This window comes from Saimiri boliviensis, chromosome 14, assembly GCF_048565385.1.
Source record: "Saimiri boliviensis isolate mSaiBol1 chromosome 14, mSaiBol1.pri, whole genome shotgun sequence".
NCBI lineage: Eukaryota > Metazoa > Chordata > Mammalia > Primates > Cebidae > Saimiri > Saimiri boliviensis.
Window position 1 is genome coordinate 43,399,671 of NC_133462.1, and position 60,948 is coordinate 43,460,618.

Here is a 60,948-nt window from a genome sequence, read left to right on the forward strand (position 1 = left end):
GAGGCCAGGAGTTCAAGACCAGCCTGGCCAACATGGCGAAACATCTCTGGTAAAAATAAAACAGTCATGCACCAGGCGCGGTGGCTCAAACCTGTAATCCCAGCACTTTGGGAGGCCGAGGCGGGTGGATCACGAGGTCGAGAGATCGAGACCATCCTGGTCAACATGGTGAAACCCCGTCTCTACTAAAAGTGCAAAAAATTAGCTGGGCATGGTGGCACGTGCCTGTAATCCCAGCTACTCAGGAGGCTGAGGCAGGAGAATTGCCTGAACCCAGGAGGCGGAGGTTGCGGTGAGCTGAGAGTGCGCCATTGCACTCCAGCCTGGGTAACAAGGGCGAAACTCCGTCTCAAAAATAAAAATAAAAATAAAAATAAAGCAGTCAGGTGTGGTGGCAGTGCCTGTAATTCCAGCTACTCAGGAGGCTGAGGCACAAACATTGCTTTAACTCAGGTGGAGGTTGCAGTGAGCCAAGATCGCACCTCTGTGCTCCAGTCTGGGTGATGCAGCAAGACTCTCTCAAAAAAATTTAAAAAGGCAAAGAGTTGCAGGCCGGGCCCGGTGACTCTGGCCTGTAATCCCAGCACTTTGGGAGGCTGAAGCAGGAGGATCATGAGGTCAGGAGTTGGAGACGAGCCTGGCCAACATGGTCAAACCCCATCTCTACTAAAAATACCAAAACTAGCCGGGCGTGGTGGCGCGCTCCTGTACTCCCAGCTACTCGAGAGGCTGAGGCAGGAAGATCGTTTCAATGCAGGAAACCTGAGGTTGCAGTGAGCCGAGATTGTGCCACTACACTCCAGCCTGGGTGACAGATTGAGACGCTGTCTCAAAAAAGAGTTCCTTGGTGGGTCACACTTCTGCATCTGGCCTACCTTGCTTTGATGCTAAGCCCAGAGAGGGTAAGCTGGAGACTTCAGGTCACACAGCATGACCCAGGTGCTTGATGTTTAGATAGGTGGTCAAGGGGCCCCGAGAAGGCTAAGGGGTTCCCTAAGCTAGAAGGTGGGGAGGCTGAGGTGGGAGGACTGCTTGAAGCCAGGAGTACAAGGCCAACCTGGGCAACATAGCAAGACCCTGTATCTTTAAAACAATAAATTGTTCAGCCAGGCGCGGTGGCTCACGCCTGTACTCCCAGCACTTTGGGAGGCTGAGGCGGGTGAATCACGAGGTCAAGAGATCGAGACCATCCTGGTCCACATGGTGAAACCCCGTCTCCACTAAAAATACAAAAATTGGCCGGGCGCGGTGGCTCAAGCCTGTAATCCCAGCACTTTGGGAGGCCGAGGCAGGTGGATCACGAGGTCATGAGACCGAGACCATCCTGGTCAACGTGGTGAAACCCCGTCTCTACTAAAAATACAAAAATAATCAGCTGGGCATGGTGGCTCGTGCCTGTAATCCCAGCTACTCAGGAGGCTGAGGCAGGAGAATTGCCTGAACTCAGGAGGCGGAGGTTGCGGTGAGCCGAGATCGGGCCATTGCACTCCAGCCTGGGTGACAAGAGCGAAACTCCGTCTCAAAAAAAAAAAGATGGCCATTTCTACTTTGCATTTGGCAGGGACTGCACAGCGGGAGTCCCAGCCTCAGGGAGCTGACTTGGGTGCAGCTGGACAGCCGACCTCGGGGAAAATGTCTCATGTTCCCAAGGTGAGGGTAGGGAGTGGAGGGGACAGGGCTGGCTGATCATACCAGCCCCCTGGTGGCTCCCACCCCTCCCCCATTGCAGGCAAAGCAAAGTCCTCTAAAAATGACAGTGCAAGGGATCATCCCACTAACATTTATCCTTGCTGAAACCTGAACACGTCTAGACACGCCGTGCGAGGTGGTTAAATTCTCACCTCTACTTCAGAAGGCCGCTTGGCACCACAGAATCCAAGGATTCCCCTCTGTTGGGATCTGTGTCCCAACAGAAATGTCACATGAATGAGTCCACCGAAAACACCTGAACAATTGGTCAGGCACAGTGGCTCATGCCCGTAATCCCAGCACTTTGGGAGGCCGAGACAGGCGAATCCCCTGAGGTCAGGAGTTCAAGATCAGCCTGGCCAACATGGTGAAACCCTGTCTCTACTAAAAACACAAAAATTAGTCGGGTATGGTGGCGTGCCCGTAGTCCCAGATACTCAGGAGGCTGAGACACAAGAATTGCTTGAACCCGGGAGGCGGAGGTTGCAGTGAACCAAGATCACACCACTGCACTCCAGCCTGAGTGACAGAGCCAGATTCTGTCTCAAAAAAAAAAAAAAAAAAAAAAAAAAAAAAAAAAATCTGAACAAAAGTGTTTAGAGCTGCTGCAATTTGTCATAACTGCTCCCAATCAAATAGATTGTGACATGGTCACACAGTAGAATACTACATAGCCATGAAAAAGGCAGGCTGTTCCTGGTGGCTCATGCCTGGAATCCCAACACTTTGGAAGGCCAAGGTGAGAGGATCGCTTGAGGCTGGGAGTTCAAGACCAGCCTGGACAACACAGTAAGACCCTATCTCTACAAAAAATAAGAATTAGCCGGGCATAGTGGTGTGTGCCTGTGGTCCCAGCTGCTTGGGAGGCTGAGTGGGGAGGATTGCTTGAGTCTAGGAGGTTAAGGCTGCAGTGAACTGTCGGGCCCCACAGGGTCGTGTGGTGTTCCTTATGTTCTGCTGAGGTGCAGGATCTGAGAAGTAAAGAGACAGGACACTGAAGAACTCGTGAAGAGCGGGTGGACCCCAGGGGCCACACAACCTGTGAGCGGACATCAGCCAGAGCCCCAGATGCCCAGAAGCGTCTGTATTTATTAGGTACAAGCAGGGGGCAGGATCGCAATCGAGGTCACCATCTATAGGTTTAGTAATGGGGCATACATAATCACGTGAGTCACAAGCGAGGGGCCATCCCATTATGTCACCTGGGCAGAGAGGTGGGCTGTGCGCAGTAGGGGGCCGTGTCGTGCACAGTAGTAGAGGGTCGTGTACAGATAAGGGGTCCACCCCCATTAAGTCACCGAGGCAAGGAGGTGGGCTGTGTGCAACAGGTGTCCTGCGCAACACATCTTATCTGGGGGCTGTAGACTTCAAAGGGTTTCTACCAGAAGGATACTGTAAACCAGTGCAGTGGGAGCTGACAGACGTGTGCTCTTCTCTTAAGATATTTATGGGAGGATGATTTGAGCTAGCACAGAAGCGAGAAAAGACTGACAGGGTGTACAGCCTCCGTGACTGGCCACACCAGAGGGGTTCTTCTCCCTCGGTTACTTCCAGGATCTCAGGCCTGAGGCCGACTTTCCACAGGAACCAGATGCAAGGTGCTACAACTCCTGTCTCAGGAGGAGAGGCTCCTGCTCCAAGCCTGCCATCCAGCGTACGGCCTTTCAGGCAGGGCCGCCGCCGCCGGGGTCTTGGGTTCTCGTCCTGGTCCGGCTGTTTTCCCATGTGCTGCTTCTGTTCTGTGACTGCTCTGGGCATTCCCCCTACTACAGACTACTATATGGTTATATAGAAGGATTCTAGAAATCAGCACTAAATGTGTCAGTACAGCTCCGACTACAATATCCGTATGATTGTATAGAAAGATTATATATAGAACCAGGTGAGCTAGATGTAAGTATTAAGTATGATTATATAAGCTAGATCTATATAAGCAGTAAGTTATACTTTAGGCACTAATTCTATAAACTAATATATGATTAGATATAAAGATTATATAAAGGAAATAGCTGAGTAATAACCCTGTAAACTAAGACACTCTTCTTTTCATTTTTTTTTTTTTTCCTTTTTTGCAGAGAATGGGGTCTCACTATATTGCCCAGGCAGGTCTCGAACTCCTGGGCTCAAGCTATCCTCCCGCCTCTGCCTCCCAAAGAGCTGGGATTACAGGTGTGAGCCACAGCGCCCGGCCCTAACACATTCTTCATACACTAATTGCGCCTGAGGTCTGGACAGTTCTCCTTCCTCGGTGCCCATGGTGGTGTTACCCGCAGTGAACTATGATCATGTCACTGCACTCCAGTGTGGCTGAGAGTCAGATTCCAACTCAAAAGAAAGACTATCAGGGCCGGGCGCGGTGGCTCACGCCTGTAATCCCAGCACTTTGGGAGGCCGAGGCGGGTGGATCACGAGGTCAAGAGATCGAGACCATCCTGGTCAACATGGTGAAACCCCGTCTCTACTAAAAATACAAAAAATTAGCTGGGCATGGTGGTGCGTGCCTGTAATCCCAGCTACTCAGGAGGCTGAGGCAGGAGAATTGCCTGAACCCAGGAGGCGGAGGTTGCGGTGAGCCGAGATCGCGCCATTGCACTCCAGCCTGGGTAACAAGAGCGAAACTCCGTCTCAAAAAAAAAAAAAAAGACTGTCTTTGCCTCTCATGGCCCTGGGAATAAGTTCTCAATTCTTCACCCAGGCCCAGGAGACCCTATGTATCCCTCCTTTCCTTTCTACTCAACAGGCTGTAGCGAAGGTTAAACGTCTTCTATTCGTTGCCTCGGGGCCTTTGCACATGCTGTAACCTCTGCCTGGAACAGAATTCTCTTTATTTCGCCCTCCCCAGCATTCTAATTCCCCCAGACTCCCTAAAAGTCACTTTCCTTTTTCTTTTTATTTTTTGAGATGGAGTCTCGCTCTGTCAACAGGCTGGAGTGCAGTGGTGGGACCTCAGCTCCCTGTAACCTCCACCTCCTGGGTTCAAGCCATTTTCATGCCTCAGCCTCCTGGGTAGCTGGGACTACAGGCACGTGCCACCACACCCAGCTAATTTTTATTTTTATTTTTTGAGACAGAGTTTCACTATTGTTACCCAGGCTGGAGTGCAATGGTGTGATCTTGGCTCACCGCAACCTCCGCCTCCTGGGATCAGGCAATTCTCCTGCCTCCAGGCAATTCTCCGGCCTCAGCCTCCCAAGTAGCTGGGATTACAGGTGCATGCCACCACACCCGGCTAATTTTTGTATTTTTTTTTTTTTTTTTTTTTTTTTTTGAGACGGTGTTTCGCCCTTGTTACCCAGGCTGGAGTGCAATGGCGCGATCTTGGCTCACCGCAACCTCCGCCTCCTGGGGTCAGGCAATTCTCCTGCCTCAGCCTCCTGAGTAGCTGGGATTACAGGCACGCACCACCATGCCCAGCTAATTTTTTGTATTTTTGGTAGAGACGGGGTTTCACCATGTTGACCAGGATGGTCTCGATCTCTCGACCTCGTGATCCACCCGCCTCGGCCTCCCAAAGTGCTGGGATTACAGGCTTGAGCCACCGCGCCCGGCTCAATTTTTGTATTTTTAGTAGAAACGGAGTTTCACCATGTTGGCCAGGATGGTCTCAAATTCCTAACCTCATTATCCGCCCACCTTGGCCTCCCAAGGGGCTGGGATTACAGGCATGAGCCACCGCGTCTGGCCATAGGAGTTACTTTTCTGAAGCCCTCCTCTGACTCACTCACTAAAAGCAGGGTGGATTTCGTGACATCCCTGTCCCAGTTCCCACACAAAGACCCTGAGTCCACCCAGACACAGTGGCACACACCTGTAATCCCAGCACTTTGGGAGGCTGAGATTGGAAAACTGCTTGAACTCAGGAGTTCAAGACCAGCCTTGGCAACATAGGAAGACCTCAACTCTACAAAAAATAAACATAAGGCCAGGTGCGGTGGATCACACCTGTAATCCCAGCACTTTGGGAGGCCAAGGTGGGCGGATCACTTGAGGCCAAGAGTTCGAGACCAGCCTGGCCAACATGGCAAAACCCCGTCTCTACTAAAAACACACAAAAAATAGCCAAGGAGGCCAGGCGCGGTGGCTCACGCCTGTAATCCCAGCACTTTGGGAGGCCGAGGCGGGTGGATCACGAGGTCAAGAGATCGAGACCATCTTGATCAACATGGTTAAAACCCGTCTCTACTAAAAATACAAAAATTAGCTGGGCATGGTGGCACGTGCCTGTAATCCCAGCTACTCAGGAGGCTGAGGCAGGAGAATTGCCTGAACCCGGGAGGCGGAGGTTGCGGTGAGCCGAGATCGCGCCATTGCACTCCAGCCTGGGTAACAAGAGTGAAACTCCGTCTCATTTTTAAAAAAAAAGCCAAGGAGGGTGCACCCGTAGTCCCAGCTACTCAGGAGGCTGGTGCGGGAGGATTGCTTGAACCCAGGAGTTTGAGGCTGCAAGGAGCTTTGATCTCACCACTGAACTCCAGCCTGGCTAGAGAGCAAGACACTGTCTTTATTAAAAAAAAAAAAAAAAGGCCGGGCGTGGTGGCTCAAGCCTGTAATCCCAGCACTTTGGGAGGCCGAGGAGGGTGGATCACGAGGTCAAGAGATGGAGACCATCCTGGTCAACAAGGTGAAACCCCGTCTCTACTAAAAATACAAAAAGTTAGCTGGGCATGGTGGCGCGTGCCTGTAATCCCAGCTACTTAGGAGGCTGAGGCAGGAGAATTGCCTGAGCCCAGGAGGCGGAGGTTGCGATGAGCCGAGATCGCGCCATTGCACTCCAGCCTGGGTAACAAAAGCGAAACTCCGTCTCAAAAAAATAAAAATAAAAATAAAAAAAATAAAAATAAAAAAATAAAATAATGGCCGGGCGTGGTGGCTCAAGCCTGTAATCCCAGCACTTTGGGAGGCCGAGGCGGGTGGATCACGAGGTCAAGAGATCGAGACCATCCTGGTCAACATGGTGAAACCCCGTCTCTACTAAAAATACAAAACATTAGCTGGGCATGGTGGTACATGCCTGTAATCCCAACTACTCAGGAGGCTGAGGCAGGAGAATTGCCTGAGCCCGGGAGGCGGAGGTTGCGGTGAGCCGAGATCGCGCCATTGCACTCCAGCCTGGGTAACAAGAGCGAAACTCTGTCTCAAAAAAAAAAATAAATAAATAAATAAAATAAAATAAAAAAAAGACCCGGCAGGTGGCTCACGCCTGTAATCTCTGCTCTTTGGGAGGCCGAGGCGGGTGGATTACCTGAGGTCAGGAGTTTGAGACCAGCCTGGCCAATGTGATGAAACCCATCTCTAGTAAAAATACAAAAAATTAGCCAGGCAAGGTAGCAGGTGCCTGTAAAGCAGATGCTTGGGAGGCTGAGGCAGAATTGCTTAAACCTGGGAGGCGGGGGTTGCAGTGAGCCAAGACCATGCCACTGCACTCCAGCCTGGTGGACAAGAGTGAAACTCGGTCTCAAAAAAACCACAAAAAACTGTGAGTCCAAAAGCCATCAGCAGCTGTCACAGAAGTGGCTAGGTGTCCTAGGATGGTCCTCGGCATGGAGCGTCCAGGCTGGGTTTAAATCCTGGCTCTTCCTCTCACAGCTGGTTGATTCAGGCAAGTGGCTTCACTACACTGGGGCTCGGTTTTCCTATCTGTAAAATGGGTATACTCACAGACCCGACCCTTGTTAGGAAGACCTCATTTTCATCCATGGAAAGTGCTCACAGCAGAGGCTGGCACACTGATTCATTCATTCTTTTTTTATTTTATTATTTGAGACAGATTCTTACTCTGTTGCCCAGGCTGGAGTGCAGTGGTATGATCTCGGTTCATTTCAATCTCCATCTTCCAGGTTCAAGCGATTCTCCTGCCTCAGCCTCCGCCTCCTGAAGAGCTGGGACTAAAATGGGGCACCACCATGCCTGGCTAATTTTCTTTTTTTTTTTTTTTTTGAGTTGTCTTGCTCTGTCACCCAGGCTGGAATGCAGTGGTGCAATCTTGGCTCACTGCAACCTCTGCCTCCCAGGTTCAAGCGATGGAGAATCCAGAATCCTGCCTCAGCCTCCCAAGTAGCTGGGATTACAGGCACGCATCATCACTCCCAGCTAATTTTGTTGCATTTTTAGTAGAGACGGGGGTTTCACTACGTTGGCCAGGCTGGTCTCCTGACCTCAGGTGATCCGCCCACCTCAGCCTCCCAAAGTGCTGGGATTACAGGCGAGAGACCCCTCGCCGGGTCCATTCATTCATTTATTCAGACTCTACCCTGAGCCCCAGAGACACAGCAGGGAACAAGACTGAGGCCCCTCCTCCTGGCTGGGTGAATAGATAAACAAGTGAAATACACAGCGTGTCAGCGGGTGTGTCGGTAAAGACTAGGCGGAGGGGAGCGGGGAGCGTGGGTTGCATTTTTGTGTGTGAAACTGACACACAGAAAGAACCGCAGGAATGCCGGCATATTTATTGGGGGGGCTCCCCCTCTGCGACCCTTAGGGGTGATCTCGGCCAAGTGAAGTCACTTTTCTGATCTCAATTTCTGGGAAACTGTTCTGAGGATGAGCACCCCTCAAGGGCTCAAGAGTGTCAGCTAGGAATGATCGTAATAACAATAATAATGAATATTACTGATATTGACGTTGCTGGCAGCAGAAGGGTGGGGGGAGTCACATGCCCGACACCCCCACAAGGGGTCTTCTCCGAAGAAGGGGTCCTGCCTCCTCGGCCACGGCCTGGCCTGCGATCTGGGGGTCTCCGGGGCCCCTGCAGGGTTTGGGGTGCGTCTCGGGGCCCTGTGGGGGGCGCTTAGCAGGGGGCGTCCTGGGGGGCGCGCTCCGGGCCGGGAAGCCGGGGCGGGAGGAGACGCGGGTTCGGAGCCCCCTCCTTGCCGCGGCCACCCCGCGCTTAACGACTGCGCCGCGGGCGACCTCGGCTAATTGATCCGCTAATGGGCCCCGCGCCACGGCCGCGCCTAATGAGGTGGAGGACGGGGGGGGGGGGGGGAGGGCAGGGGGAGGGCAGGGGAGAGAACAGCGGGAGGCGGTGGGGGGAGGGAGAGGAGGGGGGAAGGAGGAGGGGAGGAGAGGGAGGAGGGAAGGGCATGGAGGGGGATTGAGAGGGAGGGGCGTGGGGAGAGAACTGAGGGGAGGGAGGAGGGAAGGGGAGAAAGAAAAATAGAGAAAAAAGCTGGAAGGGAGGGGAGGAAGAATAGGAGGGTGGGAGGGGAGGTTGGAGGGAGGGAGAAGGAGGGGGAGGAGGAGGAAGAGGGAGGAGGAGAAGAGGGAGGAGGGGGAGGAGAGGAAGGAGGAGGAGAGGGAAGAGGGGCAGGAGGAGGGGGGAAGGAAGGGAGGGGGAGGGGCAGGGGGAGGGGGAGGGGCAGGGGGAGGGGGAGGCACAGGGAAGCTCCCAGCTCCTCGGATGGGACCCGATGGGGCAGAGGGGGCTGGGGTGAGCCCATATTCCTTTCTGCTCTGAGACCCTGTCCCCTCTGCGAGCCCCTTCTCCAAGGCTCTCCTCTTCTCCGACCCCACCCTTTTCCCAGCCCCCCTCCCCCATTCTGAGGGACTTTCAGCAGCTGAGGAGATCCCCTGCCCACTGGGCCTCAGTTTCCCCCATCTACACAATGGTCCTGGGTGGAGGGAGGAGGAGGGAGACTCCCACAGGCTCCGGAAGCATGACTCTGGGGCCGCGTCCCATCCCTGTCCCTCGTTCCTCCACAGACAGCCTGTGGCCTGGGGACTCTGGGGTCTGAAATCCTCCTGTGCCCCCCCCACACCCCAAAAGGCCGGGCTCTGGTCTCCAGCAGGGGGCGAGAGGACTTCTGAAACCCCCCCCCCACCCCGTCCCCCATCCCCAGCCCGGGAGGAAAAGGAGCTGGGGTTAGGTGCTCAGGAGCTAGGACACAGTTGACAGTCACAGGCCAGCCAGGTGTCTGCACTGCCAGAACCGTCTGAGCCCTTCGGCCGCCTTGGGGGTGGGAGGGCGGGGTGGGGGGGGAATAAAAGCTGCACCTGGGAGAACCATCCCAGCAGCCCGACCACAGCTGGTCTTCCCTGGACGCCATGAACCGCTCTGTCCCAACCTTCCTCACTCCGACCTGCCCCGACGGTCCCCCCAGCTATGACATGCTGAAGGCAGAGCACGAGGTGGCTTTGCCGGGGGCGCCCCGCAACCCTGCCCCCCCGACATCCGCAGCGAGACCTCCATGTTCAACACCCTCTTTCATGAACTCTGCTGCCTGGGCTTCATAGCGTTTGCCTACTCCGTGAAGTCCAGGGACCGGAGGATGGTTGGTGACCTGACGGGGGCCAGGCCTACGCCTCCACCGCCAAGTGCCTGGACATCCGGGCCCTGATTGAGGGCATCGTCATGGCCATTCTGCTGACCATCATCCCAGGACTGATTCTGCAAGCCTGTCAGTAGATCAGGAGGACTCCTCCCGGCCACGGCTCTGCCCCGGCCCTGTCTCCCTGGTACTCAGCCTTCCACTCCTCCACCTGCCCCCGGAGCCGAGGCCTTTTCTGCCACGGCATTCAGTAAAGGGCATGTGTTCCTGAAGGAAAAAGAAAAGCTGCATCCGCAGTGCTGGTGGCATTCCGGACTAGGAATGATCCTGCGCTCTCCCCATTGTGCAGATGGTAACACTGAGGCTCGAGGAAGATCCAGACATTGCTCAGAGGCAGGAACCGGGCAGGGCTGTAGCTGAGCCTCCTGCTGCTGTCTGCTCCTGGACCTCTTTGGCCCCCGACTAGGAGCCACCAGACTAGTACGGCAAAGAAATCATCAAGGTAACCACGGTAATTCCCTCTATGATGGCCTGAACATCTCTCATGCCTCCAGATTGCTGCGGTGATGTAGTGAAAACTGTGTCTCCGCCGGGCGCGGTGGCTCAGGCCTGTCATCCCAGCACTTTGGGAGGCTGAGGCGGGTGGATCACGAGGTCAAGAGATCGAGACCATCCTGGTCAACATGGTGAAACCCCGTTTCTCCTAAAAATACAAAAAATCAGCTGGGCATGGTGGTACATGCCTGTAATCCCAGCTACTTGGGAGGCTGAGGCTGGAGAATCGCCTGAACCCAGGAGGCGGAGGTTGCGGTGAGCCAAGATCGCGCCATTGCACTCCAGCCTGGGTAACAAGAGCGAAACTCCGTCTCAAAAAAAAAAAATATCCAAAATTAGGCAGGTGTAGTGGCACATGCCTGTAGTCCCAGCTACTCAGGAGGCTGAGGCAGGAGAATCACTTGAACCCGGGAGGCAGAGGTTTCGGTGAGCCAAGATCCAATCACTGCATTCCAGCCTGGGCAGCAAGAGTGAAACTCTGTCTCAAAAAAAAAAAAAAAAAAAAAAAAAAAAAAAAATGCGTCTCAAAGGATTCTTGCAAATGTCTCTGAAGGAGGGACTATTTTACAGATAAGGAAACTGAGGCTCTGAGAGGTCACAGAGCCGAGGAATCTGGATTCATTTTATTTTATTTTTTTATTTTTTTGAGACGCAGCTTTGATCTTGTTGCCCAGGCTGGAGTGCAGTGGCGTGATCTTGGCTCATTGCAACCTCCGCCTCCCAGGTTCAAGCAATTCTCCTGCCTCAGCCTCCCGATTAGGTGGGATTATAGGTGCTCGCCACTGTAGCTGGCTGATTATTTGTATTTTTAGTAGAGATGGGGTCTCCCCATGTTGGTCAGGCTGGTCTCAAACTCCTGACCTCAGGTGATCTGCCCGCCTCAGCCTCCCAAAGTGCTGGGATTACAGGCGTGAGCCACCGCACCTGGCCAGGATCTTAATCATTTGGTTTAAGAGAAAGAAGTTTCTGGACCGAGTGACTGGTGGGGGAGGAGGGAGGACTTCCGAGACAGGGAAGGCTGATTCCAGGCAGAGTTGCAGTACAACAGGATGGGCTGAGGCAGGGGTGACCTTGGAGGCTTATGGCCCCCGGCCCATGTGCACTGCCTCGGTTTACCCTTCCTGGTCCCTTCTCTGTAGCTGAAAGGGTTCAGGGATGGTCCCAGGTAGGGCTTTCTCTCTGGCTGAAACACACTGTTCCTACTTCAGTCACCCCCATCGTAATCACCTTTTCCTGCATTCTTTTTTTGTTTGTTTTTTTTGAGACAGAGTTTTGCTCTTGTTACCCAGGCTGGAGTGCAATGGCGCGATCTCGGCTCACCACGACCTCCGCCTCCCAGGTTCAGGCAATTCTCCTGCCTCCGCCTCCTGAGTAGCTGGGATCACAGGCACGAGCCACCATGACCAGCTAATTTTTTGTATTTTTAATAGAGATGGGGTTTTACCTGTGGCCAGGCTGGTCTCAAGCTTCTAACCTCAGGTGATCTGCTTGTCTTGGCTTCCCAAAGTGCCGGGATTACAGGTGCAAGCTGCTGAGCAGGTCCCACTTAGATGCTTGCTGATATTAAAAGCTGCAGAGGCCAGGCACGGTGGCTCACCCCTGTAATCCCAGCACTTTGGGAGGCTGAGGTGGGCAGAACGAGGTCAGGAGTTCGAGACCAGCCTGGGCCAACATGGTGAAATCCCGTCTCTACCAAAAATTTTTTAAAAGTTTTAAAAAAATTAGTCAGGCATGGTCGCAGGCATCTGTCATCCCAGCTACTCTGGAAGCTGAGGCAGGAAAACCGTTTGAACCCCGGAGACGGAGGTTGCAGTGAGCCAAGATTGCACCACTGCACTCCAGCCTGGGCAACAGGGTGAGACTCCATCTCAAAAAAAAAAAAAAAAGAAAAGAAAAAGAAAACTACAGAAGGTGACAGGTGGCGTGGCTCATGCCTGTAATCCCAGTGCTTTGGGAGGCCCAGTGGAATACTGCTTGAGGCCAGACGTTCGAGACCAGCCTGGGTGATATAGCAAGACCCATCTCTACAAAAACTCAAAAAATGGCCGGGTACGGAGGCTCACGCCTGTAATCCCAGCACTTTGGGAAGCTGAGGCGGGTGGATCACCTAAGGTCGGGAGTTCGAGACCAGCCTGACCAACATGGAGAAACCCCATCTCTACTAAAAATACAAAATTAGTCGGGCATGGTGGCGGGTCCCTGTAATCCCAGCTACTCGGGAGGCTGAGGCAGGAGAATCGCTTGAACCCGGGAGGTGGAGGTTGTGGTGAGTCAAGATCGTGCCATTGCACTCCAGCCTGGGCAACAAGAGTGACACTTCGTCTCAAACACCACCACCACCTCAAAAAAGCCAGGTGTGGTGATGTACGATTGTGGTCCCAGCTACTTGGAAAACTGAGGTGGGAAGATAGCTTGAGCCTTGAGCCCTGCAGGGAGCCGTGATCACACCACTGCACTCCAGCCTGGGCGACAGTGAGACCTTGTGTCAAAACAATAACAAAAACAAAAACAGCTGTGTGGGACCCAGATGGCTCCCGCCTATAACCCCAGCGCTTTGAGAGGCTGAACCAGGAGGATCTCTCGAGGCCAAGACCTTGAGACCAGCCTGGGCAACACAGTGAGACCGCTGTCTCTACAAAAATAAAAGAAAATTAAAAACTAGAGAAGGCAGCTGAGACTGCCCCTGCCTGGATTCCCCGGTGAGGGCCTAGGGCTCCCCTCTGACTTTTCTCCTGGGTAATGTCTGTCTTTGTCCCCCCTCCTTCTCTAAGTCACCCCTGCCTTAAAAAATAGCTCCGTTTATTTAAATTGTGACGTCGAACATGAAACCGACTTCCCAGCTTGTTCTGGAGACTGGATCTAAGGTGCTTGAGAACAGCTTCTACACGGGGTCCCTAGGGACTGGGAGAAGAGGCGCACGCCCCTGATAGGAAGCAAATAGAAGTCAGGTTTCAAACGGATTATCCAAAAATCTCCTTCGCCTGGCCCCCTCCGCCTCGGCGGTCTCTGATGGTTTCCTCTGCCTCCTGCGTTCTCTGGGCTTCTCCCTCTGCCCTTCAAAGTCCTCAGCCTGGGTCCCGTCCTTGGGTCTCTCGATGGGTGGGGTGCCTCCCAACCATCCCGTCCCTGCCGCTGACCTCCCCCTGCAAACCTCTCCCACACACCCAGGCCCCCCCACCAGGCCCCCCTCCCCAACCCCAGTTGCTGGTTGCCTGCCTGGCCTGAAAGCCCGCACTGCCAATGCCCCCCACCTCCGCCCCTCTGCGCCCCTCTCTGCTCCCGCCTCACCCCCACTTCCTCCCTGCCCCTCCCTCCACCCAGTCCCTGCGCCCAGGCCTCCTTCCCTCCCCCCGAGTCCCTCCGTTTCCTCCTCCCCTTCCCTCCTACACCCCCCTCTCGGATCCCGGTCCCACATCCCCTCACGGGCCTGCCCTGGCCTGCCGGGGAACGCGCTGGGCCCGGTCTGCCCTGCGTGGCTCATGGTGGGTTCCTCGGTGGCAGCAGCTGAGTGGGGGAAAGAAGGGGGCGGGCGACTGTGCCCGAGGCCTGCCCAACCCTGGGACTCGGCCTCAGCAAAGGCAGTTACAGAGCTCCCACCCTCAACTCAGCATTGCTGTGTGACCTGGGCAGGTCCCTAGGTGTCTCTGGGCCTGGCTGCCCCCAAACCCTGACTGCCCAGCAAGCGGATTGGCAGGGAGGGAAGAAAAACCCACTGTGTGCACAGCGGGCCTTCCATTGCTGTGTTTGTTGGGTGCCTACTGTGTGCCAGGCTTGGGCAATAGGGACCCAGGCAGAGCCCCTCTCCACCCTCGTGGAGCCCAGGGACCCATGGGGAAGGTGGCAGATAGGCCCAGACCACTTCAGACCACACCAAGCGCTAGGAAGGAAAGTCTCACGCCTGCAATCCCAGCACTTTGGGAGGCAGAGGTGGGCGGACCTGAGGTCAGGAGTTCAAGACCTGCCTGGCCAACACGAGGAAACCCAATCTCGACTGAAAATTCAAAAATGAGCTGGGCCTGGTGGCGGGCGCCTGTAGTCCCAGCTACTCGGGAGGCTGAGGCAGGAGAATCCCTTGAACCTGGGAGGCTGAGGTTGCGGTGGGCGGAGATCGCGCCCCTGCACGCCGGCCTGGGCAACAAGAGTGAAACTCCATCTCAAAATGAATAAAATAAAGACGATTCCGATGGGGCCGTGGGGTCAGGGGTTTGTTCAAACCCTATCTGCGCTGTGCCTCCCAGGGGGACCAGGCTGGGCGAGTTTGGGGTCCTGCAATGAGCTGTCCAGGGCAGGAGGGAGGGTGCGGGTGGAAGCAGAGTCTGTGGAGATCCTTGGAGGGTGAATCTCCGACATGGTGCAGAAGGTGCGTGCGGGGTGGGTGATGGGGTCGGTGCAAGGCCTGGAAAGCCCCAGGGGTTTAAAAACGGGTGTGGTCTGGGGTGCTGGCTCCAGCTCTGTCTGCACCCCAGATGGTTCCAGCTGGGCCCTGCACGCTCCCGCACAATAATAACGCTTGGGGCCTTTTCATCTATCGAACTATTTGATGGTGTGATGACTCATTACTTCTGTAATGACCCCGCTTTACAGGATCACAGTGACGCAGCGAACCCAGGGTTGCGATCCGTGACGCTGGATCTCACAGTCCCTGGGGATAGTGCAATCTCAGAGATCCCAGCTAACCCCTCCGGGCTGTGTTAGCGCTGGGCAGGTTAGCAGGGAGCTGGCATGACGTCCGCATGCTGGGTGACCCTGGTGAGGCTCTATCCCTCTCTGGGCTTGTCCACTTACTCTCTCAGTAAATAGAGTGCAGGCCATACACACAGAAGCGAGCAGATAGTGCGTGTTCAGAAAGCCACGGATTCTCTGAAGAATGCTGGGCGCAGTGGCTCACGCCTGTAATCCCAGCACTTTGGGAGGCTGAGGTGGGCGGATCACCTCAGGTCAGGAGTTCGAGACCAGCCTGACCAATATGGTGAAACCCCATCTTTAAAAAAAAAAAAAAAGGCCGGGTGCGGTGGCTCAAGCCTGTAATCCCAGCACTTTGGGAGGCCAAGGCAGGTGGATCACGAGGTCAAGAGATCGAGACCATCCTGGTCAACATGATGAAACCCCATCTCTACTAAAAATACGAAAAATCAGCTGGGCATGGTGGCGCGTGCCTGTAATCCCAGCTACTCAGGAGGCTGAGGCAGGAGAATTGCCGGAACCCAGGAGGCGGAGGTTGCGGTGAGCCGAGATCGCGCCATTGCACTCCAGCCTGGGCAACAAGAGCGAAACTCCGTCTCAAAAAAAAAAAAAAAAAAGAATTAGATGAAGAATGAGAGAAGCTGACTGGGGAGGAGGACGGGAGCTAGTCTAGCCGGGCTGGCCTCTCTAGGGTGTGATGCTTGATCTGAAAGTAAGAGAAAGGCTGGCCGTGGTTCAGGCAGAGGAAACAGCCAATGCCACAGGTCTTGAGGCCGGACTCTGGTTTGAGGAACAGGGAGGAGGCCTGTGTGGATGGAGCAGGTGGGAGGAGGCGGGTGATGGAGTTCAGATCACATAGACAGAAGTAGACAGTTTGGATTTCCTTGTGAGGGCAATAGGGAGCTACGGAAGGTTCTCCAGCGAGGGAGGGATGCCGTCTGATTCACTTTTTTTCTGAAATACAGTTTGTTCTTCAAGCCCAGGCTTGAGTGCAATGGCAGGGTCTCAGCTCACTGCAGCCTCCGCTTCCCAGGTTGAAGCTATCCTCCTGTCTCAGCCTCCCAAGTAGCTGGGATTACAGGCATACACCACCATGCCTGGCTAATTTTTGTGGTTTTAGTAGAGACAGGCTGGTCTCGAACTCTTGACCTCAGGCAGTCTGCCCACCTCAGCCTCCCGAAGTGCTGAGATTGCAGGTGTGAATCACTGCACCTCGCCAAACATTTTAAAAAAATTATCTGGGTGTGGGGCCGGGCACGGTGGCTCACGCCAGTTCTTACCCAGGGAGAGGCTGGGGGTTCCTGAGATCCTCAGCCAATCCTAGTGCCTCCTCCCATGGGCTGCCAGTCCCTGACTCCTGCTGGCCAGAACTCACTACTGTGACTTCAGGACCCATGGAAAAGTAGGCACAGGGGCCCTCTAACCCAAGGGGTGTCTAACCCCGGCCCTCCATTTCACAGCTGAGGAATGTTCAGAGAACCACACAGCAAAGGGTCAGAGCTCAAGGCTCACTCAGTCACAGACAAGGGCTTATGGTTGCCCCATCTTTCTTCTGTCCATTTAGGGTTAGGGTGATCTAAAGGCATTGCTCAAATGAGGCAACTCCTATGCATTCCACAAAACCCTACCTTAAATACTGAAACCCAGCATGTATTTTTTTTTTTTTTTTTTGAGACGGAGTTTCGCTCTTGTTACCCAGGCTGGGGTGCAATGGCGCGATCTCGGCTCACCACAACCTCTGCCTCCTGCGTTCAGGCAATTCTCCTGTCTCAGCCTCCTGAGTAGCTGGGATTACAGGCACGTGCCACCATGCCCAGCTAATTTTTTGTATTTTTAGTAGAGACGAGGTTTCACCATGTTGACCGGGATGGTCTCAATCTCTTGACCTCGTGATCCACCTGCCTCGGCCTCCCAAAGTGCTGGGATTACAGGCTTGAGCCACCGCGCCCGGCCTATTTTTTATTTTTTAAGAGTCTCACTCTGTCACCCAGGCTGGAGTGCAGTGGCGTGATCTCAGCTCACTGCAACCTCCAAGTCCCAGGTTCAAGCAATTCCCCTACCTCAGCCTCCTGAGTAGCTGGGACTACAGGCACGTGCCACCACACCCTGCTAATTTTTGTATGTTTAGTAGAAACGGGATTTCACTATGTTGGCCAGGCTGGTCTCGAACTCCTGACCTCAGGTGATCAGGCTGCGTCAGCCTCCTGAAGTGCTGGGATTACAGGAGTGAGCTGGCCACCCCCAGCCCCAACATCCACCCCACACCTAGGAAGCTATCCCAACTTCGTAGTGAGGAGGCTCAATCCTGCCTCAGCCTGCTCCCACCCCACCCCCAGCTCTGATTGTCTCACCCAGCCTTGACACAGGGGGTTCTGAGAAAGCTAGGCTGTCTCCCCCTCCTCCCACACTCGGGAGCCCCTCCCTGCGTTTCCACCAAGGTCAGCCCTTGACCGCTCGCAGGCGGAACAGCAAGGGAGTATTGGTTTCCTGAACGAGTTTTTTGTCCAGCAAACTCACTGTGCATGTGGGTAAACTGAGGCTCAAAGAGAGGCCCCGGAGGTTCTAGGGAGATGGCTCCCCACGTTCGTGGGTGGAAGGAAATGTGTATGTGTGTGATTTTTCGGGGGGGGGGCACACCGCCAAGCGTGGCAGGGAGCTGAGGCTCAGAGGTCACCCGCGAGCCCGGGGCCAGCGGGAGGGGACAGGCCTGGCTGGTGGCCCAGCAGCTCGGCTGGAGGGGGCGGTAGGCAGAGGTTGGCGGTGTCGGAAGCCAAAGGCTTGGCCTCCCCAAGGGAGCCGCTTTCTCAGCCCGGGTCGGATCAATGGGCTGTAATTATACCGCGCCGGGCCGGGAGCCGGCAGGGAGAGAGCGGGAGCTGGCGGGAGGGAGGCGGCGGGCGGGGGAGCGCGGGCCGGAGAGGAACCCACGTTACTTTGATTGACAGCCCGAGTAGGCGCCGCGCGGGTGCTTCTGGGAATCGTAGTCTTTTTCTGAAAACACTTGTTCCCCCTCCAGCTTGCACGCTCGGGGAAACCGAGGCACAAGGACCAGCAACCCCCCTCACCCTACCTCTAACTACCTATAGGCCCATCCCTCCCCCATCTGGGGAGATAACTGAGACCGTGCTTGGAGCCTTCAGGCTCGGGTAAGAGCTTCAGCTTTTCTCCGGGCGCCCAGCTTGACTTCACGGCTCTTTGCCTCAGTTTACCTATCTGTGAAATAGGGTGAAAGATGCAACTTCTGCTCTACCAGCTAGCCGGGATTTTGCAAGGTAATATATTGCACGAGGGTCTCTTGTTTTTAAGAGGAGATAGGCCAGGTTTGGGGGTGACTAGCTCTCCGCTGTTTCTGGATAATTATGGAGCTTTAGCCCCCTCCTTCTTCCAATCCGGCCGGGCTCGCGCGTCCACGAGGGTCTCAGCTTCTCCTAGGGAGGGGGCCCACACTCGCCAAACCCGCCGGGAGCGCCGAGCTGCCTCTCGATTGGCCCCACTGTTCCCAGTGCCTCCGGCCATTGGTTGCCGGCCTCTTAATGCCCATTGGTCGGTTTCCTCCGTGACGTCACGGACCCATGTGGGAGCGCCGCGAGCGGATTGGCTGGCGCTCCCAGCCAACCACCGCGGAGAAAGGAATTTCCACAGTAGCTGGGGCGGCCAGGCTGATTTTAAGGTGGTCTGAGCAATCCGGGGTCCCAGCGCAGCTTCTCAGCTTTTTCCCATTTTTTTTTCCCCTAAACCCACATCCACATCATAAAACCCTAGCCAGGAACCAGGGGCTGAGCCTCTCTGTCGTGGGAAGGGGGGATCGGCGGCTGAGCTCCTTTTCCCCTCTCGCAGCTTCTTCCCTGATGGTGCAGCTGGGGAAACTGAGGCCTAAAGCGGTAATCCGTGCAGCCCTTCTTGGCAAACGAGGTCGCTGGGGACTCTGCCCTGACTGGAACCCGCCTGGCAGGTTGCTTCCCTGCTTCCTGCTCTGGCCGGATGTGGTATTTTGGGGAGTTATGGAGTCACGGGCGGCCAAGGGTTCCCCAGCATGGCACAGACAGCTGCTGGCAGCTGAGTCTGCCCACACTCCACCCGCTGCTCCCAGAGTTGGGGATGTTGCTGTCCAGAGCGAAAACTCCTCCTTCCTGGCGGATCACACACACTAAGGGATGGGGTGTGTGCGTGTGTGTTTGTGTGTGTGTGTGGTCCTGTGGCTTCTCAGGCAATCCACAAATCTGTATTTACCCTCCCCGGTGCAGTGCGCCTGGCGGACGCATCTGAAGACTGCTGGGTAAAGATCCCCTCCTCCTGGAAGCCTCCTCTCACTCACCCGCAGTGCCCCTGTTCCCTGCCCCCCTGCCTTCAGCCTTAGCTAGCTCTGGTCCTGGAAATGACCCATGCAGCCAGGCCTAGGAGGTAAAGTGTTCTCCTCTCTCCTTGTCATATGCCCTGGAAGGCCTGGGGCTGGGTCCTCTCTGGGGCCCCAGCCTCTTGCAGCATGCGGAGGTGGGCATAGACTAAATATCTATTTATCCACCAACATCAAGCAGTTTATGTTCTGCGTGTGTGTGTGTGTGTGTGTGTGTGTGTGTCTGTGTGTGAGATCCAGACTGTGCTTACCAACATGGTGAAACTCCGTCTCTACTAAAAACACAAAAGTTAGCTGGGAGTGGTGGCGTGCGCCTATAGTCCCAGTTACTTGGGAGGCTAAGGCAGGAGAATCACTTGACCCCGGGAGGCGGAGGTTGCAGTGAGCTGAGATTGCGACACTGCACTCCATTCTGGCAGCAGAGAGAGACTCTGTCTTAAAAAAAAAAAAAATGAATGAATGAATGAAAAAATGGAATTTCTTCAGGCAGAAACGGTGGGGGAGGGAATTCCAGGAAAAGATATCAAGCAGGAAAAGGGCCAGAGGTGGGAAAGAAAGGACGAAAATTAAGTAATCTGGGCAGGGGGCTGGAGGGGGCCGGGGGTGGGGTGTGAACTGGTGGAGGTGGGGTGAAGCTGGCTGGGACAGCTGTGCAGAGGTTCCAATGTGAGGCTGAAGAGCCGGAAATTGGTCCCTAGGGCAATAGGGAGCCAAGGGAGGGTTTTGAGGGAAGGAGGGCAGGCTTCAATTGAAGTTCACAAAAAACAAAGGCTGCTCAGAGGGAGGAGGTGGCTACGGTCCAGATCGGAGAGAGGGCAAAGGCCTGGTCAGGGTGGGGGCTGCTGGGGCGCGGAGAAGGGAGGGGGGTTGCAGGGCAGCTGCTGGGACTAGAAGGCTAAGCTGGGGGCCTGGCATGGTGGCTCATGCCTGTAATCTCAGCACTTTGGGAGGCCTACGGGTGGATCCCCTGAGGTCAGGAGTTCAAGATCAGCCTGGTCAACATCGTGAAACCTCGCCTCTACTAAAATACAAAAATTAGCCAGCCAGGGTGGCACATGCCTGTAGTCCCAGCTACTCGGGAGGCTGAGGCAGGAGAATCACTTGAACCCAGGAGGGGGAGGTGTCAGTAAGCTGAGATCAGGTGACTGAACTCTAGCCTGGGTGACAGAGCAAGACTCTGTCTCAAAAAAGAAGGCTGGGCTGATGGTCTGGCTTGGAGTATCTGGGGGGGCCATGTGGGAGGGACCCTGATGGGAGCAGGGGGAAAGGGTGTGAGATCTGGGGACCTCTAGGGGAGATGTCCAGATGGAGGCTGGACCCGCAGGGCTGGGTCTCAGGGTAGGAACCGGAGGTGGAGCCAGAGCCTGCAGCCATCCTCATGATGGCTGAAGCCTCGAGGGGGGACTCCGTGTCTCAGAAGCCTAAAAGCCAGAGATGTGAGTCAAGGTGACAGTTAGGTGACCGCGCTAAGGAAGGACAGAGACCTTATTATTTTACTTTTTGTAGAGATAGGGGGAGTCTCGCTATGTTGCACAGCCGGGTCTTCAACTCCTAGTCTCAAGCAGTCTTCCTTCTTTGGCTTCCCAAAGTGCTGGGATTACAGGTTCGAGCCATCATACCCGTGCTTAGAGAGAGACAGGGGCTATCAGACCAGGAGAGCTCTGTAGATCGAGGTGACACTGTTCTGAGAGATTGTTGCAATGGGGCTAAACAAGGAGCCATTGGGTGGCGGGGGCTTAGCACTGTGGGAGGCCGAGGCGGGTGGATCACGAGGTCAGGAGATTGAGACCATTCTGGCCAACATGGTAAAACCCCGTCTCTACTAAAAATACAAAAAAATTAGCCGGGCATGGTGGCACATGCCTGTAGTCCCAGCTACTCGGGAGGCTGAGGCAGGAGAATCGCTTGAACCCAGAAGGCAGGGTTGTAGTGAGCTGAGATCACGCCATTGCACTCCAGCCTGGGCGACACAGAGTGAGACTCCATCTCAAAACGAAAGAAGTAGCCATTGGGTTTCTATAGCCAGAGGCTTTGGCAGAAGAAGGAAGATTTGGTGGGGCGTGCTGGGTCATGCCAGTAATCCCAGCACTTGGGAGGCCGAGGCAGGTGGATCACAAGGTCAGGAGTTCAAGACCAGCCTGGCCAACATGGTGAAACCCCGTCTCTACTGAAAATACAAAAATTAAGGCCAGGCATGGTGGCTCACGCCTGTAATCCTAACACTTCAGGAGGCTGAGGCGGACAGATCACCTGTCAGGGGTTCAAGGCTAGCCTGGGCAACATGGTGAAGCCTTGTCTCTACTGAAAATACAAAAATTAGCCAGGCATGGTGGTGGGCATCTGTAATCCCTGCTACTCAGGAGGCTGAGGCAGGAGAATCCCTTGAACTTGGGAGGCGAAGGCTGCCGTGAGCCGAGATCTCGCCATTGCAATCCAGCCTGGGCGACAGAGCGTGACTCTTTCTCAAAAACAAAGCCAACAATAAAGAAGGAAGATCTGGGGTGGACAGTGGCAGACAGAGGACGGGTACCACGGCATGTGGGCATGGTCAAGGCAGGGGAGGGGCCGGCAGAACACCTGCCGGAAAGGGTTTGGAATCAGCACTTCTCGGACCCCAGGAACCTGGAATCACTTGGCAGCGTGGCATGATGGCGCTTCCTGTTGGTGAGACTTTCCGAGCAGGGAGTGTGGCTGGTGTGGAATGGCTCTAGGCTGATTACTGAGCACTTACTGCGTGCCAGGCCCCGCAGGGACCTAGGCAGTCTCAGGCCCTCCACAGCCTTGGTGGTGAGGGAGGTAAACAGGGACTTGAACAAACTCCGGGGGAAAATACTCCCTCCAGACACACTGTGGGCCCAGCGCGGTGGCTCACACCTGTAATCGCAGTGCTTTGTGGGAGGACGAGGCGGGTGGATCACCTGAGGTCAGGAGTTCGAGACCAGCCTGGCCAACATGGTGAAACCCCATCTCTACTAAAAATATAAAAATCGGGCCTGGCGCGGCGGCTCATGCCTGTAATCCCAGCATTTTGGGAGGCCGAGGTGGGCGGATCACAAGGTCAAGAGATCGAGACCATCCTAGCCAACATGGTGAAACCCCGGCTCTACTAAAAATACAAAACATTAGCCGGGCATGGTGGCGCGTGCCTCTAGTCCCAGCTACAAGGGAGGCTGAGGCAGGAGCATTGCCTGAACCCAGAAAACGGAAGTTGTAGTGAGCCGGGATCACGCCGTTGCACTCCAGCCTGGTGACAGAGCGAGACTCTGTCTCAAAATAAATAAATAAATAAATAAAACAAACAAAAAAAAATACATTAAAAAGAGATCATGAAGGAGAAAAGTGGAAGAGGTTTGTACAGAGCCTTGTGGGAAGAGAGAGGAGCCTGGATTTATTTTGAAGGCAATAGGGAGCCAGTGAGTACTACACACACACACACGCACACACGCACGCACATGCGCGCACACAAACGCGCACGCGTGCACACGCACAGACACACAAACACACACACAAATGCGAACACACACGCACACACACACGCACACGTGTATTTTTAGCCCAGGCTCTCTCTCTTTACCTCCCTTCCCAGAGCTGCCCAACCTCACCATTCCGGTCTTATCTCCAAGGCCATCATCCCACAAGAGTCAGGAGTCGTCTCCCAGACACCCCAGATAAGCAGGTTCCCTCCTGTGAATCTCTGTCACTGCCCGCTAAACTCTGCCTTTGTCTATACAAATAGTTCCATAATTACCAAGCTGTGAGCCGGCCTAGCCTGTCACTCACATCCCACAACCTCAGAGAGGGCAGGGATGTGCCTCCAAGGGTGCCTGGCAAGTCGGAGGTGCCCCGAGAATATCTGTGGGCTGGGAAACGATGGCTTTACGTTTGATAAGGGCCTCTTCCTCCCTCCTCCCTCCTCCCTCCCTCCTCCCTCCTTCCCTCCCTCCTCCCTCCTTCCCTCCCTCCTCCCTCCCTCCTCCCTCCTTCCCTCCCTCCTCCCTCCTTCCCTCCCTCCTCCCTCCCTCCTCCCTCCTTCCCTCCCTCCTCCCTCCTTCCCTCCCTCCTCCCTCCTTCCCTCCCTCCTCCCTCCTTCCCTCCCTCCTCCCTCCCTCCTCCCTCCTTCCCTCCCTCCTCCCTCCTTCCCTCCCTCCTCCCTCCTTCCCTCCCTCCTCCCTCCTTCCCTCCCTCCTCCCTCCCTCCTCCCTCCTTCCTCCCTCCTCCCTGCCTTCTCCCTCCTTCCTCCTCCCTCCCTCCTCCCTCCCTCCTCCCTCCCTCCTCCCTCCCTCCTCCCTCCCTCCTCCCTCCTTCCCTCCCTCCTCCCTCCTTCCCTCCCTCCTCCCTTCTTCCTCCCTCTTCCCTCCCTCCCTCCTTCCTCCTCCCTCCCTCCTCCCTCCTCCCAGGCTGGAGTGCAATGGCGCGATCTCGGCTCACCGCAACCTCCGCCTCCTGGGTTCAGGCAATTCTCCTGCCTCAGCCTCCCGAGCTGGGATTACAGGCACGCACCACCACGCCTAGCTATTTTTGTATTTTTAGTAGAGAGGAGGTTTCACCATGTTGACCAGGATGGTCTCGATCTCTTGACCTCGTGATCCGCCCGCCTCGGCCTTCCAAAGTGCTGGGATTACAGGCGTGAGCCACCGCGCCCGGCCCCCTTTCTTTCTTTTCAAGGTCTCCGTCTGTCACCAGGCCGGAGTGCAGTGATGTGATCATGGCTGATTGCAGCCTTGACCTCCTGAGGCTCAGGCATCTCCCACCTCCGCCTCCCAAGAAGTAGCTGGGACCACAGGTGCGCACCACCATGCCCGGCTAATTATTTTTGTGTTTTTGACAGAGATGGGGTCTCACTGTGTTGTCCACAGTGGTCTTGAACTCCTGGGCTCTGGCGATCCTCCCTCCTCGGCTTCCCAAAGCACTGGGGCTACAGGAGTGACCCATCGCCCTTGGCCCATTGAAAAGGGCTCTTGTGTCCTTCTGTAAGGGCACAAAAGGGGTTTTGTAGGGTTTTCGTAACCCATACCCTCAGGTACCCTCAGGTACTCGTTGACCTAAGGATACAGGTCCAAGCATGACCAAGGGGCATGGATTTTTCTCTGTGGTGTTCCCGGCTGCAGCCCAGTGTCAGCAGCAGTGTGTGGGCCACGGTATGCACTTAGTACATGTTTGTTGATTGACTTCACGAACCTCTCCTGAGGTTTCTCAAGAGAGAAGGAGAACTTCCCATGCATGAAGGTGGGCATGAAGGATGCTGGCTGGATGTCGGCGGTCTCTGGTCAAGGATGGAGCCTCTGCCCTGGGAGAGACTTGAGTCTGATGGTAGAGCTGTGGTTCCGATTCTAAGTGGGCCATGGCCCCTGCCTTCAAGAAACTCATTCTGAAGTGGACAGCCCAGTCCAATGGTGGTAGCAGTAGCAACACAGTTCCTGTCTGTGGCAGTTTGCTCTGTGTAGGCAAAGGCTCAGGCTGTTCATGCACCATCTCATTTAAGTATAGTACCTAGCATTGTGGTTCCCGCCTGTCATCCCAGCACTTTAAGTCCAGGAGTTCAAGACCAGCCTGAACAACATAGTGACATGCCCCCCGCCCCAACCATTTCTGCAAAAAAACAAAAAACCAAAAAATTAAAAATTTAGCTGGGCATGGGGGTGCACACCTGTAATCCCAGATACTCAAGAAGCTAAGGGAGAAGCATCGTTTGAGCCCAGCAGTTCGAGGCTGCAGTGAGCCATGATCGCCCCAGTGGACTCCAGTTTGGGTGACAGAGCAAGACCCTGTCTCAGATAACCATAAATAAAAATAAACATAGGCCCAGCGCTGTGGCTCACGCCTGTAATCCCAGCACTTTGGGAGGTCCAGGTGGGCGGATCACCTGAGGTCAGGAGTTTGAGACCAGCCTGACCAACACGGTGAAACCCCGTCTCTATAAAAATAAGTAAATAAATAAATGTAGTACTGGGTGTGATGGCTCACGCCTATAACCCCAAGGCTTTGGGAGGCCGAGGCAGGAGGGTTGCTTGAAAGTATCCAGGAGTTCAAGACTAGCTTGGGCAACATAGCAAGACCCTGTCTCTACAAAATACATACAAATTAGCGGGTTGCAGGCCCTAAGTCCCAAGCCACTCTGGAAGTGGAGGCTGGGCATGACCTGAGGCCAGGAGTTCCACCCCAGCCGGGGCAACGTAGTGAGACCCTCTCTGTGTAAAAAATGAAACAGGAAGGACAGCGCCCCACCCCTGATCCTTTGCAGAGACTCCTGAGGCCCCCGGAGGGCCAGGGCCGGGCCTTAGCTGGGAACTGGTTTTGCCTTGAGAGGCCCTTCCTGGCAGGGTTCCCTGCGAGCGCTTGGCAAGGCTGCTGGCGAGGCTGCGTCCTCCTGACCCTTCAATCTCAGCCCAATGTCACTTGCTCAGAAAAGCCATTTCCGACTCTGGGCTGGCCCCCGCCCCTCGCAAGCCGCCCCCGCACGGAGGGCAACACGGGGAGTGGACGATCTGTTCACTGGTGTTTCTCCCCCCACGCGCCCATCCGAGAGGGGCTGGGGACCCTGTTTTGTGGCACTGGGCGCCCAACCCACACCCCCTCATCACCCTGGCCTCAGTTTCCCCACAGGTCCACAGGGCCGGAAGGAAGGGGGCGGGTGCAGGGGGGCGCGGGGAGGGGAGGGGCGGCGCGCGCAGCGGGGTGGAGGGGCGCGGGGCGGGCCGCGGGCGCGCGGGGGCGGCGGCGCCACCTTAAGGCGGCTCAGCCCGCGGCTCCCGGCCGAGCCCCGCCGGAGGGAGGCGGACCCGCGCGGGGCCCGCCGCCCGCGCCGCCGCCGCCGCCGAAACCCGGCCGCTGCGCGCCCCGACCTTCTGCGCCGGCCGCCGCGGCTGCCCTCGCCGCGCCCCCACGCCCCGGCCGCCGCCCCCGCCCCGCGCGCCCCGCGCGCTCCGGCCCGGGGAGGGGCTCCCACGACCCCGTGCTTGGCGGGGGGCGCCAGGGACTCCCGGGTCGCCTGCCCCGCGCCGCCTCGCCCTCCTCCCTCTTTCTTCGGGCAGCCTCCCCCCCAACTTCAGCCTCCCCCACTCTTGCCGCCTCCATATCCTCAAGCTCCGGTGGCGCTGGGGGGCTTCTCGGATCGGCAGGATGTACCCCCAGGGAAGGCACCCGGTGAGTGGGGGGCTGCGGGGAGGGGGGTCCCCCCGGGGTCCGGGAACTCAGACCCTGACGTTCCCCCCCCAACCCTCTCCCCCAGACCCCGCTCCAGTCCGGCCAGCCATTCAAGTTCTCGATCTTGGAGATCTGCGACCGCATCAAAGAGGAATTCCAGTTTCTCCAGGCTCAGTACCACAGGTGAGGGGGCGCCCCAGGGCCCGCGGGAGTTCACCGGGGCGCCGGGCCTCCGGGGCGGGGGCGCGGGAAGGGCCTCCAGGTGGAAGCGCAGGTGCAGAGGGCTTTGGGGACAGGCAGAGCTGGGGCACTGGGAGCCCGGGAAGGGGCGGGAGGGACCGGGACGGGAGGTGGGGGGATGGGGAGATGAGCCCCTCACTTTGGAAGCCGGCCCACGCGCGGCGGTGGGAGCCCCTTGGCCTCTCTCTCCTTCCCAGCCTCAAGCTAGAATGTGAGAAGCTGGCCAGCGAGAAGACGGAAATGCAGAGACATTATGTGATGGTGAGGGCACTCAGGGTGCCAGGCGCCGGGAGACGCGGGGGAGACGCGGGCAGGGCTTTGAGTGTCGGTGGACTCCGGGGTAGGTCCCGGCCCCACTCCCAGCCTCGTCTTCCCAGTCTGTCCATTGGGCTGATTGGGATTTCACGCTCGCTTTCTCGGAGGGTCCTCTCAGCTCTGAGAACCGTGAGACAGGGATGACCCCTAGCCTGATTGGGCATCTCTGTGGGGCCAGGGCCTCTGGTCACTTCTCCCTGCCCCACCTCTCTGGGGAGAGTAGAGGGGGCCCTTCCAGGCAGAGAGCCCCTGGTTCCTCCTCTGGGACCCCATGGAGCTGGGGGGCTCTGCTGTCCTGCTGTGATCCCTGCAGGCTGGGGGGCTCTTGGAAGACCCTGGCATCACCTGTCTCCAGGAGGGCGCCCATTTCCACCGCAGACGTTCTCACTTGGTTTTTTCTTTGCAGTATTATGAGATGTCTTATGGACTCAACATTGAAATGCATAAGCAGGTAACTGGGTTGGGGTTAGGCGTGTTCAGGAGGGAGGGTGGGGAGTCTGGAAGCCACAGGAGGGACCCAGTGTGGGCAGCTGGGACCAGAGCACACCTAGGGAACAGGGGTCTCATCCCGAAATCCCTGCAGAGGTCACAGAGGGCCCATCTGGGACCAGGAGGACAGATTTCAGCCTCCTGAAAGGAAAACGAGTCTCAACTTCTGAAGACAATGTCTCGAAGTTGGAGCCGTCTAGCAGAGGCAGGCAGCGGGCAAGGGCCATCAGGCATCCCCATCAAGGAGGGCATGTGGCAGAGGCAGGGCAGCCAGGCCAGGGAGGCTGTGGAGGTGACTTCTGTTCCAGGAGGGGCTGGATGGCCACTCTTAGCGGTCCCTTTCAGCTCAGAGAGTCTGAAGTTTTGAGACGGACCACAGGTTCTGCTGCTGTTTTGAAGCTTCTGAGATTGATCTCTGGCCGCGTGTGGTGGCTCACGCCTGTAATCCAAGCAATTTGGAGGCCAAGGCGGGCAGATCACCTGAGGTCAGGAGTTCAAGACCAGCCTGACCAACATGGTGAAACCCCGTCTTTAAAAAAATAAGAGATTGATCTCCATGGAATTGGCTGGAAGGTTCCAAGATTGTTCTCCAGGCCATGAATTTGATGCTGTGATTCAGACTGTGACCCCACTATTCCAAGAGAGACCTCGAAACTTTGTGGCTGTCTTCACGGCTTTGAGATCGACCCCAGTGCCATGAGGTTCTGAGCCGCTTCCTAAGCTTCTTCGTGTGATCCATGGTTCTGAGATTGACCTCAAGATTCAGAGATAGAACTCAAGGTTCTGAGATTGACTTCAGATTTCTGAGATTGACCTCATGATTCCGAGATTGACCTCATGGTTCCGACCTCAAGGTCCTGAGATAGACCTCAAGATTCTGACATTGACCTGAAGGTTCTGAGATTGACTTCCGATTTCTGAGACTAATCTCAGGGTTCTGAGAGTGACCTCAAGGTCCTTAGACCTCAAGGTTCTGAGATTGACTGCAAGGTTCTGAGAGTGATCTGAAGGTCCTGAGACAGACCTCCAGGTTCTGAGATAGACCTCAGGGTTCTGAGATTGACCTCAGGGTTCTGAGACAGACCTCAAGATTCTGAGATTGACCTCAGGGTTCTGAAGTTGACTTCACATTTCTGAAATTGCCCTTGGGGTTCTGAGATAGATCTCAAGGGTCTGAGATTGTCCTATCTATGTGCAGATGTGTGTTAAAAGGTCCTAAGTCTGTTCCTGAACTTAGGATCTCCAGGTTCCAAGATAGACCCAAAGATTCTAAAATTGACTTCAGTGGTCCATTCTTCACCCTGAGATCCTGAGACTGACCAGTGGTTTCTAAAGGGATGGGAGGGGTCCCAAGCTTCTGAGCTTTGTGGGCTCTTAGATTCTAACAGGATATTAGATTCAATGAGTAGAGCTTTGTATTGGGACTTGCTGGTGGCTGGGAAGGAGAAGGGGGTGGGCTGGGAGTGTGGGGACCCTGGGGGTGCCCACCCTGGCATGCTTTCCTGAGTCTGGGGGGCTCTGGTCGGTTCTGATGTGCGCAGGGAGGGGGGCCTGTCTGCTGAAGCATGGCATGGTCCCATGGGTACACGAAACAGACGTTCTTATGGGGTGCCAGACACCCTGGGATCCCGGTTCCACTCTCCGGGTGGGAAGAGGAGACACAGACCCTGCCAGGCACACAGCACACCTGTAACTCAGGCAGAGGCAAAGCGCTAGGCCTTTGTATACCCGCCCCCTTCCCCACCCACACGCCCTCTCCCCCTACTTAGTTTCTCTGGGGCACCTGGGCCCAGACGCTCTCCAGATGAAACCCTTCCCTTGAGTGTGGAGCGCTGAGATCTCCACCTGCAGGCGTTCCCAGCGGGTAGATCAGCCCGGGGAAGCGGATGAGGCTTCCGGAGAGGGGCCTTGTCTGGGAGAGGCATGGGGCCAGCCAGGGCTGGAATCTGGGACTCCAGGCGGAGCCCCCTTCCCTTTGTTTCTGCTGACCCCAGAGCCTCCGAGTGTCTGTGTCTGAGGTGGGTGTCTGTGCGGCTGCCTCCTGCAAATCCCTGGCGGGTGTGCGTCTGGCGGGTGTGTGTCTGTGACTCCTAGGACCTCACTCAGCTTCAGCCCGGGTCTTCCCGGCTCCAGGCCACCCCGGGCCTCGCTCAGCTGAGCAAACAGCCTGGCGGGGCTCTGAATCCGGCCTGGCCCATGCCTAGCTGGCCCGAGTTCCCTCCGTGCACCTGCGGACGCCGCCTCCCTAACCCTTGAGCCTGGAGCCGGGTTGCAAGTGTCCACCCCGCTCCAAGCTTCCTCTCTTTCCCTCCTGCCAGGCGGAGATTGTAAAGCGCCTGAGTGGTATCTGCGCTCAGATTATCCCCTTCCTGACCCAGGAGGTGAGCGGGCCTGGGGTTGTGGGGAGAAGGGGAAGGAGGCTGGAAGAAGATGGGAGGGGGTCGGTCTGGGAGAGGACGCCCCGGGCGCTGATGGTGCGGTAATCTGCAGCTCAGACAGAGACCGTTTTTCACTGCCGGTCCCCAGCCCTGAGGCCAGACACCCCGCTTGGGCACGGGCTGCAGGGCTGGAGGGAGGTGTTGGCCGAGGGTGAGGACTGAGGACTTTTTTCCTCCTTGATTGGAAGCTAGGCTGAGACCTGACCCCCTGAAGCCCTGCAGGTTGGCTGCGCGGGGCTGAATCCTGGCTGTGTGGCCTCCAGGCGGGACACCTGCCTGTCTGGTTTTTGTTGTTATGTTGAGACAAAGCCTCAGTCTGTCACCCAGGCTGGAGTGCAGTGGGGCGGTCTTGGCTCACTGCAACCTCCACCTCTTGAGTTCCAGCAATTCTCCTGCCTCAGCCTCTCGAGTAGCTGGGACCACAGGTGTGTGCCACCGTGCCCGGCTAATTTTTGTATTTTTAGTAGAGATGGGGTTTCACCATGTTGGCCAGAATGGTCTTGAACTCCCGACCTCAAGTGATCCACCCTCCTCGGCCTCCCAAAGTGCTGGGATTACAGGTGTGAGCCACCGCACCTGGCTTGTTTTTTTTTTTTGTTTGTTTGTTTGAGATCAAGTCTTGCTCTGTAACCCAGCCTGGAGTGCAGTGGTGAGATCCTGGCTCACTGCAACATCCACCTCCTGAGTTCCCACAGTTCTCCTGCCTCAGCCTCCCCAGTAGCTGGGATTACAGGCATGCACCACCATGCCCGGTTAACTTTGTATTTTTGTTTTTTAAAGATGGGATTTCACCGTGATGGCCAGGCTGGTCTTGAACTCCTGACTTCAGGAGATCGACCCACCGCGGCCTCCCAGAGTGCTAGGATTACAGGTGTGAGCCACCGCGTCCGGCCAACTTTGTATTTTTAGTAGAGATGGGGTTTCACCATACTGGCCATACTGGTTTCGAACTCCTGACCTCAGGTGATCCACCAGCCTCGGCCTCCCAAAGTGCTGGAATTACAGGCGTGAGCCACCGTGCCTGGCTTCGATTAAATTAAAAAAAAAAATTTGCCAAGCATGGTGGTGTGTGCCTATAGCTCCAGCCAATGAGGAGGCTGAGGCAGGAGAATTGCTTGAATTGGGCACTGGGGAAGAGGTTGCACTGAGCGGAGATTCGAACCACTGTACTCCAGCCTGGGTGACAGAGCAAGACTCCATCTAAAAAAAAAAAAAAAAAAAATTTAGGTAAAGAACTGTTGAAAGGGATGTGTAAAGGCACACATTTTCAGAAATTACCAAACTGCAGCTCTAGGGCCAATTCTGGCCCTCCAGTTGTTTTTGTAAATAAAGCTTTATTGGCACACAGCCACGCCCACTCGTGCATACCATTTCCAGCAGCTTTCCCACTGCAGTAACAGAGTTTGGTAGTTGCAACAGAGACCTCTGATCTGCAGAAGGAAAATATTTTCACTCTGGCCCTTTCTAGAAAGTCTTCCACCCCATTCTACACATACCCACACCCAGGTGCACCACCATGGTAGCTCTGTATCAGCATCCTGATACCTCCTTGGTGGGGGCAGCCCAGATGCCTGTCCTCAGGAGTGCATATACGCCAGCTGCCTCACAGTGCCTACAGTGGGGTATGCTACTGTTCCGCTGTCCCACACCGGAGTCACCAGCCCCGTGTGGTTGTTTTCACTTAGGTTAACTAGTAATATTTAAATCTACTAACTTATTTTTTGCCTTAAATTTTTTTTTTTTTTTTTTTTTTTTTTGAGACGGAGTTTTGCTCTTTTTGCCCAGGCTGGAGTGCAATGGTGCGATCTCGGCTCACTGCAACCTCCACCTCCTGGGTTCAGGCAATTCTCCTGCCTCAGCCTCCTGAGTAGCTGGGATTACAGGCACACACCACCATGCCCAGTTAATTTTTAGTATTTTTTTTTTTTTTTTTTTTTTTTGAGACGGGGTTTTGCTCTTGTTACCCAGGCTGGAGTGCAATGGCACGATCTCGGCTCACCAAAACCTCCGCCTCCTGGGTTCAGGCAATTCTCCTGCCTCAGCCTCCTGAGTAGCTGGGATTACAGGCACACACCACCATGCCCAGCTAATTTTTAGTATTTTTTTTTTTTTTTTTTTTTTTTGAGACGGGGTTTTGCTCTTGTTACCCAGGCTGGAGTGCAATGGCACGATCTCGGCTCACCAAAACCTCCGCCTCCTGGGTTCAGGCAATTCTCCTGCCTCAGCCTCCTGAGTAGCTGGGATTACAGGCACGCGCCACCATGTCCAGCTAATTTTTTGTATTTTTAGTAGAGACGGGGTTTCACCATGTTGACCAGGATGGTCTCGATCTCTTGACCTCGTGATCCACCCGCCTCGGCCTCCCAAAGTGCTGGGATTACAGGCTTGAGCCACCGCGCCCGGCCAATTTTTAGTATTTTTAGTAGAGACGGGGTTTCACCATGTTGACCAGGATGGTTTCGATCTCTTGACCTCGTGATCCACCTGCCTCGGCCTCCCAAAGTGCTGGGATTACAGGCTTGAGCCACCGCGCCCGGCCAAATTTTTTTTTTTTTTTTTTTTTTTTTTTTAGACGGAGTTTCGCTCTTGTTACCCATGCTGGAGTGCAATGGCGCAGTCTCGGCTCACTGCAACCTCCGCCTCCTGGGTTCAGGTAATTCTCCTGCCTCAGCCTCCTGAGTAGCTGGGATTACAGGCACGAGCCATCATGCCCAGCTAATTTTTAGTATTTTTAGTAGAGACGGGGTTTCACCATATTGACCAGGATGGTCTCGATCTCTTGACTTCGTGATCCACCCACCTCAGCTTCCCAAAGTGCTGAGATTACAGGCTTGAGCCACTGCGCCCGGGTTTTTTTTTTTGTTTTGTTTTGTTTTTTACAAAAATTAGCAAGGCAGCGTGGCAGGTGCCTGTAATCACAGCTACTTGGGAGGCTGAGACAGGAGAATTACTTCAACCATGGTTGTGGAGGTTAGAGTGAGCTGAAATCGTGCTGCTGCACTCCAGCCTGGGGACAGAGTGAGACTCCAGCTTAAGGGAAAAAAAAACTTTATATATGTATATGTATATATATATGTGTGTGTGTATATATATATATATATTTATGGAGAGAGAGAGAGAGAGAGAGAGAGAGAGAGAGAGAGAGAGAGAGAGACAGACACCACACACACACGGGGATCTTACCATGTTGCCCATTCTGGTCTCAAACTCCTGGACTCATGCAGTCCTCCCACTTTGGGGTCCTAAAGTACTGGGATTAAAGGCATGAGCCACCTCACGTGGCCTTAAATCTTTTAAATTAGGCCGGGAACGGTGGCTCAAGCCTGTCATCCCAGCACTTTGGGAGGCTGAGGCGGGTGGATCACGAGGTCAAGAGAGCGAGACCATCCTGGTCAACGAGGTGAAATCCCGTCTCTACTAAAAATACTAAAAAAAAATTAGCTGGGCATGGTGGCGCGTGCCTGTAATCCCAGCCACTCAGGAGGCTGAGGCAGGAGAATTGCCTGAACCCAGGAGGCGGAGGTTGCGGTGAGCCGAGATCGCGCCATTGCACTCCAGCCTGGGTAACAAGAGGGAAAGTCTGTCTCAAAAAAAAAAAAAAAAAAATCTATTAAATTAATTTTATATATGGCTTCTCTGTGGAACAGCAAAGATAGAACATTTTCATTTTTTTTCTTTTCTTTTTTTTTTTTTTTTTTGAGATAGAATCTCGCTCTGTTTCCCAGGCTGGAGTGCAGGGGCGCAATCTTGGCTCACCGCAACCTCTGCTTCCCAGGTTCAACTGATTCTCATGTGTCAGCCTCCGGAGTAGCTGGGATTACAGGCACCTGGTGCCACGCCCAGCTAATTTTTTTTTTTTTTTTTTTTTTTTAGTAGAGATGGGGTTTCACCATGTTGGCCAGGCTGGTCTCGAACTCCTGACCTTAAGTGATTCACCCGCCTTAGTCTCCCGAAGTGCTGGGACTACAGGCGTGAGCCACGGCGCCCGGCCCAGATAGAACATTTTCTCACGGCAGAGCCCTGCAGCTCTCAAAGCTGAACACGCTGCCACCACCCACCACATCAGGGATGGAGCTTAAAATGTTAACGTGGAGAGAGGCCAGACGCCAAAGAGAACACAGAGAATGAACCCACAACGATGTTCAAAATGGACAAATCCAAGCAGGTTTAGGAAGGCCGTCGTGGGAGGCAGAATTATACAGACAAACAAAGAAATGATTGTCATGAAGGTGGAGAAAGGGGGACGGGAGGGTGTTGTGATGGCAGGGAGTGGAGGGGGCCCCTGGAGTCTGGTATTTGCTGTTCCTTAGCTTAGGAGGAGGGTCCATGGTGCTGATTTATCACAGTGGTTTTCTCTTGGGGGCAGTTTTACCACCAGGAGACATCTGTGTTTGTCACAACCGGGGGGTACCCCTGGCGTCGAGTGAGTGGAGGTCAGGGACACTGCTCAGCCCCCTGCAGTGCAGGGGACAACATCGCCCCAGAGAACCATCCATCCGCAAATGTCTTCAGTGCCCAGAAGGAGAGACTGATTTGTAATTATTTGTTTTTTTTTTTTTTCTTAAATAAAGATGGGGTTTCACCATGATGGTCAGGCTGATTTTGAACTCCTGACCTCAGGTGATCCACCCACCTTGGCCTCCCAAAGTGTTAGGATTACTGGCGTGAGCCACAGTGCCTGGCCTCTTTTTTTTTTTTTTTTTGAGACGGAGTTTCGCTCTTGTTACCCAGGCTGGAGTGCAATGGCGCGATCTCAGCTCACTGCAACCTCCGCCTCCTGGGTTCAGGCAATTCTCCTGCCTCAGCCTCCTGAGTAGCTGGGATTACAGGCACGTGCCGCCATGCCCAGCTAAGTTTTTGTATTTTTAGTAGAAACGGGGTTTCACCTCGTTGACCAGGATGGTCTCGACCTCTTGACCTCGTGATCCACCCGCCTCGGCCTCCCAAAGTGCTGGGATTACAGGCTTGAGTCACCGTGCCTGGCTCTTTTTTTTTTTTTTTTTTTTTGAATGGAGTCTTGCTGTGTCACCCAGGCCGGAGTGCAGTGGTGCAGTCTTGGCTCACCGCAACCTCCACCTCCTGGGTTCAGGCAATTCTCCTGCCTCAGCCTCCCGAGTAGCTGGGACTACAGGCACGCACCACCACACTGGGCTCATTTTTGTATTTTTAGTAGCGATGGGGTTTCACCATGTTGGCCAGGCTAGTCTCGAGCTCCTGACCTCGTGATCCGCCCGTCCTGGGCTTCCGAAGTGCTGGGATTACAGGCTGAGCCACCACGCCCAGCCTCATTTATAATTATTATAACTGCACTTAGGTTTCATTTCATTTCTCTGTGTGCTTGTTTATTTCAAAATTCTGAAAGGAAAGAGAGAGAACGGGGTGGGGGGGGCGGGGAAAATAAAAGTTCAAAAGGAAAGGGAGAGAGTGAGGGAGGAAAAATAGGAAAGAGAAAAGTGACTCAAACCTGTAATCCCAGCAGTTTGGAGGCCGGGTGGGCAAATCACGAGATCAGGAGTTCGAGGCCAGCCTGGCCTCGTGGTGAACTCTTCGTCTCTAATAAAAAAGACAAAAATTTAACCGGGCGTGGTGGCATGCGCCTGTAGTCCCAGCTACTCGGGAGACTGAGGCAGGAGGATTGCTTGAACCTGGGAGGTGGAGGCTGTAGTGAGCTGAGATTACGCCACTGCACTCCAGCCTGGGTGATGGAGAGAGACTCCGCCTTAAAAAAAGAAAGAAGAAAAATGGGAAGTGCTGGGGCAAAGATGAGAGGGTGGTGGGGAGAGGTCAGGGCTCCGAAGGGCGCAGCTAGGGTGACCAGGGGCTCAGTGTGCCCTCTTCCTGGTCCCCCCCGACCCCGTCCCCAGCATCAGCAGCAGGTACTCCAGGCTGTAGAGCGTGCCAAGCAGGTCACCGTGGGGGAGCTGAACAGCCTCATCGGGGTGAGTCTCTGCAGCCTCTGCCCTGCCATGGGGAGATACCCACCCCCAGGTCCCTGGCACCCCCCCAGGAGGTGTTAAAGCTGAGGGTGGTGGGTGGGCCTGGGCTCCGGCCATCGTGGGATCCCCAGGGGCACACACTGTACTTAGTTCCCGTCCCAGTGTCCACCTCTTGGGCAAGGGACCACAGGGTCCCCGCCTCCCCCCGCCCCCCGCCCCAGCCCATTCTCTCTCCTTTCCAGCAGCAGCAGCTCCAGCCGCTGTCCCACCACGCCCCTCCCGTGCCCCTCACCCCCCGCCCAGCCGGGCTGGTGGGCAGCAGTGCCACGGGGTTGCTCGCCCTGTCCGGAGCCCTGGCTGCCCAGGCTCAGCTGGCTGCGGCTGTCAAGGACGATCGTGTGGGCGCGGAGGCCGAGGGGTCCAGAGGTGAGTGGGTCACGCAGCGTGTGGCCTTGGCGGGGTGGGGAGCTGGGGAGGAGGACGGGCAGGCCGGGTGCCAAACACATCAGCGTGAGGGGGTGAGGTGGCTCACGCCTGTCATCCCAGCACTGTGGGAGGCCGAGGCAGGAGGATCACTTGAGCCCAGCAGTTCATGACGAGCCTGGGCAACACAGTGAGACCCCATCTCTACAAAAAATGTAAAAATGAGCTGTGTGTGATGTTGCACACCTGTATTCCCAAATACTCGGGAGGCTGAGGTGAGAGGATTGTTTGAGCCCGGGAGGTTGAGGCTGCAGTGAGCTGTGATGGGGCCACTGTACTCCAGCCTGGGCAACAGAACAAGATCCCATCTCTTTTTTTTCCTTTTTAATTTTTTTATTATACTTTAAGTTTTGGGGTATGTGTGCCCAACGTGCAGGTTTGTTACATAGGCACACACGTATCATGGTGGTTTGCTGCATCCATCACCCCGTCATCTGCATTAGGTATTTCTCCTAATGCGCTCCCTCCCCTTGCCTCCCTCCCCCTGACAGGCCCCGGTGTGTGATGCTCCCCTCCCTGCGTCCACGTGTTCTCATTGTTCAACTCCCACTTAGGAGTGAGAACATGCGGTGTGTGGTTTTCTGTTCCTGTGTTAGTTTGCCGAGAGTGGTGGTTTCCATCTTCATCCGTGTCCCTGCAAAGGACGTGAACTCATCCTTTTTTATGGCTGCATAGTCTTCCACAGTGTCTGTGTGCCACATTTTCTTTATCCAGTCTGTCATTGATGAGCTTTGGGGTTGGTCCCAAGTCTTTGCTATTGTGAACAGTGCTGCAGTAAACATAGGCATGCATGTGTCTTTATAATAAAATGATTTGTAGTCCTTAGGGCTTGCGGGGCCACGTGGTGTTTCGAGTTTTAGATCCTTGAGAAATCACCACACTGTCTTCCGTAATGGTTGAACTGACACTCCCACCAACAGGGTAAAAGCGTTCCTGTTTCTCCACATCCTCTCCAGCGTCTGTTGTCTAGGACCCCATCTCTTAAAGTTTGAGAGGAATAATGAGAATGGCTGCAAAGCCCTGGGTTCAACTTTACCCCTGATGGGCTGTGTGTCTCGGGGAAGTCACTACCCCTCTCTGGGCCTTGATCGAAGTGCAGGGGAGGGATAATCCGACGCTTGGAAGGGTGCTGGAAGTATAGGGAGACTCCGAGCGGGGCGGGAGGAGGGGCTGTGTAAACTGGACGGCTGGACTCTGGCACCATGGACACAAATGCCTCATTCTTTCTCCCTCTCTCTCTCTTTCATTCCCCATCCGCCAGTGGAGAGAGCCCCGAGCAGGGTGAGTGAGTGGCACCCCCGACTCCCTTTGTATTCTTGGGGGACCGACACTGGTTCTGAGCTGATGGGGGCATCAGAATGAGACCTCGCCTGGGTGTGGTGGCTCACGCCTGTGATCCCAGTGCTTTGGTAGGGAGAGGTGGGAGAATCATTTGGGGCCAGAAGTTTGAGACCAGCCTGAGCAATGTGACCAAACTTCAGCTCTACAGAAAAACACTAAAATGTAGCTGGCTGTGGTGGTCCATGGCTGTGGTTTCAGCTACTCGGGAGGCTGAGGTGGGAGGATCACTTGAGCACAGAAGGCCGCAGGGAGCTGAGATCCGGCCACTGCACTCCAGCCTGGGTGACAGAGCGAGAACCCGTCTCAAAAAAAAAAAAAAAAAAAAAAATCCAGCCGGATGTGGTGTCTCACGCCTGTGATCCCAGCACTTTGGGAGGCCGAGGAGGGTGGATCACCTGAGGTCAGGAGTTCAAGACCAGCCTGACCAACATGGAGAAACCTCCGTCTCTACTAAAAAATACAAAAAAAATTAGCCAGACGGGGTGGCAGGTGCCTGTAATCCCAGCTACTCGGGAGGCTGAGGCAGGAGAATCACTTGAACCCGGGAGGCGGAGGTTACAGTGAGCTGAGATTGCGACACCGCATTCCAGCCTGGGTGACAGAGCGAGACTCCGTCTCAGAGAAAACAAAACCTTAGCACTGAGTCAGCCCTTGGAAGCTCCCATTTCCCAGATGGGAAGCTTGAGGTGCAGACCCTAATAACAGTGGGGAACCCTCAGTCGTGGCTGGTTCATAGTGCAATCTAGGAGCGCAGGGCCCTGACCCTTTCTCCCCGTGGCCCCCTGTCTCTTCGCAGAGTGCGTCTCCCTCGCCCCCCGAGAGTCTGGTGGAGGAGGAGCGACCCAGTGCCCCCGGTGGTGGTGGGAAGCAGAGAGCCGATGAGAAGGAGCTGTCAGGACCTTATGTGAGTAGGAGCAGGTTCAGGACTGGGGTGGGCACGCATGACCCAGGCCAGCTGGAGCCCTTGGAACCTTCCAGAGCCCAGCTCTGCCATGATTCTCTCACTCTAGAGCCTTCCATAGCTCCCTACTACTCAGAGTACTGGCCAATCAGAAGCGATCCTATAGTGCAACGCTTTACTCCAGTTTCTTGACGTCTCTGCAGCTTCTGGCCCGTACAGCGGTTTTCCCGCCCTGTTTTTTCTAGTCCAGTGTTTTCTCTCCCTAGAACACCCTTGTTTCAGAAACCAGTTTTTCCATCAAGACACAAAGTGCTCCCTCCTACGGGAAGCCTTCTCTGACCACCTCCTAGAGGCTGGGACCTCTTCTCTTTGCCAGACAGCTGCACATCTGTCGTTTCGAAGTCTAGTGTCCCCAGGGCCAGGCCAAATCTGGGGAATGGGGCTGTGGCCAGCTGGGGAGCATTTGTCCCACCTACGGGAGCAGGTGCAGTCTGGTCTCAGGAGGCTGGCGGGCTCAGTGCGGGCCCATAGTGCTGTTTCTCAGAGAAGCCTTTCTTTTTGGCGGTGAACTGATTGATTGATTGATTGACTGAGGCAGAGTCTTGTTCTGTTGCCTCGTCTGGAGTGCAATGGCATGATCTCGGCTCACCGCAGCCTCCGCCTCCTGGGTTCAAGCAATTCTCCTGCCTCAGCCTCCCGAGTAGCTGGGATTACAGGCACGCACCACCATGCCCAGCTAATTTTTGTATTTTTAGTAGAGACGGGGTTTCACCATGTTGACCAGGATGGTCTCGATCTCTTGACCTCGTGATCTGCCTGCCTCAGCCTCCCAAAGTGATGGGATTACAGGCGTGAGCCACCGCGCCTGGCCTAATTTTTGTATTTTTAGTGGAGATGAGGTTTCACTGTGTTGGCCAGGCTGGTCTCAAACTCCTGACCTCAGGTGATCCACCCACCTTGGCCTCCCAGTGTGCTGGGATCACAGGCGTGAGCCACTGCGCCTGGATGCAACTAATTTTCATTTAAAGAAGAAAACCGGGTATGGGAAGGGAGTCTAGAAGAACCCACCCACTGGGCGGATTTTGTCTTCCAAGCTACAGCCTTTTTTTCTTCCTTTGGTTTCCAGCCCAACATGTCAGCGGCACCCTGTCCTACCCCACCCCCTGCCGTGGTACCCAGGATAGTGTTTTCTACATCGGTGAATGGAACTGGGGCTTGGTCTTTCTTCCAAGGCAATGGGGAGCCATAGAGGGTTGCAGAGCAGCTGGGCGCGGTGGCTCATGCCTGTAATCCCAGCACTTTGGGAGGCCGAGGCGGGTGGGTCATGAGGTCAAGAGATCGAGACCGTCTTGGTCAACATGGTGAAACCCCGTATCTACTAAAAATACAAAAAATCAGCTGGGCATGGTGGCGCATGCCTGTAATCCCAGCTACTTAGGAGGCTGAGGCAGGAGAATTGCCTGAGCCCAGGAGGCGGAGGTTGTGGTGAGCCGAGATCGCGCCATTGCACTCCAGCCTGGGTAACAAGAGCGAAACTCCGTCTCAAAAAAAAAAAAAAGGTTGCAGAGCAGAGGCAGGGATAGGTCTCAGGAAAATCTGTCTGGGGTCAGCTTGGAAGGTTGCCTGGAGGGGGAAGGCTGGAGGCCAGGAGCCCATGGAAGGGACTGGGAGGAGATGAGGTCTCTCTTAGGGCTGTGAGGGAGTGGTTGGAGGTCAGCAGAGAGATCAGTGAGACCCACATGCTGAGAAGCTTTGTGGGTCGAGATTGAGGAAGGAGATAAGGATGATTCTGGTCTCTGGCTCTCCCCCCATTATACAGCGGGGTAAACTGAGGCCTGAGACGGCTGGGAGTCACACAGGGCACTCGTGCAGTCTCTATCCTTCAAAGTCCTTCCCCACGACGTGTCCACCTGCTCCCTACACCCACGTCCTTCCCAGATCCCGGATCTGGGCACATGTGGCCTTCCCTCCTGCTCTGAGCAAACGGCACAGTGGCCTGAGAATCCCAGTGGTGCCCTGGGCTACCTCCCCCAGCTCCTGGGGAGCAGATAGGGGTCTCGGGGGCAGGGGCCTGACCGCAATCATTTGGGGCCAGGAGTTTGAGACCAGCCTGAGCAACATGGCAAAACCTCGTCTCTACAGGAAAATACAAAAATGTAGCTGGGTGTGGTGGTCCATGGCTGTGGTTTCAGCGACTCGGGAGGCTGAGGTGGGAGGATCACTTGAGCACAGAAGGCCGCAGGGAGCTGAGATCTTGACACCGCACTCCAGTACGGGTGACAGAGTGAGACCCTGTCTCAAAGAAAAAAAAAAAAACAAAAAACAAGTCTAGCCAGGTGCAGTGGCTCACGCTTGTCATCCCAGCACTTTGGGAGGCCCTGGTGGGCGGATCACCTGAGGTCAGGAGTTCAAGACCGGCCTGACCAACATGGAGAAACCTCATCTCTCCTAAAAATACAAAATTAGCTGGGCCTGGTGGCGGACACCTGTAATCCCAGCTACTGGGGAGGCTGAGGCAGGAGAATCGCTTGAACCCGGGAGGCGGAGGTTGCGGTGAGCCGAGATCGCGCCGCTGCACCCCGGCCGGGGCGACAGGCTGGTCACCCACAAGGATCTCTGTTCCCCCATCTCCCCCGCCAGGAGAGTGATGAGGACAAGAGTGATTACAACCTGGTGGTGGATGAGGTGAGTGCCAGCGGTCCGGCCTCTCCCCACATGCTGGGCACGGAGGAAGCATGGGTTATCTGGAACGGGAGGACGCAGAGGTAGTGAGGATCCTGGTTCCCCTCTCCGTGGGGTGGCTGGGATGGGGACGGCGTGGGGCCAGGAAGAGCCGGGGACTCTGGGACACCTCTGGCCAGCCTCCTCTCCATTGCACAGGGTGTGGCTTCAAGCCCTGGCTCACTGAGTGGTTTGGGGGGAGTGACACCCCCTTCCCTGGCCTCACTTTTCTCATCCGTTCAATGAGGAAATAAAACCAGGCTGAACGTGGTGGCTCACACCTGTAATCCCAGTATTTGGGGAGGCTGAGGCAGGCGGATCACCTGAGGTCAGATATTTGAGACCAGCATGTCCAACGTGGAGAAACCCCGCCTCTCCAAGAAATACAAAATTAGCCTGGTGTGGTGGCGGATGCCTGTAATTCCAGCTGCTCGGGAGGCTGAGGCAGGAGAATCACTTTAACTGGGGAGGCGGAGGTCACGGTGAGCTGGGATCGTGTCACTGCCCTCCAGCCTGGGCAAGCAGAGCAGAAGTCCGCGTCTCAAAAAGAAATAAAAGAAAACCAAGTTCTTATATAGCCCTTGCTATGGGTGCTTATGGAGTAAGACACATCATTAAACCCATTTTACAGGCCAGGTGTGGTGACTCACACCTGTAATCCCAGTACTTTGGGAGGCTGAGGCAGATGGATCACTTCAGATCAGGAGTCTGAAACCAGCCTGACCAACATGGTGAAACCCTGTCTCTACTAAAAATACAAAAAATGAGCTGGGTGTGCTCGCTTGAACCCAAGAGGCGGAGGTTGCAGTGAGCCACTGTACTCCAGCCTGGGTGACACAGCAAGACTTAAAAAAAAATGCATTTTACAGATGAGTAAACTGAGGCAACAGAGGGTTTCATAATCTTTCCATAGTAGGTCATGAGTACCCAGTCTGGAAGGTGGAGTGGGGGAGTTGGGAGGAGGATAGAGAGGGGACTCTTCTTCCCCTCTCATTTCAACTCCACTCAATGTCACCTCCTCGAACCCAGGACCAACCCTCAGAGCCCCCCAGCCCGGCTACCACCCCCTGTGGAAAGGCACCCATCTGTGTTCCTGCCCATCGGGACCTGGTGGATAGTCCAGCCTCCTTGGCCTCAAGTCTCGGCTCACCGCTCCCCAGAGCCAAGGAGCTCATCCTGGTAAGGCAGAGGGGAGGGCCTTGAAACTCACTTTATTCATCCTGAGGGCCTTGAAACAGACACTATCTCATGACACAGAGAGCAATGATGAGAAATCAGCTGGGCTGGGGTTGTCTACCCTCTCCTTGTGTGTGTGTGTGTTTTTTTTTTAAACCTGCTTGGACTGACTTTCTTGAACCTGGTAAGTATTAAAAGGCAACTTTGTAAAGAAGCTTTGTAGGTATCTTTTAAAAGGCAGTTCACCACCTTACATGGACAGCAGGTCTCTCTCTGGCAATTGATAGGGAATCCTATGGAAATAAACACAGTGAAAGCCCAGCCATAGAATGGGCAGCTAGCTAGGCTGGACCCAGGCCTGTGTGTGCTTCGGCCTTCTAGAGGTGCTTAGAGATGCCCCGGCCCCAAGCCGAGATGCTGTCCCTGGAAGGAAAGATAATTAATATAGAAACAACTCTCCAGTCGGATCTCCTGGAGTTTAATGCCAGGCACGTGAGCCATCTAAAAGCACCCCGAGGGCATTCGAAATTCAGCTCCTTTTGCAGCTACCCTAACCCCAAATCTTCGCCAGATCCCCCTCCCCCGCTCTTACCAGGGGAGAGTATGTCGGTTTCCAGGCCTCCCCTCCCGGTTTCGAGGCCTCCCCGCCTGGCAGGTTACCATGGCAACCACTGGAAGCTGGGGCTCCCATTCCATCTTAAGTGCCCTCCTCCCACTGCGGGGAAAACCTCACAAGGGGATGGGGCAGCTCCGTTGTATTGGAGAAGCCACAGTTGTCCCCTCCAGTCTTTTGCGGGTGCCGGAGCTGTGCGACTGTCACGGTTTGTGCGATGGTGTCGTGGGAAGCAGAGACACAAGGATGGGAAGTTTCTTGGAAGGCAGGGGAGGTGATGACATGAGGCGAGATAACAGAGCCTGCTGTAGACACGGGTCCAGCTGCTGCTTTCATCAGAGCTTCCCTTGGGGAGGGACAGCTCTGGGTGACACCTCCCTCTGGGTGACACCTCCCTCTTGGCGGGGAATAAGGAGGACTGTGCTGCGTACTGGGAGCTCTTCCTTCACCTGGGAATGTGCCGCTGTGGGGTCTGCCTCTGTGGGAGCCCCTCCCGGAGTTTCTAATTCCCTTCAAGAATCTCAACAGGGGCTGGGGGCGGTGGTTCATGCCTGTTACCCCAGCGCTTTGAGAGGCCAAGGCAGGAGCGAGATTTGTGAGACCAGCCTGGGCAACATAGCGAGACCTTGTCTCTATGAAGAATTTAAAAAGTTGGCTGGGCGCCTGTAGTGCCAGCTACTTGGGAGGCTGAGTCAGGAGGATCGCTTGAGCGAGGGAGGTCGAGGCTGCAGTGAGCTGTGATCATGACAGCAAGACTTTTGAGAGCAAGACTCTGTCTTAAAAAAAAATCTCGGAGCCGGGCGCGGTGGCTCAAGCCTGTAATCCCAGCACTTTGGGAGGCCGAGGCGGGTGGATCACGAGGTCAAGAGATCGAGACCATCCTGGTCAACATGGTGAAACCCCGTCTCTACTAAAAATACAAAAAAATTAGCTGGGCATGGCGGCGCGTGCCTGTAATCCCAGCTACTCAGGAGGCTGAGGCAGGAGAATTGCCTGAACCCAGGAGGCGGAGGTTGCGGTGAGCCGAGATCGCGCCATTGCACTCCAGCCTGGGTAACAAGAGCGAAACTCCGTCTCAAAAAAAAAAAAAAATTAAAAATAAATCTCGGCTGAGCGCGGTGGCTCACACCTGTAATCCCAGCACTTTGGGAGGCCGAGGCAGGTGGGTCACGAGGTCAAGAGATCGAGACCATCCTGGTCAACATGGTGAAACCCCGTCTCTACTAAAAATACAAAAAATTAGCTGGGCGTGGTGGCGCGTGCCTGTAATCCCAGCTACTCAGGAGGCTGAGGCAGGAGAATTGCCTGAACCCAGGAGGCGGAGGTTGCGGTGAGCCGAGGTTGCGCCATTGCACTCCAGCCTGGGTAACGAGCGAAACTCTGTCTCAAAAAAAAAAAAAAATCTCGGCCAGCCATGGTGGCTCACGCCTGTAATCCCAGCACTGTGGGAGGCTGAGGCGGGCGGATTACGAGGTCAGGAGATGGTGACCATGGTGAAACCCCGTCTCTACTAAAAAATATAAAAATTAGCTGGGTGTGGTGGTGCGTGCCTGTGGTCCCAGCTACCTGGGAGGCTGAGGCAGGAGAATTGCTCCAACCCTGAAGGCGGTAGTTGCAGTGAGCCAAGATCATGCCACTGCATTCCAGCCTGGCACCTGGCAACAGAGCAGACTCCGCCTCAAAAAAAAAAAAAAAAACCCTCAAATCTTGACGACCTATAACTGTGACTTTGCTGTTTTCTTTCTTTTTGAGACAGAGTCTCGCTCTTGCCAGGCTGGAGTGCAATGGCGCGATCTTGGCTCACTGCAACCTCCGCCTCCCGGGTTCAGGCAATTCTGCCTGTCTCCGGAGTAGCTGGGATTACAGGCACATGCTACCGTGCCTGGCTAATTTTTTGTATTTTAGTAGAGATGGTTTCACCATGTTGGCCGGGATGGTCTAGATCTCCTGACCTCATGATCTGCCCGCCTTGGCCTCCCAAAGTGCTGGGATTATAAACGTGAGCCACCGCGCCCGGCCCTCTTTATTTTTTTGAGGCAGAGTCTCGCTGTTGTTGAGGCTGGAGTGCGATGGCGCGATCTCAGCTCACCACAACCTCTGCCTCCTGGGTTCCAGCGATTCTCCTCTCTCAGCCCAGCTGGGATTACAGGCACGCACCACCACGCTCAGCTAATTTTGTAATCTTAGTAGAGACGGGTTTTCACCATGTTGGCCAGGCTGGTCTCAAACTCCCGACCACAGGGGATCTGCCCACCTCGACCTCCCAAAGTGCTGGGATGACAGGTGTGAGCCACCGCGCCCGGCCTTTGATGCCTTCTTGGAGGCGCCACTGCTGTGATCCCTGCCCCCTGCATGACGTGCCCTGGTTGGGGCTCCACCAAGCAGCGTACCCTCCTATCCACCCCACCCCATTCCTCACGTGTATTCACACTGCATACCTTATATGCACGTACATTCTTTTTTAAATTTAATTTTTGTTTTAAAGACAGGGTTTCACCGTGTTGGTCAGACTGGTCTTGAACTCCCGACCTCAGGTGATTCGCTCGCCTTGGCCTCCAAAGTGCTTAGATTACAGGCGTGAGCTACCACACCCGTCCATGCATGCACATTCTTTTTTTTTTTGAGACAGAATTTGGCTCTTGTTACCCAGGCTGGAGTGCAATGGCGCCATCTCGGCTCACTGCAACCTCCGCCTCCTGGGTTCAAGCAATTCTGCCTCAGTCTCCCGAGTAGCTGGGACTACAGGCACGCACCACCATGCCCAGCTAATTTTTCTATTTTTAGTAGAGACGGGGTTTCACCATGTTGACCAGGATGGTCTCGATCTCTTGACCTCGTGACCCACCCGTCTCGGCCTCCCAAAGTGCTGGGATTACAGGCATGAGCCACCGCGCCCGTCCGTGCATGCACATTCTTATGGTGGAGGTGTGAGTTGGCTCACTGCAGCATGCACCCGTGTGTACCCCGTGGGGCAGACGCTGCTTGCTCGTCCTGCTCAGGTACACAGACAGCCTTCCGGTGCGTGTGGACACACCTCCCCCTGGTTCCGTCAGTAGGCATTGGGATCCTCACTGGGGCTCGTTTCCCAGGTGTGAGAGTACCTGCAGGGCTCTCCGTGAGCGCTGGGCTGACCTAGTATATCTGCTCCCTTCCCATATACAGTTTTTTGGGGTTTTTTTTTGGAGAGGAAGTCTCCGTCTGTCGCCAGGCTGGAGTGCCGTGGCACAATCTCCGCTCCTGCAACCTCAGCCTCCCAGGTTCAAGTGATTCTCCTGCCTCAGCCTTCCGAGTAGCTGGGTTACAGGCACCTGCCACCACGCCCGGCCAGTTTTTATATTTTTAGTAGAGAAGCGGTTTCGCCATGTTGGCCAGGCTGGTCTCGAACTCCTGGCTTCAGGTGATCTAGCCGCCTTGGCCTCCCAAAGTGCTGGGGTGACAGGCGTGAGCCCCGCAACTTGCCCCTCCAGTTTCTGATCAATTGTTGGGCCGCAAGTCACCAGGTGCCTGGTGCTGTTCAGTCCTGCCCTTTCTCTGCAGAATGACCTTCCTGCCAGCACTCCTGCCTCCAAGTCCTGTGACTCCTCCCCACCCCAGGACGCGTCCACCCCGGGGCCCAGCTCGGCCAGTCACCTCTGCCAGCTCGCCGCCAAGCCAGCGCCTTCCACAGACAGCATCGGTGAGCGCCTTGCCTGTGGGTGCCTGTCCGGGGCAGGCCTCGTCTCTGGGGACAGCTAGTAAGAGGGGCTGGCGGGGCAGGAGGCTGGGATTCCGGGGTAGGCACTCATGGCCTTGGTCCCTTTGTGATTTCAGGTTAGACGCTGCCTCCCTCTGGGTGGTTCCTCATTGTCTCAGCTTGATGGGTAGGGAAACTGAGGCCTGGAGAGTGGAAGTGACTTGCCTGGGGGTTTCAGCCTTGTGCACTGAAAAGACAGGCTTCAGGGTCAGACAGGCCTGGGTTTCAGAACAGGCCTGGGCATTCACCAGCTGGGCGACCTTAGGCAAGTGAGCCAGCCTCTCTGAGCCTCAGTTTCCCCATCAGTAACCTGGGGAATGACAGTGCTCGTCGTTTCTGCCTTATGACCAGGCCCTGTGCTGGTTCTGGAGTCCCTAAAAGAAATTGGCCTTGAATGCCACCCCCAAGGAGCTCCCGGGTGGCAAGGGATGAGACCCGGACCCCAGCACTTGAAGCCCTGTATAATACAATCAGGGCTGGTATAGAAGGGGGAACCCAAGATGGACACGGCTGGAGGTTGGCAGTGGGGAGGCTCAAGAATATTTCCGAGAGGTGAATGGACATTGGGCCTGGGTTTTGAAGGACTGGTAGGAGTTTGTCAATTAAAAGAAAGAGAAAGCCGTGTCCACTGGAGGAACAGTATGTGCAGAGGTCTGGAGGTGTCCCAGGCTGTGGCCCGTGTGGGACCAGAGCTTGGAAACTGCATGAAAGGCCAGGGAGCTCCCAAGGCAGTGGGAGGCGGGATGTGAGTCTGGGGTGTCTGAAGATGTGTCCCCAACTCTTCCCTCTCAGCCCTGAGGAGCCCCCTGACTCTGTCCAGTCCCTTCACCACGTCGTTCAGCCTAGGCTCCCACAGCACCCTCAATGGAGACCTCTCCGTGCCCAGCTCCTACGTCAGCCTCCACCTGTCCCCACAGGTCAGCAGCTCTGTGGTATACGGACGCTCCCCCATGGTGAGTCCTTGGGTTGGGGGTACAGGAGGTGTCAGCAGGGGCTGGGGGCTGGGAGGAGAAACCAACTATACAAGGACAGACAAGGGAGTGCAGAAAGGGAAGGGAGGCCTGGCTCAGCAAGCGTGCATGGGAAGATGATCTGGGGGTCTCAGTAGTCCCACAAGCTGAATACAAAGCAGGACTTGTGACTGGAAAAAAGCAACGGTGATTAAGCTGCATGGAAAGGAGGAGCAGTGCCTTGGCTTTGGGATGCTATATACAGAAACAGGTATCGGACCAGATGTGTCCCGGGGCGGGGGAAACATCTAGAGCCAGTCTGGGCATTTGATGGAGAACTCTTCAGGATCCTTGGAACGCTGGAGTGCTGGGATTTCCTGGACAGAGAGATGTTGGGGTCGATGCCCTCAGAAACCTCAACCCTCCCACCTGGAGTGTGACAGGCAGAGGCGAAGGCAGTTTTGCTTCCTTAATAGGGAAGCATGGGATAAACGGGGGCATGGAACAGCTCAGAGGTGGCTGGAGTCAGAGTCATCTGCCTCACTGACACCCCCTCTGGCATTCTGACAGATGGCATTTGAGTCTCACCCGCATCTCCGAGGGTCATCCGTCTCTTCCTCGCTACCCAGCATTCCCGGGGGAAAGCCGTGAGTACCAGGGTGGGGCTCCCTGCCTGGGAACCCGGGCCAGCCCCCCACCTCCTCTGAGGTTTTACCCTGTGTAGTTGGGGTCTCCCTGCTCCCCTTCTAGAAAGTCTCTTTTGTGGGCCGGGCGTCGTGGCTCAATCCCAACAGTTTAGGAGGCCAAGGTGGGCAGATCATTTGAGGTCAGGAGTTCAAGAGCAGTCTGATTAACATGGTGAAACCCTGACTCTACTAAAAATACAAAAAAATTAACCATGTGTGGTGGACCATGCCTGTAATCCCAGCTACTTTGGAGGCTGTGGCAGGAGAATCACTTGAACCTGGGAAGTAGAGGTTGCAGTGAGCCCAGATAGTGCCACTGCACTCCAGCGTGTGTGACAGAGACTCCATCTCAAACAAAAATGCATCAGGCCGGACATGGTGGCTCATGCTTGTAATCCTAGCACTTTGGGAGGCCGAGGTGGGCGGATCACTTGAGGTCAGGGGTTCAAAACCAGCCTGGCCAAAATGGTGAAACCTCGTCTCTACTAAAAATACATAAAACTTAGCCAGGCACAGTGGTGCAAGCCTGTAATCCCAGCTACTCAGGAGGCTGAGGCAGGAGAATAGCTGGAACCCAGGAGGCAGAGGTTGCAGTGAGCCGAGATTGTGCCACTGCACTCCAGCCTGGGCGATAGAGCGAAACTCCATCTCAAAAAAACAAAAACAAGGCCGGGTGCGGTGGCTCATGCCTATAATGCCAGCACTTTGGGAGGCTGAGGCGGGTGGATCACGAGGTCAACAAGGTGAAACCCTGTCTCTACTAAAAATACAAAAATTAGCTGGGCATGGTGGTGCGCGCCTGTAGTCCCAGCTACTCGGGAGGCTGAGGCAGGAGAATTGCTTGAACCCAGGAGGCGGAGGCTGCCGTGAGCCGAGATCGCGCCATTGCACTCCAGTCTGGGTAACAACAGTGAAACTCCATCTAAAAAAAAAAAAGAAGTAAAAATAATACGTCATCGGGTGCCAGGCAGGGCAAAGGCGTCTCCCTGCCCTCCCAGGTGGGGGTGCGGAGGGGTGGTCCCAGGGCTGGGTCATGCCCTGGCTTTCTCTCCAGGGCCTACTCCTTCCACGTGTCTGCAGACGGGCAGATGCAGCCGGTGCCTTTCCCCTCGGATGCACTGGTGGGCGCGGGCATCCCACGGCACGCCCGGCAGCTGCACACGCTGGCACACGGCGAGGTGGTCTGTGCGGTCACCATCAGCGGCTCCACGCAGCACGTGTACACGGGTGGCAAGGGCTGTGTGAAGGTGTGGGACGTGGGCCAGCCTGGGGCCAAGACACCTGTGGCCCAGCTCGACTGCCTGGTGAGGGCAGGGTGGGAAAGTGGGCGGGACTCATGGGTGAGGGGGTGGAGCTTATATTCAAATGGAGCGGTGTTTGCAGGCCGGCAGTGGGTGGGGTTACAGGTGAAGGGTGGAGCTTGTAGTCACAGGGGGCCAGGCCAAAGTGGTGGGGCTCATTGGCCAGTCAGGATAGGGTTTGCAGGCCAACTATGGGTGGGGCTTACAGGTGAAGGGCGGAGCTTATGGTCAGATGGGGCGGGGCTTGCAGGCCAAAGTGGTGGTACTCATTGGCCAATCAGGGTTGGGCTTGCAAGACCACCAGGATAGGGTTTGCAGGCCAACCATGGGTGGGTCTTACAGGTGAAGGGTGGGGCTTATGGTCGGATGGAGCTGGGCTTGCGGGCCAAAGTGGTGGGGCTCATTGGCCAATTAGGATAGGGTTTGCCAACCATGGGTGGGGCTTATAGGTGAAGGGCGGAGCTTATAGTCGGATGGGGCGGGGCTTGCAGGCCAACCCGGACAGGGTTTTTCAGGCCAACCATGGGTGGGGTTTACAGGTGGAGGGTGGAGCTTGTCAAATGGGGTGGGGTTTGCAAGCCTACCATGGGCAGGGATTGTAGGCGAAGAACAGAGCTCACAGTGTAATCGAAGTGTGTGTGGGCCAAAGGGGCAGGGCTTGCTGGCCCATCAGGGTAGGGATGGCAGGCTCCAGAGACCACCACATTGAGCCAGGCTCCTAGAGACCTCACCTGGGACCAACCCCCAGCCTGATTCTCTCCCTGACCCCAGAACCGAGACAACTACATTCGCTCCTGCAAGTTGCTGCCGGATGGCCGGAGTCTGATCGTGGGCGGGGAAGCCAGCACCTTGTCCATTTGGGACCTGGCAGCGCCCACCCCCCGTATCAAGGCCGAGCTGACCTCCTCGGCCCCAGCCTGCTACGCCCTAGCCGTCAGCCCCGACGCCAAGGTTTGCTTCTCCTGCTGCAGCGATGGCAACATTGTGGTCTGGGACCTGCAGAACCAGACGATGGTCAGGTGCGCTGGGACCTCGGGCAAGCCCCGGTTGCTCTCCGTGCAGTGGGGTGGAGGACTGACCTGGGAGGTTGCTGGGGCAGCTCGAATTCCAGGGTGGACGCCTGGGCTCTTCTTCCTCCAGGCAGTTCCAGGGCCACACGGATGGCGCCAGCTGTATTGACATTTCTGATTATGGCACTCGGCTCTGGACAGGGGGCCTGGACAACACGGTGCGCTGCTGGGACCTGCGGGAGGGCCGCCAGCTGCAGCAGCATGACTTCAGCTCCCAGGTGCTGTTCGGTGCTGGTGGGAGGGGGATGGAAGCTCCAGGAATCCGAGTCCCTTCCTCTCCTTGCTGGGGGCCACTTCCAGAGGCAGGATGGGACTAACATCTGTGGCGTCCATCTTTATTGTCATCCGTACACGTCCACAGGCTTCCACTTTAATTCTCTGAAGACGTAGGGGAACCCAAAAGAGCTGATTTATATGAAGCTGTGGGGTCACTGGGACCCTCAGATCATCTTCTCCACTTGCCTTTGTTCAGCCGTACCCTTTTTTTTGAGACAGAGTCTCGCTCCGTCGCCAGGAGCCAGGCTAGAATGCAATGGTGAGAGCTCGGCTCACTGCAACCTTCACCTCCCGGGTTCAAGCAGTTTTCCTGCCTCAGCCTCCCGAGTAGCTGGGATTACAGGCGCGTGCCACCATGCCCAGCTAATTTTTGTATTTTTAGTAGAGACGGGGTTTCACCATGTTGGCCAGGATGGTCTCGATCTCTTGATCTCATCATCCGCCCGCCTCAGCCTCCAAAAGTGCTGGGATTATAGGCGTGAGCCACTACACCCGGCTTCAGCCATACTGTTATGTCTTTCCTTGTGTAGCTGGGTTCTTCTCTCAGCGTTTAATTTCTGGATCCCACTGGGAGTGCTAGACACACACTTCCCATTGAGGACTCACCATAGGGGAGTTACTGGCCAGGGGAACAGAGTGGAGGCTGATGTAGGAGGAGCTGGGCGTGGGTAGGTCACCACTGAAGGTGGAGCCTAGGCTGAAGGACATGGTGAATGGGCTGGACAGAGCTGGGGGCTCCTCAGGGCTGAGCAAAGAGAGTGAATCTTCAGGCACCGTGGCCCCAGATTCTGCCTCTCAGTGCTTTGGGGGCAGGGTACGAGCCCCTGTTCTGTCATTCAGGATTTCCATGTCCTGGTCTCACGCACACCGTACTCTGGGATTGGCACTGAGAACTCTGCACATTTGTTCCCTGTGGTTCACACTGGGAGGCCTCAAGTAATCCACCCACCCCGGCCTCCCAGTGTGAGCCACTGCTCCGACTCTCCCAAGCCCTTTATGTCCAGCCTGGTCTTCTCTTTCATTTGATGATTTCTGGGGGGGTTTTGTTGTTTTTGAGACAGGAGTCTTGCTCTGCCTCCAAGGTGGGAGTGCGGTGACACCATCTTGGCTCACTGCAACCTCCGCCTCCCTGGTTCGAGCAATTCTCCTGCCTCAGCCTCTGGAGTAGCTGGGATTACAGGCACCCGTCACCACACACAGCTAATTTTTGTATTTTTAGTAAAGATGGGGTTTCATCGTGTTGGCCAGGCTGGTCTTGAACTCCTGACTTCGTGATCCACTCACCTTTGCCTCCCAAAGTGCTGGGATTATAGGCATTAACCACTGAACCCGGCCTCATTTGATGATTTCTTTTTTGTTTTTTTTTTTGGACGGAGTTTCGCCCTTGTTACCCAGGCTGGAGTGCAATGGCGCGATCTCGACTCACCGCAACCTCCGCCTCCTGGGTTCAGGCAATTCTCCTGCCTCAGCCTCCTGAGTAGCTGGGATTATAGGCACGTGCCACCATGCCCAGCTAATTTTTTGCACTTTTAGTAGAGACGGGGTTTCACCATGTGGACCAGGATGGTCTCGATCTCTTGACCTCGTGATCCACCCGCCTCGGCCTCCCAAAGTGCTGGGATTACAGGCTTGAGCCACCGCGCCCGGCGCTGATGATTTCTTTAATAGGGAAATCAGGAGTACTGGTGGACATAGCTCTCCAGCCCATGTCCCCGCAGCTTAGGTGGGCTGAATACGTTTCTAGGGAGCCCATGGTGAATACCTCCTAGCTCACTGGGTGCCTCCCACCGCGTGTTTACACAGGACCACTTCCGGATGGCCAGGAAAGGACATTTGAAGCCCCCCAGTCTTCTATGCTGTAATGTGTGGTTATTTCCACCGGTGTGCTATATATTAGTGAAACTCCAAGAGGGATAGGGTAGAACAGGACCTGATTCCTATGTGTGCCTAAAATGGGGTGGCTACAGAAGGATGAGGACCCTGAATCCTATTAGAATCAAACCGAAAAGCAGTATTGCAAATGGGGAATGCTCCAGGCCAGGCTCAGTGGCTGACACCTGTAATCTTAGCACTATGGGAGGCTGAGGCTGGAGGGTCACTTGTGCCTAGGAGATTGAGGTCAGCTTGGGAAACAGCAGGACCTTGTTCCTACTTAAAAAACGAAAAATTAGACACAGTGGCATGCACCTGTGATTCCAGCTACTTGGGAGGCTTGAGCCTGGAGGAGGCTGAGGCGGCAGTAGGTCACGTGTGCACCAGTGCACTCCAGCTTAGGCAGCAGAGCAAGACCCTGTCTCAAAAAAAAAAAAAAAAGAAAGAAAGAAATGGGGAATATTCCAAACTCAGTGAGAAGTCCTGGCTCCAAGGCCTGGTTTTTTTTTTTTTTTGGAGACGAAGGCTTGCTCTGTCACCCAGGCTAGAGTGCAATGGCGTGATCTCAGCTCACTGCAACCTCCACCTCCCAGGTTCAAGCAATTCTCCCGCCTCAGCCTCCAGAGTAGCTGAGATTACAGGTGAATGCCACCACGCCCAGCTCATTTTTGGATTTTCAGTAAAGACAGAGTTTTGCCATGTTGGCCAGGCTGCTCACGAACTCCTGACCTCAGATGATTCGTTTGCCTGAGCCTCCCAAAGTGTTGGGATTACAGACATGAGCCACCGCGCCTGGCTGAGTCCTCCTCTTTCGTAGCGCTGCTGTGTGACCTTGAGGGGACACTGCCTCGGCTTCCACCATCTGCTTAAGGGGAATGATTGTCCTTGTGTGCTCATTCCCTCCTCCCTCCCTCCTCCCTGTGCTGTTGTGCGCTCAGAGCAGATAATGGATGTGTGGCCCTAGGGCTCTGTGTAATTCTGATTAATATTAATGATTCGACATGCACTTGTCTGCTGTGTTCTCAGTCCTGGGCCAGCTGCCTTTCTCTGTGGGGAGCTGAAGAGGGAGAAGGTTGCACTCCACCCCCCACCCCCTGCTGGTGCTGGGCACCCCCCAGTATCCAGAGGGGCTCATAAGCCAGAGATGGTGGCTCACAGCTATAATCCCAGCACTTTGGGAGGCCGAGACGGCAGATCGCTTGAGGTCAGGAGTTCCAGACCAGCCTGGCCAAGATGGCGAAAGCCCGTCTCTACTGAAAATACAAAAATTAGCTGGGCATGCATGGCAGGCACCTGTAGTCCCAGCTACTTGGGAGGCAGGAGAATCACTTGAACCTGGGAGGCGGAGGCTGCAGGGAGCCGAGATCACGACATTGTACTCCAGCCTGGGTGACACAGTGAGACTCAGTCTCAAAAAAGTATTATCCAGATGCGGTGGTGCATGCCGGTAGTCTCAGCTTCCCAGGAGGCTGAGGCAGGAGGATCACTTGAGCTGTGGAAATGGAAGCTGCAGTAAGCCACGACTGCGCCACTGCACTCCAGCCTGGGTGGCACAGAGAGACACCATCTCAACACAAAGCAAAGCGAGGGCTCGTGACCCCATGTCTTCCCTCTTTACCCGCAGATTTTCTCCCTGGGCCACTGTCCTAACCAGGACTGGCTGGCGGTCGGAATGGAGAGTAGCAACGTGGAGATTCTGCACGTCCGTAAGCCGGAGAAGTACCAGCTGCACCTGCACGAGAGCTGCGTCCTGTCCCTCAAGTTCGCCTCCTGCGGTATGTCTGCTGGGGTGGAGTGGCACACCCCCAAATCCCCAACAAAACCCAGGGTGCCAATCTGAATCTTAGATAAATAACAAATAGTTATTTATGCACTAAAATTTTATTTATATATTCAGATTTATATACTCAAAAGCAAATCATTAGTATAAGTATATCCCAAATGATATGTGGGATATACTTATACTAAAAACCAAATAATGAGATATTTGGGATATACCTGTCCTAAAAATTGATGACTTATCTGAGATTCAAATTTAAGGCCAGGCGCGGTGGCTCACGCCTGTCATCCTAACACTTTGGGAGGCCAAAGCAGGCAGATCACCTGAGTTCAGGAGTTGAAGACCAGCCTGGCAAACATGGGGAAAGCCCGTCTCTATTAAAAATTGAAAAATGGGGCTGGGTGTGGTAGCTCACGCCTGTAATCCAAGCACTTTGGGAGACTGAGGCAGGTGGATCACGAGGTCAAGAGATTGAGACCATCCTGATCGACATGGTGAAACCCTGTCTCTACTAAAAATACAAAAATTAGCTGGGCATGGTGGCGTGCACCTGTAGTCCCAGCTACTGGGGAGGCTGAGGCAGGAGAATTGCTTGAACCCAGGAGGCAGAGGTTGCAGTGAGCCGAGATCGCGCCATTGCACTCCAGCCTGGGTAACGAGCAAAACTCCATCTCAAAAAAAAAAAAAAAAAACAAAAAAAAAACAGAAAATTGAAAAATGAGCAGGGCATGGTGGCAGTTGCCTGAAATCCCAGCTACTTGAGAGGCTGAGGCAGGAGAATCACTTGAACCTGAGAGGTGGAGGTTGCAGTGAACCGAGATCACACCACTGCACTCCAGCCAGGGTCACAAGAGGGAGACTCTGTATCTAAAAAAAAAAAAAAAAAAAAAAAGTAAGCCAGGCACAGTAGCTGCTGCAGTAGTTTCAACTACTCAGGAGGCTGAGGTGCAATGATCACCCCAGATCAGGAGTTCAAGACCAGCCTAGGCAACATACCAAGACAGCCGGGTATGGTGGGTTCCACCTGTAGTCCCAAATACTAGGGAGGCTGAGGGAGTAGTGCTTGAGCCTAGGAGATAGAGGCTCTGGGGAGCTATGATCCCACCACTGCCTGCCAGCCTGGGCAATGGAATGAAACCCTGCCTCTAAAAAATATCACTCATTAGTATTAGTACATCTTAAATAGTCCATGGGATCTCTTATACCAAAAAAATAAAATAGTTGGGCTGGGTGTGGTGGCTCACACCTGTAATCCCAGCACTTAGGGAGGCTAAGGTGGGAGGATCACTTGAGGTCAGGAGTTTGAGACCAGCCTGGGCAGCATAGTGAGACCCCAACTCCACAGAAAATGTTTTTTTGAGATGAATTCTCACTCTGTTCCCCAGGCTGGAGTGCAGTGGCACAATCCCAGCTCACTGCAATCTCTGCCTCCCGGGTTCAAGTGATTCTCCTGCTTCAGCCTCCCACGTACCCGGGGTTGTAAGTGCCTGCCATTTGGGAGGCTGAGGCGGGTGGATCATGAGGTCAAGAGATCAAGACCATCCTGGTCAACATGGTGAAACCCCGTCTCTACTAAAAATAAAAAAAAATCAGCTGGGCACGGTGGTGCGTGCCTGTAATCCCAGCTACTCGGGAGGTTGAAGCAGGAGAATGGCTTGGACCCAGGAGGTGGAGGTTGCGGTGAGCCGAGATCGCGCCATTGCACTCCAGCCTGGGTAACAAGAGAGCGAAACTCCGTCTTCAAAAAAAAAAAAAGTGTCTGCCACAATGCCCAGCTGATTTCTTTGTTTTTAGTAGAGAAGGAATTTCATCATGTTGGCCAGGCTGGTCTCAAACTCCTGACCTCAGGTGATCTGCCCATCTCGGCCTCCCAAAGTGCTGGGATCACAGCCATGAGGCAGTGTGCCCAGCAAAAAATAGAAGTATTACCTGGGCATGGTGGTACACAGCTGTGGTCCCAGCTACGTCAGAGGCTGTTGGAGGAGGGCTTGAGCCCAGGTGGTCGAGGCTGCCGTGAGCTGTGATCGCACCACTGCACTCCAGCCTGGGGCACAGAACAAGACCCCACCAACTCTTTTTTTTTTTGAGCTGTCTCACTCTTGTTGTCCAGCGATTCTCCTGCCTCAGCCTCCTGAGTGGCTGGGATTGCAGGCACGTGCCACCATGCCCAGCTGATTTTTTGTATTTTTACTAGAGATGGGGTTTCACCGTGTTGATCAGGATGGTCTTGATCTCTTGACCCCGTGATCCACCCACCTCGGCCTCCCAATGGCAGGCACTTATAATCCTAGCTACCATGCCCGGCTGATGTTTGTATTTTTAGAAGAGATGGGGTTTCTCCTTGTTGGTCAGGTTGCTCTCAAACTCTTGACCTCAGGTGATCCGCTCACCTCAGCCTCCCAAAGTGCTGGGATTACCAGCATGAGCCACTGCGCCTGCCCAAGTCCCTTTCAGGTGGGGAGGTGGGGGGTAAGGAACAGGGAGAGGCCAGATCCAGCCTGCCCCGCCTCCCCCGGCAGCCCTGGCCTCTCTTCAGTGCCCCCTCTTTGAACTGCGCTGCTCTCCCTGCCCAGGACGGTGGTTTGTGAGCACAGGCAAGGACAACCTGCTGAACGCCTGGAGGACGCCGTATGGCGCCAGCATTTTCCAGGTACGCAGTGGGCTGGAGTCCCCACCCTGGCAGGGCCATGTGCTCAGGTATGCCAGGGTCAGACAAAGAAATTGCCCCTGTCCCCATCCCCTGACCCCCTTCTCAGGCTCCTGAAGCCTCCCTGCTGCCCAGGTACTAAAGCAGAGGTTCTAATTGCAGCCCGAGGGCCTCAACAACGTGTAGCCTATTTTTTTTTTTTTTTTTTTTTTTTGAGACGGAGTTTCGCTCTTGTTACCCAGGCTGGAGTGCAGTGGCGCGATCTCGGCTCACCGCAACCTCCGCCTCCTGGGTTCAGGCAATTCTCCTGCCTCAGCCTCCTGAGTAGCTGGGATTACAGGCACGTGCCACCATGCCCAGCTAATGTTTTGTATTTTTAGTAGAGACGGGGTTTCACCATGTTGACCAGGATGGTCTCGATCTCTTGACCTTGTGATCCGCCCGCCTTGGCCTCCCAAAGTGCTGGGATTACAGGCTGGAGCCACCGCACCTGGCCTTTTATTTTTTATTTTTTGGAGACAGGCTGGCTTTGTCACCCAGGCCCGAGTGCACTGGCCTGATCTTGGCTCACTGCCACCTCTGCCTCCTTTGTTCAAGCAATTCTCCCTGCTTCAGCCTCCAGACTAGCTGGGATTACAAGCACCCACCACCACGCCCAGCTAATTTTTTGGGTATTTTTAGTAGAGACTCACCATGTTGGCGAGGCTGGTCTTGAACTCCTGACCTCAGGTGATCCACCCGCCTCAGCCTCCCAAAGTGCTGGGATTACAGGCATGAGCCGCCACTGCACCAGCAGTGCCTGGCTATTTTTTTTTTTAATACTAAGTTTTGCTCTGGGACCCAGGCTGGAGTACAGTGGCGCGATCTCTGCTCACTGCAACTTCCACCTCCTGGGTTCAAGCCATTCTCCTGCCTCAGCCTCCTGCGTAACTGGGACTACAGGCACCCACCACCACACCTGGCTAATTTTTTTTTTTTTTTTTTTTGAGACAGAGTTTCACTCTTGTTACCCAGGCTGGAGTGCAATGGCACGATCTCTGCTCACCACAACCTCCGCCTCCTGGGTTCAGGCAATTCTCCTGCCTCAACCTCCTGAGTAGCTGGGATTACAGGCACGCGCTACCATGCCCAGCTGATTTTTTGTATTTTTAGCAGAGACGGGGTTTCAGCATGTTGACCAGGATGGTCTCGATCTCTTGACCTCGTGATCCACCCGCCTCGGCCTCCCAAAGTGCTGGGATTACAGGCGTGAGCCACCACGCCCGGCTAATTTTTGTTTTTTAGTAGAGATGGGGTTTCACCATGTTGGCCAGGCTGGTCTTGAACTCCCAACCTCAAGCGAGGTTTAAAGGGTTCCAAGAAAAAGAATCCCAGAATATGTAACAGACTTTTGGCAAAGCCTGAAATAGTTACTCATCCAGCCCTTTGTGAAGTTTGCAGACTCCTGGTCTAGGCCAGTGCCTTGCTTCTCTGCTCTGCTGTGTGACATGACACCTCGTGCACACCTGCTCTGAGCTTCTCAGAAAGGGCAGCTCTTCAGTCCCCTCTCTTGGTATCAAGGGCATGGAGGCTCTGCTCTGCCCAAGGGACTTAGCTCCAAAGCACCTGTGTCTAGAAAAGGAATGGCGTGGTGGCACACGCCTGTCGTGTCAGCGCTTTGAGAGGCCGAGGCGGGCGGGTCACCTGAGGTCAAGAGTTTGAGACCAGCCTGACCAACAAGGCGAAACCCCGTCTCTCCTAAAAATAAAAAAATTAGCCAGGCGTGGTGGCTCATGGCTGTAATCCCAGCACTTCGGGAGGCCAAGGCGGGTGGATCACCACATCAGGAAATCAAGACCATCCTGGCCAACATGGTCCATCTCTGCTAAAATACAAAAAAAAATCAGCCCGGGAAGGTGGCGTGCCTGTAGTCCCAGGTACTCAGGAGTCTGAGGCAGGAGAATCGCCTGGACCCGGGCGGTGGATGATGGTGTGAGCAGAGATCGTGCCACTGCACTACAGTCTGGGCAACAGAGCAAGACTCTGTCTTAAAAAAAAAAAGTAGCCGGGCGCGGTGGCTCAAGCCTGTAATCCCAGCACTTTGGGAGGCCGAGACGGGTGGATCACAAGGTCAAGAGATCGAGACCATCTTGGTCAACATGGTGAAACCCCGTCTCTACTAAAAATACAAAAAAAAATAGCTGGGCATGGTGGTGCGTGCCTGTAATCCCAGCTACTCAGGAGGCTGAGGCAGGAGAATTGCCTGAACCCAGGAGGCGGAGGTTGCGGTGAGCCGAGATCGCGCCATTGCACTCCAGCCTGGGTAACAAGAGCGAAACTCCGTCTCAAAAAAAAAAAAAAAAAAAAATAGTTGAATAGAAATAAATAAATTAGCCAGGTGTGATGGCACCCACCTGCAGTCACAGCTACTCAGGAGGCTGAGGCATGAGAATCCCGGAGGTTGCAGGGAGCCAGCATCCCGCTACTGCACTCCTACAACCTGGGAGAGAGATCCAAACTCCATCTCAAAAAAAAAAAAGTCACTCAGTAGCCGAGTCCTGCTCCCCCCTTCCTGACTCGGCCCCCACGTTGCCCGCACCCACGTCCTGGGGTCCGTGCCTCACCCTACCTTTTCCCTCTCCCCCTTCCCTCGGCAGTCTAAGGAATCGTCCTCCGTCTTGAGCTGTGACATCTCCAGGAATAACAAATACATCGTGACAGGCTCGGGGGACAAGAAGGCCACCGTGTACGAGGTGGTCTACTGAGACCCCCCCACGTTCCTGCAACCCGAAGTCCAGACTCCTAGGGGAAGCAGCTCCGGGACAGGCACCCAGCAGGCGTCTCCCCGCCCTGCCTGTGAGCTCTTCGTACCATCTGCTCTCTGGCCAGTGGGTTCACTCCTGCTGCATGTGGGGGCCGCTGGGCAGACGGGGCCTTGGGGGAAATAAATGTATTTATCACATTTCTCCCTTGTGTTGGGGAACTAGGGAGCATTGCTTCTCATGGCCACTGGTGCTGGGAGAAGACCAGGTCCTGGTGATGGGATCATACGTCACCAGAATTCATTCCGCAGGACAGTGAGGCGCTTGTATGCCATGTCAAAGCCCTCTCCTTCGAGACAGACACGCTGGGTTGGGCAGGGTGGCTGAGATGCTGATGTGGACAAGCAGCCCTCGTGGCTCAGGGTTTAACACATTCATTTCTGGCTCATACCCAGAGTGTCCAGGGCTCTACTCCAGCTGGTCACTCAGGCTTCCAGGAGATTTTTTTTTTTTTTTTTTTTTTTGAGATGGAGTCTCACTCTATTGCC

General features: G+C 55.0%; 1 protein-coding gene across 6 annotated transcripts; it reads left to right on the top strand.

Moving 5' to 3' along the window:
* Positions 1-26,300: 26,300 nt before the first annotated feature.
* Positions 26,301-60,600, top strand: TLE2 (TLE family member 2, transcriptional corepressor). 6 transcript variants are annotated; one of them, XM_039465689.2, is made up of 20 exons: positions 26,301-26,691; positions 26,777-26,874; positions 27,129-27,192; positions 27,653-27,697; positions 30,054-30,116; positions 36,038-36,112; positions 36,352-36,535; positions 37,854-37,873; positions 38,730-38,837; positions 41,475-41,519; positions 42,585-42,734; positions 46,882-47,020; positions 47,870-48,030; positions 48,598-48,674; positions 49,768-50,017; positions 50,786-51,033; positions 51,155-51,302; positions 54,857-55,007; positions 57,586-57,662; positions 60,296-60,600. In XM_039465689.2, the coding sequence occupies exons 1-20, from the start codon at positions 26,668-26,670 to the stop codon at positions 60,401-60,403; spliced, it is 2,235 nt and encodes a 744-aa protein (XP_039321623.1). In that variant the 5' UTR covers positions 26,301-26,667; the 3' UTR covers positions 60,404-60,600. The 6 variants fall into 6 exon arrangements, with proteins under 6 accessions (XP_039321623.1, XP_039321624.1, XP_074240917.1 ...); XM_039465690.2 differs by having other exon boundaries at positions 36,355-36,535; XM_074384816.1 differs by having other exon boundaries at positions 26,328-26,691; positions 57,532-57,662.
* The last annotated feature ends 348 nt before the right edge of the window (positions 60,601-60,948 follow it).

Excerpts from the sequence above, each read along its gene's own strand:
- TLE2 (XM_074384816.1), top strand. The coding sequence starts at position 26,668 with ATGTACCCCCAGGGAAGGCACCCG. Across the intron at positions 26,875-27,128 it reads CTCCAGGCTCAGTACCACAG|CCTCAAGCTAGAATGTGAGA; the intron begins GTGAGGGGGCGC and ends TCTCCTTCCCAG. Across the intron at positions 37,874-38,729 it reads TGGAGAGAGCCCCGAGCAGG|AGTGCGTCTCCCTCGCCCCC; the intron begins GTGAGTGAGTGG and ends GTCTCTTCGCAG.